Source organism: Corvus kubaryi, unplaced genomic scaffold (genome assembly GCF_017639235.1).
Source record: "Corvus kubaryi isolate FWS band 111438036 unplaced genomic scaffold, C.kubaryi_AGA036_p1.0 76, whole genome shotgun sequence".
NCBI classification, from domain to species: domain Eukaryota; kingdom Metazoa; phylum Chordata; class Aves; order Passeriformes; family Corvidae; genus Corvus; species Corvus kubaryi.
In genome coordinates this window covers 9338943-9410654 of record NW_024582063.1, presented here as the reverse complement: position 1 = coordinate 9410654, position 71712 = coordinate 9338943, and the positions used below count along the sequence as shown (strand labels likewise).

General features: G+C 42.4%; 2 protein-coding genes and 1 long non-coding RNA gene across 4 annotated transcripts; 1 reads left to right on the top strand and 2 right to left on the bottom strand.

Moving 5' to 3' along the window:
* Window positions 1–4574: 4574 nt before the first annotated feature.
* Window positions 4575–14660, bottom strand: SLC30A1 (solute carrier family 30 member 1). Its single transcript, XM_042051601.1, has 2 exons — window positions 13914–14660; window positions 4575–10526 (listed from the first exon to the last, which is right to left on the bottom strand). The coding sequence occupies exons 1-2, from the start codon at window positions 14542–14544 to the stop codon at window positions 9616–9618; spliced, it is 1542 nt and encodes a 513-aa protein (XP_041907535.1). The 5' UTR covers window positions 14545–14660; the 3' UTR covers window positions 4575–9615.
* Window positions 14661–32676: 18016 nt separating this feature from the next.
* On the bottom strand, window positions 32677–40984 carry NEK2 (NIMA related kinase 2). Of its 2 annotated transcripts, XM_042051748.1 has the most exons (10): window positions 40838–40984; window positions 40445–40662; window positions 39134–39371; window positions 38365–38447; window positions 37989–38115; window positions 37001–37220; window positions 35977–36031; window positions 35824–35894; window positions 34910–34957; window positions 32677–33320 (listed from the first exon to the last, which is right to left on the bottom strand). In XM_042051748.1, the coding sequence occupies exons 1-10, from the start codon at window positions 40931–40933 to the stop codon at window positions 33094–33096; spliced, it is 1383 nt and encodes a 460-aa protein (XP_041907682.1). In that variant the 5' UTR covers window positions 40934–40984; the 3' UTR covers window positions 32677–33093. The 2 variants fall into 2 exon arrangements, with proteins under 2 accessions (XP_041907682.1, XP_041907681.1); XM_042051747.1 differs by lacking the exon at window positions 34910–34957.
* A 192-nt stretch (window positions 40985–41176) lies between these two features.
* On the top strand, window positions 41177–62212 carry LOC121675948. The gene is made up of 4 exons (XR_006020292.1): window positions 41177–41300; window positions 44286–44379; window positions 45619–45709; window positions 61919–62212. It is a non-coding gene; the product is annotated as an uncharacterized LOC121675948 (long non-coding RNA).
* Window positions 62213–71712: the final 9500 nt, after the last annotated feature.

The following is a 71712-nucleotide window of genomic DNA, read 5'->3' as shown; positions in this document are numbered from 1 at the left end:
GATGTGCAGTCCAGAACTGCATCTATCATGCTCTCCACTCCTCCCCTACCATACTTTCACTGGCTGGATAAATCACTGCATAGAACAGGATCTAATCTGGTTATTTCTGGAATAAATTCACCATCACATCACCAGTGTCTTAAAGGATTAGTTTTTCAGGATGCTATGTATAGTGCAAGTTAAAATGCATCTTAGGAATAGATACATTTTCTTATGTATCACTAAAGCAGCTTCTTCTTCATGAAGTTCAAGCAAACATTTTTCCACCCTCATTTATTGCCGTGGTCCCTGTTTTCACAGCATGGTCTACAGCTACTCAGCTCTGCAAAGTGCTGAATACTTGTTAGTGGCGAGTGACCTGCTACCAAAATTGTGTGGTTAGCTCCACTTTTTATTAACTGAAACTTCCTTTTTTTCTAGCTGATATTAAAGAAAAATAATACGTTAGCAAAAATTGGACAGGTTTTTGAAAATGAAGTTTATTTCTATGTTCTGTGAATTAGAAACAAGGATATAGAATAAGGAAATCATTTATGAAATGCTTTATCAGGAGAATTAATTATTTGATTTTAAAATATTCTTAATAATATTAAAAAATACTTGCATTTGAACTTTAAAAACACAGAAATATTTCTGTTACCTAGAGGAACTTTCAAACCTTCATCATCATTGAATAAGTAAGATCTATTAAAACATAGCTGGTTTCAGTAGCTGCAGACACTCTGCACTGCATTAACCTCAAATTTTCAGTTTGAGGTTAAGGTTTAGAGATAAAGGGGAAAGGAAACATGGCAGCCATCCATCCTTGTTTATCTCGTTTAATTTTTGTCCTAGCCCAGACCAATGACTTTTTTCTCTCCAAACCACTGTTTCAAAAGGGGAACTCTCATGTTGCATAAGAACCCTCCATATCTGACTTTACCTTAAGTCATTTTGAGAAATACTGCTCTGTCAGGATTTTACCACTGCCAGCAACAAACCCCCATGCAAAGACATTATTTTTGTCAAGCTGTAGGCTCTTGCAGAGAGAGGCTACTTCTCATATGCTTGGGGGTGAAAGAAAACTGCTGTTACCTGATTTTCTACACCATTTCTGTAGCAGTGAGTTAAGCTTGGTACTTCACACTAACCTTTCCTGATGGAACAGCTGAGGCTCTGCTGGCTACCTTCTGTCTCAGAAAGATTAAGGTCTCAGCTTCAGCTGTGATATGTTTAAGCATGTTTTTCCCTGTCTTTCACTAACTTGGATTTCCACGGACTCCAAGTGTAGGTCTCTCAGTAATAAGCTGTTGAGCACTGCAGAGCTATAGAGGAAAACCAAAGAAAACCATTACCCTCATTAAAGCAGCTGCAGGAGGGGGAAAATACAACCACTCCAAAATCAAACCCCATACACACTCCATTGCTCATCTTTCTCCATTGATGCCATAATTTCATTTGCTCTCTACTAACCAGAGTCACCACCATGGGAGAAGTGGCCTGCCTTTTTGATACTATCAGAGATGAAAGAAGTTTTGGCAAAAATCTCATAGATCAGATTTTCTATTCTTAAGAAAAGATCTAAAGAACTCCAGTATCTGCCCTATCGTATTTCCATGCCACATTAATTATTGCATGCACATGCAGTAATAGTAACTCAGATAACTCTCTGGGAAGACGACAGCAGATAAGAGCATTACAGAAGGCTACTGCAGAAGCTGTGGTCTTGAGTATCTCACCAGCTTTCAGTAGAGAAATATTGTTTTGACATTACCTTGTTTTTGTAGATACTTTTAGAAAGGGCACACCAAGTGCAGTGGTGCTCAAACTCTGGGTTCAATGGCACCTTTTTTTTCAGAGCAGCACGCAGTGTTGCAAGGCAGTTGAGCAACACACTCTCCCCTTAGCTGTGTGGCTAAACTTCTCAGCATTAAGGGAATGGGAAAAGGGACAAAAAACCCACCAAACCATGCAAGTTTTCAGCAAATGTTACTGAGGTTTTGAATAACACATAGAGCTTGGGTGATGCTCTGGGCTTTTCACATACGGCCCGTGATGTCACGCTGCGGCTGTGACGTCAGCGCAGCTCTGACACAGGAGCTCTGCCCACGCAACTTGACTCAATATTTAGTTCTGCAGTTTTCCTACTCCTTCAGAAAAAGATAACTGGGACATTATGGTGCCAAGTGTCATTCCACTTCCAAGCTCAAGCATACGCACCAAACACCTCCTTTTTAGTGATAACTTGCCGACTAACTCGTCAGTGTCTCTTACTGTGCCACTGCTGCGTGCAGGGAGGTTTTCAACGAACTGGAAATGCACCTACCAAGGCTGGGTAAGAATTCTTGTGATAATTAAACACAATTCTTTCCTTTTTTTTTTTTTGATCAGCAATGTGAAGAGAAAATCACTTCAAACTAGCATGACATAGAAGTCTAAGACCTCTGCCAGTATGGATATTTAGGATGAACTGCTTGAGCCTGGATTTTAGCTGGTACTTAAGCCCAACCCCTCCTAACACTCAGCTGGAAGCATGCAGAATCAACCCCATCTATTTGGGTCAGAACCTTCCCACATGCCCACAAAAATACAAGTGAAAATCATCACCCAAATTTTGCTAACTCACATAATCCCTTTCTCAAGGGAAAATGTACTTGTCTGCAACTGACTGGGGTAGAGCCCAAGGCAGCACAGGATAAAACGATGGACTGCATCTCCAGTCAGCACTGCCTGATGAAAAGATCTTGAGGGTAGGCAGTATGTGCAGCATTTATCTGTGGGAGTGTTGTTCACTCCTGAACTAGGAGTATGAGCACCCAGCTCAAGTAAGCAGCAGTGACCCAGTTACCTGCAGAGACTCCCCGAGCTGTACTCTCTGCACCCTCAGCTAGAGGGATCACACGGTAACATCAAACCAAGCAGTGAAGCTGAATCCAGGTCTGCGGCAGGCCAGCAGCATCCCCTTACACTCTGCAGACACACTCTAAAGCACAGGAGACTGGCAGCAAGTAACTCCCTCGGCTGAGGTCTTGCCTATACTGCAGAATGCAGCTGCCTATAGCACAGAATGCAACAGAAACAAGTGTGGGCCAACCCACAGCAAACCTAATACATGAAATTAAATCTAACAAATCCACCCAGTGAGTCCAGGGGAAGATGAGGACAGGCTTCAGCCCAGGCCAGCAACACAAGCACAAATGCAGGAAGCCCAGCAGGTTGCACATCCTGTTCCACAGCATCACCAGGGCTATTCTTAGCTGCAGGAGCTGGTGCAGGAGGGAAGCGCTGGGAAGCCGACCAATGTTGTAACTAGAAACAGAGCTTGGGTGATGGGGGGTAGGGATTGCCATTTGGTCTCAGCAATACTTTAATGTTTGTGTTGATTGTCACAAAAAAAAAATAGATAAACCAAAACACAAATACATATAAATGCTAGCCAAAGTTTCAGTGGCAAGGCTTTCATGCCAGATTTGGGAAACTAGCGCGGATCAGCCTGAGAAGGTGCCTGCTGTAAAGTGCTTGTCTGCCTGGAGTTAGACACTCGCATCCCACCCTTCTCCTGTGACATTAGCTCCTCTGAAAAGCAGCAAGGAGTTGTTCTGGGAGCTGGATCTGGTCCTTGTGGTCAGGCAGCTATCTGAGGTACAAGGTCTAGGAATGACATACAGGAAGGTACATGCAAAAGCAGAAATAAGCTATAGACCTGAAGCTTCCCTTCCTGCTAATTTAAATTTCCCACACCAGCATGTCTCATAAAGGATGTTCATAGTAAGTTTAAATCACATCCTGTCATGAAGTGGTAGAAGTAGCTTTGGAAAATGGCAAAACTCAAGCTCACATGCAGTGCTTACAGCACAACCAAACATACCCTCCTGCACATATAACTAATAATGTGGAATCACTTTTCCCTCTTGAAGCAGAAAAAGGAGCTGCTGAAGCTGCACCAGTGAAGGGCTCCAAAATGAACTCATCATTGCAAGCTTATTAACAGCTCAAGGCAGGTATTGGTCACCATCCTGCCCTCCTCAGTAGTAGTGCTGGCAGCTGCAGTCAGTCTTTTTCTCCCAAAAAACTGTGCAAACTGCAGTGTTTCTGAATTGAAACAAATGAAGCTGAAAAGCACCAAAACATCTTCTGCTCTAAAGCAGCTTTCTTCCAAAGACATTGAAAAAATAGTATAGACTCATATTAGAAAGCCTACCTTATTGACCCTTACATCAGATATTTAACCATGGCCAATTAACAGGTCAAGAAGAGGTTTTTTTATTCTTTTCAAAAGCTGTTTTCCTTTGAGATAAAAAAAACGTATTTTGCATAATTAACTCTTCCTGATACTAGAACTGAGCAACTATTCTTTTAATTGCACCTGGAGGCCAGGACTTTACAACCCATTTACTAACCTCCTCTTCTATTTTTGCTCTTTGCATTTGATTCTGAGGTTCTGGGAGATGCTGACAGTGCATTTCTACTAGTTAGATTCCTTCCTAGGAGCTGATCTGAGAAAGAAATCCCAACTAAATGTATTTGACAGTCAAGAGCTCCATTTATTTTCTCAGCACTTTACTACTTAAAAACAAAAAAAAATAGGAAGAAAGAAAAAAAAGAATATTATTCTTTATTTTAAAATAAGGCAAAAAGAAATATCATCAATGAACAAGTTATGCCAATCATACTTTAACATTGTTCAGGAAAAGGATCCAGGACATGAAAATAAAGAAGCCAAATTAATCCCATGTGCTTTTTGGAGACTTACAGATGAAAGGTGTTTTTCAGCTTTGTGGTTTTGCTTTTCAACTAGTTAGACAACACGGTGAGTACAAAAAGTATAAATGTGAGCCTGCTAAAACGTGGTGCTGTACCTCACAGGCAGCTAACTACACAAAGCAAAGGTCACAAGGAATAATCAGACCTTCTGTTATCAGCAAAGCTACATTTGATTTGGAAAATTGTCAAGTCTGGCTTTAGCTCAGGCAAATGGAGCATCCACCTCTTTCTGTCTAGCAGAGAAGGAAAAACCAAAGATACTGTGGACCCGAACCACTTAAATGCATACCTCAGAAGGGTGTAACTGATGCTATGCTATGGAACTAAAATATGCAGAGCATATTTATATGCTTTTAAATATAGTTAGCAGTATTTCCCATTCCCTCCACGTGGAACTCGGAAAATCTAGTTACAAAATTCGCCCCCTCCATCCCCCCTGGTCTCTCCATAGCTGAAGAGATTAGAAAGTGCAGTCAAAGCAGGGGGCAGGGGAAGGAGAATGGCAAGAATCTTTATCCCTCCTCCCCAAACCCCACCAGGCAGTGTTTAATAAATTCACATGGCCCGATTTCAGAAGCAAACAGCAACGTCAGTTTAGCTAAACTTGTTAACAAGTCTTAGGACACTCAGTGGGCTTTTTCCCATTTCTTTTTGGAGAATGGGGAAAAGGAATAAATCCTGGAATTATATCGAAATGACAGTATTTCGACAGCAAACTTAGAAACACCATAGCAGTCCTGATTTTAATACATCCAGAAAATCTAGGTACTTTTTTTCTTTAAAAGCCAGGCTGCACTGGCAGAAGCTTTGGACTCACTCCCACAAGTAATTCCTGGTGTGCAAGTAAGTACTCGTCAGCCCGATGAAACTATTTAAGAATACAGAAATGTTCAGGACTGAGCCCTTGCCATGACTTTTGGGGAGTCACAAGTTGGGGCCGGTTGTTTTACATAACTCTGTGTATGTCCATACCGCACACCGCGATGTGGCAGCTACAGATATTACCAAAAGCCCACACTGGCTGTTGAAAGCAGTTGAGCTACAATTATTAGGGGTTCCACAGAAACAATTTACTCTGCTAAAAAGGAAGCTTGATGGTACTGTGGCTAGCCCACTGAGTGTCTGAATTAGTTCTGCACTGCACTTAGGTGCAGATATAATCTAGGAAGTGATTCTAAAATAGCATGTTCCTGGATGAGACATGGAGTAAGGGTAAAGTATTTCATCCAGTGATGTTCAGTACATCTCTGACACATTTAATCAGAAGCCTAAACAATCTAGACACTGAAGTACAAACTTATTTTTCCTTAAAATCAGTGTTCCATAATTGTTTTTATTTTAAAAATTCAGGAATGTGATACACAATACAATTAGCTCCCCACCCCTGCAGTGTTCACTTACATGAGATTCACTAGTTTCATGCTTTGTGGGAAAAAAAAAAATAGGAAAGAGAGACTGTGCAGTGCTTTTGAATGCTCTCAGTGTTCTTAAAATGTGAACTTTAGAACAAATCAAGTCTGTACAACCCCAGACAGATCAAGTTAAAAAAAAAAAAGCAAGCTATTTCACAAGTTAGCGGGCTATAGTCGGGTCTCCTACAGCCAAAACAGAGAAATTGTGTTCCTGCTGCTGCACAGCCACCACCTTGACCTCAGTCTATGCTTTCAGGGAGTTTGCCATCGAGGGTTAAGGAGACTAAAGGGCCCTGGTAACACCAGCTGGTGCTGCACGTGCAACAGGGCACATGACAGAGAGGCCACGAAACTCCCCATTCTGCCCCCATCATCATCATCATCATCACTGTCACCTCTGCATCCTGTCAAGATACTTAAAATAATGACGGGGAGAGTTTTTTGACTTTTTAGCTAGCCATTGCCTGCAATGGACACAGAAATAGAAAAATATGATTTCTGGCACAAAAAAACCCAAAAAAACCAAAACAAAACAAAACAAAAAAACCAAACCAAACCAAAAGATTAAATAGTTTAAAATGGAATTAGTGACTACAACTCCATCTATTCAGATGCATTTACTGAGACTATTAACCAATGATGGTAACTGTTATGACTTACTAGTTGCCCTCATTTTATAAGAGCAACAGGAGAGAAGTCAGACTTCTCAGTGCTACCATGGTTTGATTTGTTGGTATTATTTTAAATAAACTAAAGAGCAGTAGTTCTATGGTGCATTAGTGACATATGGCAGGACCTCAACAATTCATACTAATGATTGAGACCAATTTTAAACTAGTGATGAAAATAATTAGTGAAAGTTTACCACAGAAAGCAAGGATACACATTTAAAATAAAAATACTACTTTGTTCATTTCAAAATTTACTTGGTTAATACTCTGTAGTATAGTAGCAGTGGTAGCATACTCTGCAAATGTAGTCTCATACAAGATCTCATTTAACAGTCAACTCTAGATCATATACAGGTAACAGAAAAAAGAGTTAAGGTAATTCAGACAAAACAAAAACATATATAAATACTATATTAATACATTTAAGTTAGTTTATGAGACTATACAACAAGCATAAACACAGAAAAAGGTGAGCAATGCTGGTGACTGGGAAGCACCAACCTCCCCAAGCCAGCACAAAGCCAAGCCCACCCATCCAGCACCCACAGCTTCCTGCCGATGCATCTGAGCAGCCAAGGGGAAAAACCCCCGGGCAGTGCTGTGCTGCACCCAGGCAATGCAGCCTGCGATGAGCACCCTGGAAGCACAGCCAGCGCCTCCACCATTCCCATGCTTTGGCACACAGCGCTTGGCCAGAGCGTGGCGTGAGCAGGGGGCTGCTCTTGGCTCCACAGGCTGCACAGTTAATGCACAACACTGGTAATCCACCCATGGATAATCGAGAGTTGACTGCAAGGCTCTGCTAAGAGCTTGGGTGAGACCACTGACATGACGTGGGCCAATCCAGGTCCAATGAGCAGCAGGACTATTTTGTACTATTTAGGAGAAATTATGATGCAAGACACAAATTAGAAATGCAAACTAGGGAGGTGTTATGTATCTGGAGGCAAAGCTACATTCCCTTCACTAACAAAACATTCTTTTTTAAAAAAATCTACATTTAAATACTGTTAAAAACCTGAAAACCACAGCATCAAAAAATTTCGTAAGGCCAAAACTCTCCTCAGTTCCCTCTGGTTGTGCCTAGGTATTGCAATACATTTGTAGAAGTAGTAAATGCCAGGTAATCTAGTATCTTATCCTCTTTCCAGTGCCTTCCAGTAACAGATCTCAGAGCTCATCACACAATAGTTAAGCCTCACAACACCCCTGTGAGGTAGGTATTATCCCCATTTGAAGACAGGGAAACTGAGGCAAAGTGTTTATCATAACCAGAGTCAAAGAGCAAACAATGGAAGATCTGAGCTGTTTTCCAGTTTTGCACATAGGAGCAATCCATTAATCACAAGACATTAGATCCTGTACATAACGTGAGAGTGGATCAAAAGGGCCAAGGTTTTAGATTAGATTTCTTGTATGTTTTATCATTGAACTCTCATCTAGTCTCTGCCAAATTCAGAGTCCACACAGCAGTTTCTCCTTTCCTAAGGTCTAAGTTGGCAGCACACTCTAACAGCTTGTTTAGAGCCAGTTGTCAATTAACTGAGTCAAGATTTTAAACCACAGATTTGGATACTGAGGAAGTGAAATTATGTAATACATAAACATCTTGAAGTGTGAAATATAGTGAATATATTACTCCCTGCACCACTTCCCCAGAAGTCAGTGGAGGGCTCCTGAGGACACAGTGCGGACCAGGACTGAAGTCACTGCAAGTGTTTACAGACACACTCAGCTAGAAGCAAAATGCACCTTTACATGACTTGCTGGGGAGCTGCTGTCTGTGCTTGAAAGCATGAGTTACACTGTTGGTGCTTGAACTATATTGTTGGAGGCAGACCTCCCCCAACAGAGCACTTATTGACATAACTGATTCTTTATCTTAGTAAACTCAGCATCAGCTAAATATTAAGCTCCAGCTCTTTATTCATAGCACTGTTGAGTCAAGGGTTCTTTAAACCTCAAAGACTTTCATGACCAGACAAAACTTGGAAGTAAGGTAAAACAGCAGAAAATCTATAAAGTGTAGAAGACTGTGTTACTTTATTGACCAGTCTCATGTCTCAATCACAGAGCAGTATATAGTAGCTTGAACTGCCATTCTGACAGAAAAAAAACCCTTTCACATCTGTTGTTTTCAATTACCTCACTACCTGACCAGAAGAAGAGGGGACAATTTCTGACAATCATATGATGTTCTCTTTAAAATATGCTGTGCAATAAATTCACTAGAAAAGCCTTCACATTTATTATTATTACATAGCTTTAAGAAAAATATGTGAAACTGCAAAGTGGTTTCCAGTTTTTAGTAGTTATATCTTTAAAAATGTTCTACGAACTTTGGTTTTCTTAGGGCTTCTAAATAAACAATATATTAAAATATCTACAAATCAAATATTAAAGGAGAAAGCAGGTCCAAAGAATCTGTAACACAAATTGAGTTCCTACATGCTTATCCCTCAAATACCTTTTCACTGGAAAAAAGTATCTTAATTTGAAGCACAGCAAAAAGTGTCTCTGCTGAAATGTTGAAACTGGTTTTCTGAAGTGTTACAGCATTGGTGCACTTCCTGTCTATCTCAGTCAAACAAAGTCAACACAAACACATTGTATCATGACAGTGACATTATATTCTTTAAAACAAGCATTCTATATTTAGCAATATGACAAGAACAAGGACTTCAGCAATTACACTACTTGGCAAAATTGCATCTCAAACATCTGTCTCTTCCTCTTGCAACACAGCTGTTGACAAAGTCACCACAACTCAGGTAGCACCCTTCAGGGAGTTACAAAGATGACTCAAACTGCTCGTTTTGATCGGTGTTTGCCTCCAGCTTCACTGAAGGGATGCTCTCCGACTTAGTCCTCCTCGTTTTTGGAAATTCAATGACAACTTCTGAACAAGAAATACTAAGTGATGAGGATTTTTCTGTCTTCTTTGCAGTACTATCTTCTCCTGTTCCACAACACTGCTTCAAAGCACACTGAGTCCTGCAAGGCAACTCGCATTTCCCTCTCCCTGACTCGGAGCCAACGCTGGCAAACTCAGGCTGAATGGTAGTTGCATGAATCCCTTCGTCGTGAAAGATCTCTTTGATGCGCTTTGCCACCATCATGTACGTGGAAGGGTCAGGACACTTGATGTGAGCAGTGCCAATGATCCTACTGCCTGCTAGCTGCCAAATGTGTAATTCATGGATTGCTTCGACTCCTTCGAGGGTACGTAACTTTGAGTTCAAAGAATGGACATCTATTTGTTTGGGAACAGTCTGTAGAAGGATAAGGGCTGACTCCCTAAGTAACGGGTAAGTTGTGTATAGGAGTATACAGACCATAATCAAACAAAGCACAGGATCTAAATATAGCAACCAGCAAGGACCAGCCACAGTAATGCCCTCTTGCTCGGACTTGTTAGCTCTGCCAAGTGCTTGGGATAAAGTAGCATTTTCCATGCAATGATTATTGACACATGGATTAAAGCAAGGCCCATCTTCAGGGCATGGATTCCACAACCCATAAAAGAGCAAGGCATTCAGTACCACAATGACTGAACCCAAGGCATCTCCAAAAACATGCAGAAAAACTCCACGCATGTTAAGTTGTGCACTAGAGTCTTCTTCAACCTCCTCTTCATCCAGAGGATAATGGCCAGCATTCCCATTCACTTGTACATCACTCATGTCATCTTTCATATCACCTGACAAGAAAACAATAAAACAATTAGGCATGAGCTATAATACAACATGTTACTGTAATTTCTTATAAAATCATATCCAACAGTAAGCATGGCACACTGTGTATGAAACCAAAAAGCAACTCAACCCACACACTTAGCGACACCTTCTCTGGCTGAGGAAAATTCAGTTGTCCCAATAAGTGATCTAAACAGTCTTAGAAGGCAACTGTTTCTACATGGAGCTTAAAGCTGCAGAGTGGCAAAGAATGAAGATGACCACATTTTAACTTATTCTACTGAAAAACTACTTTCACCTTTTCCAGCTGTTTAACCATTTGCCTATTCACTGTTTGTTTCTTAAACAACATGCAGAACTACAGAGCATATGTAAAATGGTGGTTTAAGTAGCTCAGTTGGTCACATTTGTTCCTTCTGTTGAAACACTGGTAGACTGATCACATTGCTAAAATCTCTCTTTAACCACAGGACTGCACTGCTATTTCAGATTAACATTTGAAGCCAGAAGCTCAAAAGCTGTATGAATACAGCTGTGTAGCAGCTTCTTTTCAGGTTTACCAATGCATTTTCAAGAGGCTTCTGAATTCAAGGAAAAGGAATTTTTTCCAAGATGGTGCATGGAGCCAGTGAGATACAATCAGCTGAAATTTTAGATTTAAAATGCAGAATTTACCAGCAGAACTGACTATAGGGCAGTGTAAATTATCACTGAAGCTCTGAGAGGCTATGAACTACTGTTATTTCTATTTCAGAATAAATAAATAAGTAGTAAAATTACATTTTATGCAAGCGACATATAGCTGTTGAGTAGCACACAGCTTCTGATATCCAAAGCCATGGATTGTGCATAAATGGCCATTTTAGTGCCCTCCTTTGCCACACCTGTCTGCAATATTTACCACGCCAACACAGCTAACCAGCTACATGGGAATAAATACACACATCATTACAAAGAATGCTTTCTGCAAGAAAATCATCTTCCAGTGTTCAAACTGGAGAGAATTCTACATGATTAACCTCCTGCTTTTCTTCAAAAGTTCTTCTTTGGATATTTCCAATGCTAAAGAAACACAACAGGCACTGGCCCCTGGCCTGACAAACTGAAACAAGGAGCTCTTACTGCTTCTGAGGTTATTGAGTTCAGAACTTTGTAAACATTAACAAGACGTGCAGCTTCTGCTGTTCTGCTCTTGTGGCTGCGATTCTGCAGTTGTAGAGTGTGCACAAGTCCTCTCCTCTCTGAAGAAGGAGTGGGCTCCTACTGAGGCTGAGTTCCAAGCCCCAGCTCATTAACTCATCCAGTACGCTTCTGCCCTGAAGCTCCAGCTACATTTTCCACACTGCCTCTAGGAGTTATGGAACATGGGACCTGTAACTTTCCAGAGAAGTAAATACATTAGAGGGAAATGTCTTAGGTTACAGAGTTCAAAGTCCATGATGAGAGTGAGGAAAGAGGAACGCTCTGCTCTGTACCAAGTACTTGGAATAATGGAGATCTGGAAAGTCAGTACAGCTGTCTACAAGAGTGGGTAACAGGAAACACAGCCCCAGAAAGATCTTGAATTTTTTTTAATGGCAAATGGTTAAAACAAGTCCATTTGAAATATGTTCATTGAAACATAACAATAAACTGATTATTTTACATAAAGTGCATGCATAGAAATGCCTGTGCAGGACTAGCCCCTAAGGCTATGCCTACTTTTCACTTCCACCTTAGGAAATCGGGGACTACCCCACTGTGTGATTTCCAGTGAAGGCACACGACCACCCTTGTCTTCAGCTCTACATCTTACATCTTCTCCCATGTCTCCAATCACCTTTACCTGAAACTTTTCCATGGGCAAACTATGAATAGCTCCATCCATTACCTGATCATGATAGGGCACAGAAGGAAACACAAACTTATTTCAAAGTTTCACTGTGACCAAAATTATGCCCTATTACCACCTAAATACCCACAACAAATTATTTGTTACTGCCAGAGGCACATCCATGAGACATTCCAGCCATGTTAGCTCACAACAATATGCATTTTAATCCATGCTATAAGTTAACCTTTTGGTCTAACTAGTCCAAAACTTGGCTAAAAGCACAATTTTTCACCATGCAAGAATAATTCCCAAGCCAAGATATCTATGAGACAAAGGGTTAAGGGAATTTTACATTGTTTGAAACTAATTATTAGGACACCTCTGTTGGAACTAAACGAACATTAAGAGCTTATTATGTAGTCAAGAAAATGGTGTAGTGTATTCAGAGGAACTTTCCCATCCTCTTGAAAAACCTGTCTTTCCAAAGCCAACATGGAGTCGGAGAAACAGAAACTAAGTTCCTCAAATGTGTACTGGAACCTCTGACCACAGAAAATCTGAAACTGTAGCAAAGTTCACTCCTATCAATTAAAGCTCCCTTTAAGCTAAAACAATGGTCTCCTGATGTCACCCTGAAACTGAAAGAGAGAAATTGGTTCCAAAGCCCGAAGTCCATTCCTTCTGGTGACAAGGATGCCCTAGGAACAGATAAGTGGCAATCACACACACCTTTCACTCTGCTAGCACGCAATACTTGGCTTTGATCAAGCTGCTTCAAAAGGAACTATCCAGGATTCTGGATACATTAAAAAATAACCCAAAAAAATTCCTACCCATAAAACAGTTTAACCACAATTGGGAAGGGAAGATTTTAAATGTATGTCTGCATGCAGGTGAGTGGGAAGGCGCATGCTTTAGAAAGCTAAAGAAAAATTATTCCAAGACACCACACATGTGCCCTGACACCAGCATGCTCCACATTCCGGCTTCCACAGTTCTGACTGGCAACTTCCAAGACTTCTTCCTATTAATACCGATGCTATTAAGAAGCACAGCGTTATCGCAGTGGAGTAGACTTCAGTATGTTTGGTTTAGATGGAGAGTAGCTTCCCAGGTAGCTGATAACTGACCCAATGGAGCAATCCAGCTGCCGGGACCGAGGCACTGAGCCGCGCTCCATTTGATGTGCAGCCAGTTCGGATGGCATTAGGACAGCGTCTTGTGACAGCTCGCGTCGCTAGGCAAGAAACGCTTGTCATGTGCCTTTCCTTGCAGAACCAACTTTTCTCCCCAGGGCAAACTGCTTTATCCTAAGACTCTTTTACACTCTGACCTGTCTGCAAAACAAACATGCGGCTTAGGGCATCCGAAGGAAAGGCGTGAGGAAGAGGTGCGACAGCCATGTGCCCCAAGAGCTGCTAACAAAGTTTCTCATCTCGTTCCCAGGAGTGCGGATAGATAGCCCTCACAGAGCCCGCACCAGGTGGGACCAGGACGGCCACCGCCCTACTCGGGGAAAGGACCCCTCCCGCTTTTCTACGCCTGGATGGGGCAGCGGCGCTTACCCCGCGGGGCTTACCCAGTTTCTCCTGGCTGACTCCGTTGGAGCTGCTGCAGTTCTCCACCAAGGTGCTGGTCTCCTCGCGGTGCAGCGCAGTCTCCCCGTCCCCGGGCGGCTGCTCGGGCTTGGGGCTGCCGCGGGGGTGCTGCCGGCCGCCGTGCGAGTGCCCGTGGCCGTGGGCGTGCCCGTGGCCCCCGACGCCGTGGTGGTTGAAGAGGCAGAGCCCCAGCAGGTTGATGATGAGCCCCGCCACCCCCACGGCGATGACCACCAGCGGCTGCTGGATCTCGTGGGGCTCCGTGAAGCGCTCGATGGCCTCCAGCAGGATGGTGAAGCAGAGGGCGGTGAGGAACACGGCGTTGACGAGGGCGCCCATCACCTCGGCCCGCACCCACCCGAATGTGTTCTTCTTGGTGGCGCGGGTGCGCTGGGCGAAGCGCACGGCCACCAGCGCCACGACCAGGGCCATCACGTCGGAGAGCATGTGGAAGGAGTCGGAGAGCATGGCCAGCGACGACGTGACGCGGCTCACCGCCACCTCCACCACGAAGAACAGGAAGGTGAGCGCCAGCATGCACAGCAGCCGCGCCCGCCGGTTCTGCCAGCACCGCGGCCCGCCCGGACCCTGCGCCGCCATCCCCTCGCACATCGCGGCTGCCCAGCGGAGGCACGAGGAGCGCGGCGGGCGGTCGGAGCCCCGAGCGCTCGGGCGGCCGCTGCGCTCCGCTCCCCCCGCGCCACCGCCGCCGCCGCTCCCTCCGCAGGCGCCGGGCGAGCAAACTTTGCACCCGAGCCCCCTCACTCTTTTCACACGGAACCCGAGCGCCGCCTCGGCCACGCCTCCACCCGCGCCCCATTGGCCGGCGCGCCCCGCCCGCCCGGCCGTGCCCTCCCGCCCCCGCTCCCGGCCCGGCTCGCCATTGGCCCGCGCGCCCTCGCGACAGCGAGGCCCCGCCCCCGCCCGGTAACGCCCATCGGGCCGCGGCCGCCCCGTTCCGCCCGCCCTCGACCGAAACGGAGAGCGGGCGGGGCCGCCCGTGACGCGCCGCGGAACGGCGGCTCCCATTGGCTCAGCCCCCCGGCTTTCCCCTCCCGCCCCGCCCCCGCAGGCCCCGCCCGCGGCGAGCGGGACTCGTGCAAAAGGTGCGCTTCACACGGCCCCGGCCGGGCGCGCGCCCGGGGGCGGAGCTCCCCCTGCGGGCCGCGGGGGCGGGGCCCGGCGTGAGGGGCCCTGGGACGTCACGCGTCCTGAGCGGGGATTTTGGGTGGGATTTGCGCTTTTTCGGGTGAGTTTTTGTAGGGAGGTTCCTGTTTGGTTCTTTTCCTGTTCGTGCCGCTGAGGGCAGTAAAATAAGTGCGGAGGCGATCAATAATAGCTGATGAGCGGCTAAAAAAAATTGGAAGAGAAGAAGAAAGAAGTTTTGCTTGAAGTTTTGAAAGGCTGTATAATATAATAAAATAACATACTAATAAAATAATTATATAATAATTGCTACAATATCAAATATTATAATAATTTAAAAATAATAATATTGCAAAAATGTGCAAATCCCAAAAGGTCAGTCCCTGGACATTGTTTGGTTTATTATGCTTGCAGTTAGGAAAGGGAAGGCAAGTGTTTTGAGACCTCCAGAAAAATCACAGAAGTGTAACCACAAAATTTAAAAAAAAAAATTCCCCAAAATTACAAAAAGGCAGAGCCGACCTCTTACTTTGCCCACTACATTCCAGGGAACCAACAAACATGGCAGCAAGAGAAAGAGTGTCAAAGAATATTCCGTGAGCAGAACATGGAGAGGAGACAAGCAGCCCTAGCTCTTTGCAGCTGTAGAGGTGTCGCTCTGTGTGTGGATCCACAGAGGCAGTAAGAAAACTGATGCTCTGAGAAGGAAAACCTAGCAAGAATGCAAAACACTGTTCCTATACTTTCAGGTCCCAAAGGATTGTGATTCAGGGTCTGTGCAAAGGTTCCTGACTCCGTTTCAATAGTAAAATGGCTGAAGGTGCTCACATATCCACAAGGAAAGCATTATCAACAAGCATAACTGAGAGCACTGATTCAGGACAGGCTTCCCCTGTGCTCAGCAGCATCCCCATGAGCCCACAGCTGGATACCACAGTGTTTTATCTATGTGTGCCATCCCCACACCTTTGCTTAACCTTCCTCACTTGGCAGAGGTGGCTCGGGCACCACAGGCACTGCTGTGCTGACCTGTGGCGCTGAACCCTGCTTTCTGTGAGATTATCCTGGTGTCAAAATCTAGGTGTGCTACGTGCTGAACGTAGCGGTAGCAGCCTGCACAGAATTCTTTAATGCCCATTGTAAATACAGTCAGCAATTAGATTGCTATAGCGTTCTCCTCACCTGCCTGGCTTCCCATATGCCCTCATGTCACTAATTAAGAAATAAATAACCAGGAAGCTGACCGGCAATTACGTAGAAACGGAACACGCCCATGTAGTGTCGTCCTCACTCCCACACAGGGCCATTAGTTTACAAGGAAGAATTGCCCAAATTTAGGATATATGGGTCAAAGAAACTGGTGCAGCTCAAAGCTCTTTTAATTCCTGCAGGTGAGATGGGTCATCATTTTACAGGGATTGCTATTAATCCAATGGAATTTAGCTAGGAAGGAAAGGAGGACAACAAGTTTGGTGTCTCTCATTGGCTCAGGTTCAGGAATTACTGAAATTGGGTGTTAGTTGGTTGCCCCTGGGTGTCACCATAGTTTTCCTGATTAAAAGTACTCAGTCCCCTCCTGAGAGAAATAAACAGGATATCGTTATCAGTAGAACCCTGATGAGTAAAACTTCATTATAAACTGTTTCAAGAGCTTTGTCTAATTTAAAGAGGGGAGTTAGGGCTTTTTGGGCTTCTTTCTTGGTATGCAAACAATGTCCAGATCAATTTGTGATCCTTTTAACATCTCTTTACCATGAGACCACCTGATCTGCTCAAGCACACCCACACCACTGGTCAGTGTGCTGCAGCCTTCCCCTTACAGGATGGCATGTTGTTGATCCTTAGCCATGTCCAGGGATAGCTTTTTCTCCTGCTATACCAGGCTGAATGTTTAATTCCACTTGGGGCCCAAAGCCACAAGACATGGACCATATACCCCAGGAGAATGGGAGGGCCTGGTTTCTTCCCAGGCAGGGAAGAAAAATGGTTCCTGAGGCCTTCCACTGCTCCCTGATGAATAGGGCTGTGCGTATAGTTTTGACCCAGCCACTGTTGTCTCCATGGGCTTCAAACACAGGGACTTTGACGAATGATCTCCCATGGCAGCCCAGTCCTGCTGCTGGACATGCCAGGCACAGAGTGGCAGCTGGACCACACAGGAGTTCACACATCTACCTGTTTCCCACACTCTTTCTTGTAAACCAGTGGGCTGTAGGCTGCTGTTTCCAGGCTTTTCTATTGTATTACCGTACACGAGCAGCCAAGAGGAACAGGGAGAGTTCCTAAACTTAGGGCTGTCCATCTGGCAACATCATCAATTTTAAAATTAATCGGAAAGTGACTGATAAAGGTACCTAATGAAACCAAAAATGGTGTTTTACAGGAGACACAATGTTCCTGCTTAGGCTTTTAAGGAGAATACTTTGTCTTCAGAGTAGGGAAGACTCTGGATTTTTTGTTGTTTTTGTTGTTTTTTTGGGTTTTTGGTTTGGTTTTTTTTTTTGGTTTTTAGGCTTCCGGGTATTGTTCGTGACTCAAAGAATTCTTTCTCGGCTCAGCTTCCGGTCCACAAATGTGGAAGGACCCGTCTAAAATCTGTTTGCTTACCATAAATGCTCTGTGTTCCAAGGAGAGAAGTAGCTGTGGATGTCTGGCACACAGCTTCCTCCCCCCCAGAGCCAGGTGACGGGTCTGAACAGAGAGCTGCTGTTTGTCACCTGTCCTGCAGTGAAACGTTTTGTACCGAGTCCTGCTGGGCTCTCCTGAGCCAGCCGAGCACTGTGTGAAGAACAGGACTTTGGCTGGGAGTTTTGCTATTACTCAGCATGTTTGCTGAGCAAATAAAGTCACTGCTTTTTCCCTTTGAATTTCTGCACAGGGTTGCAAGCGAAGAGATCTCCACCACGGAGGGCTCTTCATCACTCCGTGGCTTTTGCACTTGGAAAAGGTGAAACCCTTCCCGTAAACCGCTGATGTACAGAGCACACTGCCTCCTTTTAACACCTAACTCTTCCCCTTTCTGTGCAGTCATCAGACCTGTCGGCTTTTAATGAGGGCTTGTGGGACTGTGGCAAACATGACTCCATCTGTCTGCTCCACTTCAAGGCTGTCAGTGTTCATTTTAGGCTGCGTTTCTCGCAGCCAGTGTCTCTCTCTCTGGTAGCTGTCCTTACAAGGTTTGTTCAAATTAGATTTGGTGTTGCAGTCAGCAACACCAAAGCCAACAGAAGCACTCACTGTCCAGCTACCTGCATAAAAAAGGTTGTTCCTTGTAATGAAAAATAACACAAATGAAGAGTATTACTGTTCTTGTAGCTCTAGGTTGGAGTCACTGTTATGTACTGATTAAGGAAAGCAGCTTTATCAAGGAAAGGACTTAGACATGTGTTTGCAGTTAATTAAAAGGCCTTCTTTGAACAGAGGCAAGTTAAGCATGTGCTTACATGCTTTTGTTTGTGACCTGTGAAGAAAGACTGTAGCAGTAATTGGCACTGAGATAGGAAATGAAGGACACCTTGCTCTATAAAGAGATTTCTTCTTCTACCTGGTTACTGCATCTGTGAAATCTGGGCTCTTTGGAAGTCGGTGGCAGAACTCCAGCTGAGGGGATCAGCATATCGTCCGCTATACGTCTTCTGAACCTTTTAGAAGCAAAACAGATTAAAAGCCCATTTTTTTCCCTTCCAAAACATTTTCTCCCTAATGAAGAAACAGCTGGTTTTAAAAATATGCCTTTCTTATGTCCAGTTTTGATCTTTCCTTTATTTTGCTTTTTTACTTTCAAGCTGTTGACTTGATCCAATGGCATTCAGTAGCCTGTAACTGCTCCAGAACTTCGGGCCCAATTAACTGTATGGCCAATCTGTAATTGTTTCTAACAAACAGGCATGCCCTTTTTGGTGGACTAAAGAGCATTTCCTGGTTGCTTTGATCACCAATTTGTCTGCTTATGATACAAATAGTATTTTCTTAAAATCCACAAGTAGGCAGGCAAAATAGTTGCTCTAATCAGCTGTGAAGTTAATACTGATAAGGTATTAGTTAGAAAAAATGCCTTATTCAGCCGATGCTTGAGTGGATCCAACTAGAAAAATCACCACCATATTAATCATTAAAGGAAAAAAGGCAGGAAAATTTGTGGTGTTACTCACTTTTGCACACAGTGTGGCTCTCTGGTGGAAAGACAAACAGTGATTCAACAGGGATGGGAAAATTCTGTAAATACGGAATTCTGGAATGAAAAAGTGTCTTTGCAGCTGATTGGTTCATAACATTTTAATTATTACCAAAATAAACGATTATCCTTCATATGGAATTTTTAATAAATCATACTGTTAAGCTCAGCCTTTTATTATCTGTAGAGAGAACATGAGAACAAGCCAATTCTCTTGGAGCCATGGTAATGAGTATCAACGAATCCATGGGTAATTGCTGAGGACAGACACTGAGAGAGATATGTGCTAATCACAGTGGTGCCTGCTACACCTATTTACAGTATCAAGGCCTGTCAGAGAGCTCACAGTACTTTCTGGTGCCCAAGCTGCTTAACTGGGGGGCAGGGATTTCAGCTGTCACAGTAGGATGCTGGATTCCATTGGTGAAGGGTGTCTGCATGGTCTCTTGTTGGAAGAAGATCACTCAGGTCCTCTGAGGTAAGTCCCTACAGGAACAGTTAATACTGTAGGAACTCATAAACGTGCATGTACTGGCATTGGAAAAGTCAGTTCAAAACTAGTTCAACAAGTGCAGCTCTGAGTCGTGGGAGGCTGCAGAGCACCTCCACGTAGTGCTGCAAAGAAGAAATGCCCCTTGGTGACACATTTTGCCCTGAGGAATGGAGCTATGCTGGTTTATCTCCATGACTCCTGGGAGCTCAGTGACATCAAGGGCACACTGTGCAAAGACCTCAGTCCCAGGGACTGAGCTAGGCAGTGTAAGAACATGGTACCAGAAGAGGAAGATCCCCAGGGAGATTGGAATGGAAGCCATCCCCCTGGCTGTGTATATGCAGAGTTTACAGGCTGCTTCCTGCAACAGCCATGAGCCCAGGGATACGGCACATCCTATCATTTCTACTGTGCGAGACAGGCCTGCCTGCAGCATGGCAAGGAGCCTGGTGGCACAGGACGTGCAGGGCACACTCAGGCTTGGGGCCCCTGTGCAGCACAGCTTGACAGGCTCCTGCTCTGACCTGGCGCCAGCAGGTCTGATCTGGAGGGCAGCCTCAGGCTCGCCTTCCCCAGCAGCCCAGGCACTCCTGGTGCTTCCAGCCAGCTCATCTACCCACACACTGCTCCTGCTGCCACAACACACACCAGGCAAGAGCTGCAGCCTTCTGTCCTGACACAAAGTCTTTTTTAGGTAAAGTCATTCAAGTGCCTGAGCAATAGCATACTCAACATTTTACCCTTTATGTATGAGATATTTACTCTATCAGCTTGAGATGGATGAATTTCCCTTTATTACACAACAAATACTGATGCTTTGACTTGGAATATGCTGCAATCCCTACTCTGAGACCTGCTGGACACTGCTGCTTTTCCCAGACACCAAATGTGGCCTTCACATGAAGGCTTCATGTTAAGGATCAATTATATTTGATGTTTGTCAAATCATATCCCAAGGCAGTAAGCACAGACATGTAAAGTTTATGTTCTGTAACTGCATCTATTAATTTTCAGAACTGCCTTTCACAGAGGCCTTTTTTTTCTCAACTTTAGCTGGTCCAACTAAAAGCTGGTGCAAAAAAGAGCCACCGCAAGTCCCTTCCAGAAATTACATTCCTGCTCCCAACCAGGCCTCAGATCTAGCAATGAGGGCATGTGATGCCATGAGGGGCATCAGCTTTGCCTGTCAGTGCAACCAAAACCCAAATTCTTTTTCATCTTCATTGTTTTTCAGCCAGTCCAGCCAGATAATCCTATTTACCTAGGGCAGCAGGATTGCTAGAGCTGACACACAGGACCATGTGATTGGGGCAGGGAAAAGTGTGTGACCATATACTGGCATCCACTTATGCTGGTCATGAAACCACAGCCTCAACTGGACAATAAGAGAGGGATTCATGTTTGGGAATTGGTAGCTGATACACAAACATCTTGTGATCATGAGTCTTCCTTTAGAGTCAGCAGAGATCTAATCACCTTTGTCAGTGGAGTCTGCCATGTGGTTTATCTCCTCCTACAGTGCTATGTACTTGATTAGATGAATTCCATCCTTAGAGTGTGGATTTCTGTTCTGGATTATAAAGAAAACCTGGTGTGAACTGCTTGGAGATTAGGTCAATGGTTAATGAAGTGTCTCCTGCACCCAGTGTTAGTTTTGCCCACTGTAAGACAAGGATTTTCCTTATTCTTACATTAAAGAGCATGAGCTAAGTGAGTTCTTTAATGTCACAAACTGAGTAATGCCAGCAGGAAGAGTAGAATCCAGTGGCCTGTCCTGCCAATGCTAGAAATGTGATGCTCAAGGCTGTGTCTCCAAACTAAAATTCACAGACATAGCAGAGGTGTTTTGATTTAATCAGTCCTGGGCAGTTGACAGTTCTCTCAGAAGCAAACATGAGGGGTGGCTGCTTTTGGAAAGCAGGTAATTTGTGTTGGTGATTAAGCATGGAGGACCCTCACTTGGGGCATCAGTTTTCAAAACACCTTCATCCAAATCTTACGAGCTAATTCTGTACAGTTCATTATCGAAGTCTATTTGCATATCAAAATAGTGACTGTGAACATTGCTTCTTGCAAGATTTATTTGTATTAACCTACCTTATATCTAGCCAGATGTTTCTGCCTTAATGTTTGGGAAAACAAGGGTTCACATCAGCATGGGTGGATTAAATGATGTTCTACAGTAGCTGCAGAGCCAATGGAGGGAACCCAATTCTATCACTGCTAAGATGACAGAGCAGTAATTATATCCAGCAGTTACTGTGGCTGGCCCAGGAAGGACTTGTTAGTCAAGTTTGCAAGTAATCCATTTGTGAAATATGTGTTCCATGTACTTTATTGACTAACAATGTATATTATCTGGTTAGTTAACTGTGGGGATAAAGGTCTTTTTTCCTGTCATTTGTCAAGCTCTCGTGCAAAAAGCTGCAGTTAAACTGTGTATAACCTTAGGATCCTGAAGAGTGCCAACTAAAGCTCTAGGAATATGCTTATTCAGTTTTTTATTAGCCACATAAAATAGAAAAACTTTGTGCCTTTGCCAATTAGATAAACCAGGGCCTATCTCTTTCTTGGAAATCTCTCTACAGAATGATATTCTCCTTGAAAAAAGGAAATATATAAATAAGCAAAATATGTATTTGAGGAGCAGTAACATAGCAGGCCAGCGTTGTTAAAGCTCCAGTACATGCATTTTATAGCATTGTAGTGATATAAAATCACCATAGGCACTATCAAAACACATATAGACACTAACTGTTAAAAATCAATTAATTAGGAGATCTTTTGCAAACGGGTCTTCAAAGCTTTTGTGTCCTTGATAATTATATCCAGCGCCTTTGAATGTAACCCTAAGTAGGAAAAATGTTTCATGGAGAATGATTCGTGGAGACTTGGTTGCAGCCTATAAGCACACAGAAAGTCAGCCAATAGTGTTTGTGTGTTCATGTGTCCCCAAAGAGTTGTAACAGGCTGGGCTGACACAGTCCTCCATGGGAAACAACCATTCCAGCGGATTGCCCTCTAGGACACTGCGTGGGTGAACAAGGATTTGGGTGTGCACATGCGGCCCCTCCTGAAATCTTCTGTATGGCAACATGCAGGCACTGTGTAGGCTGGGGAGCGTTACAAGAGGGAGAGGAGGAGCTACTTGCTCTCTGTCATTATAATTCGCCATCGTTGTATGTGATGGATTCCTGGCATTGGCTCTGGCCTGATCCAGCAGTCGGGGCAGCAAGGGCCCAGCATATCCTACCAGGGCACATAGCATGAGTGAGCCTTCCCTCTGCTGAGGTGATTCATCCCAGCCCCGAATACCACAGCGTCCTCCTGACCTCCTTAGTCCTCCTGGCCTCCTTAGTCTCTCTCTGACCTGCTGTAACTGTGTCACACAGCCTGCTTGTGCTGGTCGGGATGCTGACACAGATCCCAGAGTACGGGCATGGATCTCTGGCAGCCAGATCCCTGCGTGGCAGGGAACAAGCAGTTACAGGAGCCGGTGCTGTACCCTCTGACTGACAGGTCCCAGTGTAACCCCAAACTTGAAGGCAGCCCAGCTTCATGTTTCTGTCTTATCTGCTTCACCCAGCAAAGGAACCCTCTGGGCCAGCAGGATAGCACATGTGCTTGGGGACCCTCCCACCTGCAGCACTGCTCCCAGCTCCCCTTCCTCATCCTGCGCGGGTGTTTATCTGGGACAGCTGCAGCCTTTCGAGGGGAATGGTCACCTCCAGCTCTTCCTTGCAAGGCCTGCACAGCCTTTGGGTGTGCCTGAGTGCCATGATCTGCAAGCTCTCCACATGGCCTCTTGAAGCCACCGAGGTGCAAACCAGCTAATAATTAAACCTGCTTTCTCAGTTTTACTGCTGGAGAAATGCTTCTGTGGCAAAGCACTGAGGAGAGTACAATACTCCGTTCACATCAAAAGAATATGCAGATACCCAAGGTAAATACTGTCCTGCATTGAGCACACTTATTTGTGTGCTGCTCTCTATTTACCCTGATGGTTTCAGTGAATTGAGTTCCTCAGCCCTCCAAAGAGTTCTCAGCACAGTGGTCAAACAAACAATGTAGTTTTCTGGGTTTTATTTGTTCCAGTAAAAAACCCCAACAGTGTGACTGAAAAGTACAAAGGAAATGGAGCAGACAGTCAAGATGGAGCAAAGACAGCAAGTGGGAAAAGCAAATCAAAAGCAAGTAATTGGCAGAGTTAGAATTAGTTATTTCTATTAATTCCAAAGTTCTTGCTTCCTTCTGCCAGCCTCACCTGATTGTTGGGCAACAGGGGCGGTTTCTATAGGTTTCCCTTTAGTTAAAATAATTTGTTTATAAGACATATTATTTGTAATAAATATAAGGGTATCATTTTGTAAAAACATTCTTCAGGAAGTAATAAAACACTTGCTCAGTTAAAAGTGTGTCCTCAAGTGTTTTTGCTGGATGGGTGTTATGCTCATGTGGCTTTATTCCCCATAATCATTCCCAGAGAGAGTAGAAATGAGGGATGGTGGGGAAAGAGATTTGGAAACAAATAAACACTCTAAATCAAAAGGACAGGACTTTGTATGCAACCCAGGCCACAATAGCATCAATGGCTCCCACAGGGCCAGAATTCCTCCTGCATTCACAATCCAAGGACAAAACCTAATAATCTTGCCCTTGCTTTTCCTACTGCAGCAACTTTCCTTGGTAGTTTGCAAACCTCAGTTCATCAGTGTCTGACGCATGGCAGATGTCTCCCAGAGCTGTGGAGCCCCCACACTGTCATTCTTCTGACGTCACTCGTGCCTCAAACTTCAAGGACTTACCAGCAGGGGTGTGGGGGAAATGCATTTGTCAACAGCTTTTAGTACAATAGTTCTTAGCAGGATTTGTATGTTGTGAAAAAGGACAGGTTTCCTTGGGAGTTCCCCATCCTTTGCAGATGCTGTAAGGGAGATGAAAGAAAATTTACAGAAAATCTCAGGGGCAGGTTCTGAAATTATAGCTCAAGGTTGATCATTAGGAGCTGAGGCTTTGATATAACTTTAAACCCCGACTCAGAGATTCTCACATAAGGGACTCCTGCCTAAATTGTGTACTGTCCTCTCGAAATCCATCCAGCAGTGATGGAAAGGTTTCAGGTTGTGGGGAAGCTGTCTCACTCCTCGGTATCTCAGCCCTGCAGTCTGGCTACTCCCTGGCTGCCGGTGTCTTCTGGCAAGAGCAGCCCCAATCACTCAGGTCCACACACTGGAAATGTTTCAGAAGTACATAAATAAAACATTAATGAGGATCAACGTAGGAGAAAATCTAGAAGTAATACACTGCAAAGAGATGACCCTAATAAACAGCTGAAGGGGTCAATGGACTTTTTATTATGATGTTAAGCCCAAATTTTGATAAGAAGTTTCTCCATAACTCACTGAGGAAGATGTAATCGTGAAATGGGTACTAAACTAGAACTCCCAATTATAACTCATGCCTTGAAAAGGCAATTACATGGAAATCCTTTGCTTCCAATGATGCTGAATTAGGGTTAATGTTTCTACCATTGCAGGAAAATTACAGTGAAACCCCAAGTACCTGTAAATAAACTGTTGTTTTAACAACCACTCTCCCTCCCATACCAAGGGACAACTAGCTTAGACAAAATTTTTAAAAAGGGAAGTATGTCAAATATAGTCTTTTGATACCTCCTCAGTAATCTATGTAAAATTACCTAAAATTATCCTTCCTCTTTCTTGAAGAAGTAACCACTTCATAAAACACATAAGCAAGAGTGACAGTACTCTGAGCAACCTACGTGAGGAAGCAGAGCACTGAGTGCACGTACAGACAGGCTCACCCTGTTAATTCAGAGCAAACTTCCTCTCATCAGTTACTGGGCTTAATCTGAGTAATAAAATTAGAAGGCTGGATGTTGCCACAGAGACATTTCCAGTTCACCTTGTGGCCTGCATTGGTGTGTTGAGAGGGACTCAAGAGCTGTGCAAAGACAACATATGAGCATGGGTTTGTTTCTGCTAGCTGCATGCTTAAAACAGACCAAAAACCTCACTGCCAGGTAATGCAAGTCCTAAATAGGAGTTTCCTTAGAATAACTCCCAGGCTGAGAAATGTCTAGTGCATGCATTTATTTAATTCTTTATTATATTATATATTTGCATTACATATATGTATCTATTAGACATTCTATTTTATATTTTAATATATGCATGTATATGTTATATATCTATACACAAAATTTAATATTATGTATTATGTTCATGCTTATTTCATGCATTTATTGTTACTTATTACTTGCCGAGGGCAGGAAGCGACCTCACTGCTAATCGTGGGTCTTAAGGCAGCTGGGGACATGTGGTGTGAGGCTGGCTTCGTGTCCCGTTCCTCAGCACTGCTGGGGCTGGCACAGCACAGGGGGATTTACAGCACGGTAAGGAGTCCTCCTGGCATTAAAGAAGTGAGCAGATCCTGTTCTTCCAGGCTGAGTCACCAGGGAGAATGAGCCTGTGAAAGGGGGAAGACGACCATTGTTCTGTGTTTGGTTACTAACAAGGAGAGTAGGAGACAATTCTGTGTTTGCATATATGGAAAGCTGTCCTCACCACTGCAAAGACTCGATTTGATTCAGTGCCTTCCTTGTTGATGCTTCTGATTTTCTGTAAGAGAACAATTGGTGATTCTACTGTAAAATCACTAAAAAATATTCATTCGCAGCCCGATATTGTGGGATACTGGATTAGGACTGAAGCTGGCAGCATATTTGGTAGTACATGTTTGTATAATAATAACAATAATAGATCTATGCAAAGTGTGCAGTTTTTCTCCAACTTTGTACCAATTGTTTACATACAGTGTGTCTTGTCCGCTAGTAACTAGGAAGAGTTAAATAGCATTATTCAGTATGTACAGATCTCAAAGTACTTCACTACAGCATAGTAATTTCTTCAATCCCACATTTTAAAGGTGAGAATTTTTTTTGTTTGGTTTTTTGGGGTTTTTTTTTTTTTGGTTTTTTGAGAAGGTTGTCAGTTTGCCCAAGCTGAAGATGTGGGGAAACAGCTCGGTAAAGGATTCAGGGGCAGGACCTGCAGAAAGGCTTTAGAATCAATTTCCATTTGCGACAGCGAGTCTTGCATGCAAGTGAGGCAATGCAAATGCAGCAGGCCACGTGCAAACGCTGCAAATCACTGCAATAATGCTGAGCTTAGAACTGACCTCGGCAGCAAGTGCTACTTCACTTCCAGGAAAGTGGCTTTGAAGATGGAATATAAACTAAAAAAAAAGAGTTAAAAAAAACCCCCAAGTGACCGATAGAGCATCTGCATCAGCAGCAGCAGGAGCAGTGACTCTCCCGAGCGGTTTTCTGCCTCCTCTCCCTCTCGTTATCCCGCTCATCCCTCCCATGCCCTCCGCGCCCCTGTGCTCCCGCCGCGGCCTCGGCTCCGCCGGGCTCTCCCCGGGACGCTGCGGGGAGCGGGCGCGGGGTCACCGGGGGTCGTGGAGCATCCGGGCCCGGGCAGTGCCGAGCACTGGCGGGGCCGGGCCGGGGGACACCGGGGCATCCCCTGGGCGGGGGGTGCCGGACCGCCGGGGCAGCATCAGCCCCGCAGGCGGCATCGCCGTCCCGCCTCGCCTGGGGCCGGTGCTGCTCCTCTCGGTGCTCTCCCGTGGCTTCCGCGGCCGTCGTGCGGCTCCTGGACTGGTTGGAGCTCCCCGACGGCTTTGTGCTTGTGATGGAGCATCCAGAGTGAGCTCAGGACTTCTGGGATGTCCTGGGAAAGCAGGGATTCCTTTTTCGTTTTCAGTCGCAGAAGGATTTGGGCTGTTCTACTCCCTTTTTCAGCTTTGGCCTATGATACTTTTCTTGGCTAGTGCAGGTGTAGGGGGTAAAGGGATAAAGGCAGCGTTTTGCCTACTCAGCTGTCCTCTTCCAGCACCGGAGGCTTTCTTTCACAACCCAAAGTTTGTAAACAAGAGTCAGATGCTGGTGAGAAGGCAGTGGGTGTGCCTCGTGCCAGCAGTGCAGCCCTCACATCCCCAGCAATGCCTGAATGAACGGGGGTCTGAGAGGGAGCAGCATGCACCTGAGGAGCTCTGCCTGTGTCCTGCAGGAATGCCAAAGTGCAGCCCACCAGAGTGGATCTGCTTTCACTGCTACCATGGCAATTCAGTGGTAACTTGCTCCCTGGACATCCTGCTCTATGACATGGTCTGTGGGGACCTTCCTGTCAACAACAATGAGGACATCATCTAGGGCTGGCTGTTCTTCCCACCATGGGTGTCTCAGGGTGGTTACCTGGCTTCATGGCATGGAGCAAGTAACAGCATTGGGAGAGCGCAGGTGGCACACAAGCATCCCGCTCTTGCAGCTCTGGAGAAGGTGGCACATATCCCGCCATCCTGCCCTTCTCCAAAATGGAGAATTAATTGGGATGCTTGGGTGCAGCTCTGAGCAGCCCCAGCATGGCTTGAACACTGCAGACCCTCAGAGAGGGTGGACAGGAGCTTTCTCCCACTGACCAGCAGTTTCTTGCTTCTCTCCATCTCCCCACAGTGCCAGCACCTAATCATATCAAAACATCATCTCAGCCTATGAGTTTGAAGGAAGGGGGTTAGGAGACAACACTTTTTCTGAGGACAAAACACTTCATTCACTGTCAAAAATAAACTTTGTGCTTCTGGTCCCCTTCCTCCAAGGCAATCTTTCTGTGTCCTTACTCGCCAGCTTTATTGCAGTTAGGTGGGGGTTAGGCATCCCAAAGAACGAAACAACAGCCCCCGTTTCAAACTGCAGCAGCCACGCCAGTGAGCCTGAACTGCCACCCAGGCACACACTATGAATGTGAAAAGCAAGTGGGTTGCAGGGACCAAGATCTCACCCTGCTGTGAAAGCTGGGAGGAAATCAGAAGTGGCAAAATGCCATTTCAGCTCAACCCCTGCCCAAATTCTTCATCTTCCACCTGTAGGCCCCTGCAAAATGGCCAGGCAGAGCTGGGCTCTGGCAAGGTTCAGTCTGGAGTGCTTTATGCCCCCTGTCATGACAGTGATCAAATAAATGATAGTATGTATTGATTGGAAAATGGATACTGAAGGAAGAAGGGGATCGTTGGAGATAGGGAAGTCTCTTCTTGCCTCTCCTTTCTCTACCGAGGAGCTCCTTATGAAGAGAAATGCCTACATGGCGTTTACACCTGGCATCTCCCCACCCGTCCACCCCTTCCCTCACTCCAGTGTCTGATCCATTCTGTGGACTTCATTAGCTAACCTAAGAGGAGTCCCAATATCAATCAACATGGACCACACAGAGGTGAACGCTGCATAGTGAGGGAAGATTACAAATCTTACTTCAGGGGCAGAATTTGAGAATTGTATCTTTCAGGAGTTTATAATTTACTCTAGCAAACCACAAAACACTAAACATAGGCTATGAATCTTAAATGAAAAAGCAGGAGGCCTGAGAGCACAGAGATCGATAAACCATAGGCCCTGGACTGCAGGGATACTGTATCATAAACCATCAACCCTAAGCAATAACCACTAAAGCTGGGTAAAAACCTGGAAATGTTGCTACTGGTGTTTTACAACTTTTTTGGGGGGTGGAGAACATTACAGGGAACAGTGGGCTCTGGCTGTCAGATAGTGTTCCTGAGAAGTTTTATATACTGTTACACCTAGACTCTATTAACACCCTGTGCAGGGATACTGGATCTCCGGCACAGCATCAGCTCCACTGATGGCATTGTGGTCCCCTCACATATTTTCCACAACTCTTTGCTGGAATGGCTGATGAGCAACAACCAAAGGTCTGCCATAGCTGGACAAATGCAGATTACCACCATGGAGAAAATCCTTCTGGGGTGCAGGGGCTGCACTTGCCACAGGGACCAAAGAGATGGAGGCTCAGAGGTGGCATCTCTCACTTTTATGAAGAAGCTTGACAATCTTCTATATTTATGTCTGATTTTTATTAAGCTTTTTATCCACCCAGCTGGCCAGCACTTTCACACTGTTTAAGTGCTGTTCAGCTGGCTGCAGAGGGCACAGGGCATGACTGCTGAAAATCAGGAAACTGGTCTGTGTTTTTCAAAGATGATGCAGCTTCCCCCCAGGCTATCCTCGATGTTCTTATGCATGTAAAACTTCTGTAATTTCAGAGGTGCTCGCAACTAATCATATTATTAAAATTCCTGGCATCTGTATTAAACATTAATTTCTCTCACAACATTCCACAGTGTACACTGTTATTACCATCCTGTAAGGCTTAAGCTGTACCATATCCATATGTACACACTTACCTTGCCTTTTAAGAAATAAGTATATCCATCAGCATGATGGCAATGTTTTGCAAGCACTCCATAAGCAGTCACCATTCCCATAAATGTTCTATTTGTGAATGCTCTCTTTCCTGAATATATTTGAAAATTGCATCCTGAGTGTGATTCTAATGCTACACACGTTCTATTGGAAAAACAATTACACCCTTGTAGAAAAATGTGAATTTTAGGATTCCAGAGCAAAAATCCTGAGAGAGAACGAAGCCCATCTCCAGGATGCCTTTCACTATGTTTGACACGTACTGGTAGGAAGTTCTTATTTCAAAAACCTTAGGAAACACTGCATTTATCATATTAGAGTGATAATACTTCAAGAAGACACTGTAAATAATGCAGTTAAACAGCTTAATGCTACAGTTGTAACCTAAGCTGTTCTCATTTACTACTGCCATTGTGATTGATGCAGTTTGCACTCTCTGTAGCATTTCGGATTCGTAACAGTGTAGCTGTTAACTAGGACTTTGATTCAGCTATTTTTATAATGCATGCATGAAAGATGCAAAATGGCAAATCGGAGATAATTATAATTAATTGCACCAGCATCCGTAGCCAAAGCAAGTCAGCATCTTGCAGCAACGTGCTTAGAACAAAACAGGTAAAAATAAATGTAAATAAGATATTATATTTCGGATGAATGTATGATAGAGGAAGTTCTTATAAATGACAAGGCAACAGTGCCATCTTGAGGTTACTAGGGAATTCAAGGGAGAAGAAAGCCGCAGACCATGCTCTCAAGGCATTTTACTTTTAAATTGCAGAAATGTGTATTCCAAGGGAAAAAAATACTCTCAAGCTATTTTCTTACCTTGGTCGTGTTAAAAGCAAAGCATTTGTAAACACTAGCCCTTTCACAAGATGATTAGAGGGATGGAGCACCTCTCCTATGAGGAAAGGTTAAGAGAATTGGGATTGCTCAGCCTGGAGAAGGCTTCAGGTTGCCCTAATTGTGGCCTTCCTGTACCTGGGGGGAGCCTACAAGAAAGATGACAGTCTTTTTGCAAGAGCATGTCGTGACAATGGGGAATGGCTTTTAACTGAAGGAGAATAGGTTTAGATTAGATTATAGGAAGAAATTCTTTGCTGTGATGGTGGTGAGGCGCTGGGACAGGTTGCCCAGAGAATTTATGGATGTTTCCTGGATGGTGGCTGGCAGCGTTCCAGGCCAGGTTGGATGGAGCTCTGAGCAACCTGGTCTAGTGAAAAGTGTCCCTGCCCATGGCAGAGGGGTTGGAACCAGATGATCCATAAGGTGCCTTCCAACCCAAACCATTCTGAGATTCTGGAAATACAGTCTTTCATGAATCAGTATTAATTTATTTTCTTGGCTGCTTGTTTTCCTCCTTTCACTGATACCTGCATTTTACAGATGGCAAAACATTCTTGCATCCTACATATTTTTCAGACTGTACTACCCTTTAATGTTTTATGGGTTAAACCATAAAGATCCACATGAAGGCCAGAACTCCATTGCAGGTCTTCTGACTGAGGCACAGAACAGAAAAATCTAAGTGCACAGATGTGGTGACAAAGCAGGGATTCACCCTCCACATAAATGAGAAGCTTCAGAAATACGAAAGAATGCAGAGGAAAGCTGCACTGACCCATGTGGCACAGCTACTCTGGCTGTGTATACACCTGCCAGACATTCCCACCACACCTAGTGCTGGGGAATAACCACTAGAATGCTGGTGGTTTTACATTAGCAAACTAAATAGTCATGTCTAATTCTTTTAAGCAAAGGTTGTGGTGAAAACAGCAACCACTCTGCAAGCAAATGTTAAGTTCTACTGGGTGGTTAAGAATCTGCAAGATTGGGTTATGTTGTTGGGTTACACAAGTACTTCTCTATCAGCAAATCATGGAATGGTTTGGGTTGGAAGGGACCCTTAAGATGATCTAGTTTGTCAAATTAAATTGATGTTTCAAACAAGATTCTCTCCTATGAAGTAAAAACCATCTAGAATTCCTCCTCAGATAACATTCATAGCCCAAAGGAAACGTTTTGAAAACAAGCTGTTTTCTAAGAATGTATGTTTTATGGCATTTCAATCCAGAGAGGAAAAAAAATATGTAAATCATATGCCAGACATTAGTTTCAAAGGATATTTTAAAATTTATGAGTCTGAGTTAGTGCATGAAACTTACACCACCTTAAGTGAGCAACTCCTACACCAGCAGAGCATTGTTAAGGTTTAGATGGAGATACCTCCTAAGCTTCAAGAAAAGAAGGATTTACTATTTAAAGGACAACTGCCCCGCCCCAAAACACAGATGCTAATACCCTGGATGGCGTCCCATCCTGGACAGCAGTCTCAGGGGATCAGTTTATAAGTTTCAAGGCAAGTAAAAGGTGTTATTTCAAATGCCATGCCCTGACACAGGCCTTGCAGGAGCTGGTGGACAAGGCATTCAGCTGCTCAGGCAGAAAAGAACATAAACTCATAAATTATGTTATTCTGACCCACCCCACTCATTAGTCAAAACATAACATTAAAAGTAACCTGCTTTGATAGGTCACTTACTTAGTAGGAAGAGACAGCATAAAATCTTTGTGCTCTTTTGTTAAAAAATATTTACAAGTGCAGAAAAGAAGGCACTGTTTTCCCACATATACAGAATATCAATACTTCCTTTATCAACAACTGTGCATTACATACAGCATCATTTTAACCTACAGACTGTGAATCTGTACATTTTTCACCTGAAAAGTTTTTCACATCAGATTTTAAACAAATCATTTATATATATTCATTCTTTATATTGTCAGAAAAGTATGGTAAACAGGATGACCAAAATACCTTTCTTTAATAATACAATTAATCCAGTTTGTTTTATTTGGTATCAAAAGTACCTATTTTCATCATATAGCATCTTATGCATTTATCATAAACTACCTGTCATAAACTAAGAGTTTGTACAACAACTGTTAAAATACTTTTTCAGTAGGTTCTAGCTTAAGAGAGGGAGGCACAAGTATCTGCCTATACATTTAATCTTCTTTTCAAAGATAAATACATCTGTTACAGTTTCAACGCATGCCCAAGATTTGTCTGCTCTTCAGTTGATAGTTTTTTTCCAGTTCAGACAGTGCTTGAGCCCGTAGATTTGCAGCATATAGACGCCTTTTGAGATCAGAGCTTTTCCCTTTGGAAAGGAAATAGTTTTCCATATTATGAGGAGGCACAGCTTTCTCTTCACTTCCATCAAAGAGTGAGTTCTTCTTGGTTGTAGAAAGGGGAAGCAGGAGTGCATTATCTTAAGAAATCAAAAAGTACTGCATTAGTGCATCTTCCAGCATTTATTGCTTTTAACCCTGGTGCCCATTTTGTCATCTACCTATGGCTTTAAGTGATCTAATTAAATGCATCTCCATTAATAGCAACAACTCTTTTCTCTGTTTTGAGAAAAAAAAATTGAAAGCAAGCCTTTTAAATGATGGTGGTAAAAGGATATATGCCATAGCAGTTTTTAGGGTGCACCTCCCAATACCAAACGAAATATTAGTTGATTAAGAAGAGAAGACATGATGCTTCTTTTGAAGGACAGAAATTAAATAAACAGGAACATAAGCCCGTTCCAAAAGAAAATTGAAAGAATTAGACATTAGAAAATTCCTAAAGAATTTTCAGCTTTTAAATTTTTTTCAGCTACTGAAAAAACCTTGTCTTTTCTTCACAGCAGGGGCAGACTCAACCTGTCCAGTGGTCTTTGTACATTACCCGCATTGTTTCAACTCTATCATTGTATTAAGTCACTGGGGTACAAATTAGGCTCTGACTTGATGAGTAATGAGTTCACATGCATTAAAAATTAGCAAGTTACTTCCACTGCAGCCTCCAGAACAGGAATTTTCATAGTGTATCCTACAGCATGCCACTATCAAAAGGCAGTTAATGACTCAACAGTACAAAAACTACCATCAAAAGCTATTATAACAGCTGAGTTGCCTCTCATAAGAGCCAACTTCACCAGGCCCAACTTAAGGTGTGATTTTTATTTAATCAAAGGTCTAACTATTCTAAGTTTAACACTGAAGCCTTAATTGGCAATTGATGAAGCTACAGCAAGAATGATATAAGCACTAAAGAGCAAGAAGGAATTTAAAAAGCCAGCAAATATTTCAGCACTTTCTAGCTTCATTACTCTAAGTCAGATCTGTTTTAACATTAAATGGCTCACTAAGAATCAGAAAAGCCCTGCAAAAATAGGGTAGCATCCAGGACCCTGTCTTAAAAACCAGGATTTTTGGTATTCCATTTTACTGTCAAGTGAACCCCTCAATGGACTTCTAGGAGAACTTAGGGATCTAAGAGATGTGTGAGATGCAATCCAGTTGTGAAAAATATAGCCATATTTAAGCAAATGAAAGCACAAGCAAGCAATGGTGGTACCAAGATTGGAGAAACACTTGGTCTGTTTATATGAGAATAGGCATAATTTTAGAAACACTGGAACAAGAGCACACTGGACTGAAATGCAAGAGCAGCAAATCACATGCTGTACAGCTATTGCAAGGTTTGGACAGTTTTGTAATAACTATGTTCACTTTTCTGAATTATCTATCTTGAGGTATTAACCACCCAAACTGGTTTTGCCTATCCTCAAAAACTAATATACCTGGTAAGGTCACAATATCATGTAAAGGGGTGGGAAATGCAGAAGAGAACAGAAGCAAGAGCAGAAGCTCATTTGCATTCAGTCATCCAGTTTTAGATGCAACATCAGAAAGCCAAAAGCAAGTTTGTTCTCAAATTCTTTAATGTGCTGAAGTCAGACAAGATGTTGAGAGACGGGTGGAATTCTCAAAGCTGACAAATGTTAGAGACTGCTCAAGGAGCACTCACTTTCTAGGGGCATTTTACTTGTGTCCTTTCCTGCTGTGATAGGCACTTCTTGAAAAAAAAAAACAAGGCTGCTTCAGTTTTATTTGCTTTGGAGGCAGTGACATGCTTATCTTGCTTTATCAGACCAAAACTAAATGAAGAGAGTGTTACTGCATGTTAAAGAGTGTTCACATGTCTTTGTTCTAGAGTGCTACTTCTGACCCAGCCCTTCACTATTCCTACCACTATCTAAAAAGGCATTTAGATACTTGAATATTATTTTTAATAATAAAAGATGGCAGCAATAAACAGATGATACTGCCCCTTATGATAGCAAGGATTGAACAACCAAGTGAGTATCAAATACTACTGTAAAACAGATTGGACTAGAGGCAGTCAGGAAGTCTTTTAGCACATTTTCAAATCTGAGTTTTTCTTTCTATAATAGCAGTGTGTATTCTTCATAGTTTATACAATGCACCAGGCACACCTGCGTCACTTGCAACAAATAATATTTCCCATGTTGAAGCTTTTGCAAGTTTAATGAAAGCTGAATTTATTAGAAGTGTGCAATTTTATTAAAATTAACTAAATCAAAGGTCCATAAAAAGACATCCATACATAAAATAAGTGCAGCTCTGAGAAAGGTTTGGGTTACAAGCAGGCACTTCCCTTAGCTCACCACAAGAACCTAATTTCCCAGACAGCACAAGACTGCAGTGCAAACAGTGCTAACTCAGACTTATGCTGAGCATCACTCATTAAGTCCTTCTGCAAAGCAGAAAATCAAAAGTCTCTTCCCAACCGTGCAGCCATAGCTGGGCTTTGCATTGCCCCAAGGGGGCTGTGCCGAGCACGTTGAGCACCAGGGGCTTTCTTCCGGTCACACCAGCCTACAATGGCCTGAGCAAGCGCCTTCTTGCGTATTTGCATACCTGGACCTTCCGCATAGGTTACCTCCCGCTGCTGCTTGTGGAGATTGCACCTCTTCAGCAGGTTTTCAGCTCTGGTTTGGGAAGAGAAGTTTAAGCTTTTTGTTACAAGACTGTAGAGTTTCTAATATAGACTATTATAGGTTAGTAAGGTACCTAGCAAGTTTGTCCTCTGCCAGTCTCTCCCGAACACAGAGTTCCCGTTCTTTCTCTGGAAGTAGAAATATGGTAGTATGCAGTGTGAACATGTAACTGTTAGAGTGACTCTGCATGGTGGGCTTTTCTTACAGGGAAAGAGCAGTAATAGCCAGTGAGATGCACCAACATTTCTGATTCTATGGCTCTAAGCAAAGATAACTGCTGCATAGATACAACTTTATCAATGCACTAATAAAGCATTGACAAGTACTCTGAAATGCCAGGCATGCTTCTGTTCCAAAAACTCTGACATGTCTGCAACAGAGATGAGATAGCAACTTTCTATTCTACACATTAACTCGTGGCACACATGATTGACACCAGATTTAATTGTTTATATACCAGATACTATAGCTCAGCTATGACTAAACACCCTGCTTACAACAGTAGCAGCTGTTATTCAGGCTCAGAAAAAAAATAATACAAATGGTTTAAAACTATTGCAGAGCCTACTGCATATGCAAAGAGGTATCTTATGTAGGCAGGAAATGCCAACACCTGAGGACCAGCCATCTATAGTCTCACAGGTAAGCTAACCTGTGGGGTGCAGCTTTTATAAAAGCAGTTGACAGTTTACTCAAATTTTTTTTTTCCCCCCCCAGCATCAAGCTCACCTTAGGTTACATGTTAGTATAGGCAATATTTACTTACACAGCAGGTAAAAAGCAACCTAGACTGCACAGTGCAGACCCTACTTTTCTGTATGCTTTCCTAACTGCCACTCATGTTTAATAATCTTCACAAACCAGACTTCCATATCTAAACTGCTAATTATATCTTAGTAATTTAAAACAGAAGCTAGTATAGCAGAGTAAAGCCCTGAGCATTCTTGGTTTGGTCTTTAGGCAAAATTCTAGTGGTGCATGCAGGACTACAGTATCCTACTGCATTAAAATGAGGGTTTTGAAAACTGTCTACTTTTTCTTCTTCCAACTGAATCAGAATCCCAGTGCCACCCCCATCCCAAAATGGAATATCATACGCTCCAGACGTTGTTCTCTCTCTTTAATGGCTTTCTCTCGCTCCTGTAATTGTTGCTCCTTCCATTTCAGCTCATTCACTGCAGCATCTGAGTGTTGCAGCCTTTCTGGCTCCCATGGTCTCAAGCCTCTTCTATCATAATTCTGTTTTTGTTCTTCTTCCACCAAGTCTTCTATCAAGGGGTGCTTCAGAATATCTTCAACAGAAGGTCGGCAGTAATCCTAAAGGAAAGACATTACCAACATGTTCCATCTGTAAGAAGAAACATTAAGGCCAGAGACTCCCAAGCAAGACCAGCTGAGGTACTACAAAGTGAAGGACAAATTGGAGAAAACAACTTAGGAAGGAGTAGCACAAATAGATGATAAAAGCCAAGGGAGGAGGCTGCTACCAGCCTTCAGATCCAGAGCTGCGAGTCTGTGTCTCCCAGCCCAGGCACCCTCTCCTTGCAGAGTCAGAAGGGGGTGGGTGAGCGTGCAGAGGCAGCTGTCAGCAGATTCCTCAGCTAACAATCTGCTGAACAATCCATACCTGCTGGAGGCTTGGGTGCTTGATACAGCTTTGTTGTCCCATGCCATGTTCTTCTCAACACCCCCACACTAGCAGCGGGGAACAAGCTATACATTATCCATATAAAGCAAACCCCAAAATGAAGACAAAACAGCCCCTTCCAACTTCCAAACACACTGGAACCATTTTAACCCTGAAATTATAAGACCTCAATAAGCATGCTGTAAGGAAATCCCGTGTAAGCCAATACTGAGGCAGCCTTTTGGCATCCTGTGACCCTGGCAGGACACTTGAGCTGCTGCTGCCTCTGTTTGATGGACTCAGAGCACAACTCCTCCCTCCTTCCCCTACAAGTGACACTGCCAGTGACAAGGTGATAACCACTACTTCAGGTTGGTTTGTTTCATAAGTGAGAAGAAAAACCAGTATTTCAGTTCTAGCCCAAATTATAGGTGGAAACAATAGTAATTGATTCTTACCTTTACATTCAGCATCTCCCTGAGAAGGTCGTTCAGCTCGTCTGAGTAACGATACGGTATTCGCCTGAACCTCCCTTCCCTTATCTTTTCTGCCAGCTCCTTTTGGTTGTAAGCTGTAAATGGAGGCCTGAAGAAGAAAATTTTTCTTGGATTCTTTCACTAGTTTTACAGGACTTATTTTCAGAAAACAAAAGCATCAGACTATGAAAAAACCCTGCAATCAAGGTTTGTTTTGACTACCTCATGTCAAGCCCAACACAGAAATAAAAATCTAGGACTAGTCTCTGAAACCTTTAAGCTTTCATCTATACAAAATATAATCACACCTACATTAGCAGTTATGTTTCCACATTTGTTATCACACTACCATACTTACGAGAGAGCACATAATTCATACACAAGACATCCCAGAGACCAGATATCAGATTTTTCATTGTATGACATGTAGTTCATTTGTTCCTAAAGAAAGAGAACAATCTTAGGTTTATTAATGAAGACATGGTTCCACTATTGCAGGATAATCAGCTACTATTCAACCTGAAATAAACCATTATATACTGGAGTTACTGCTAATATTCCATCCTAATTAATATTCATATCTAGTCTTACTAGAAGGATTTTAACAATTTGTGGCAGTACTACACTGTAGAAGACTGAAGTGTTGCACCAATCTTCAACTGATGCAACTCTATTTCAGTCAACATTAATCTTTTCCACACAAAATCCCCTGTGTCAGGGAAATAAGTCATTCCTTCTCATTTCCACTACAAATTAAAATCCTGTCATCAGGAGGTAATTTAATAAGCTCTTTACCTTAACTCTATGAAACATAAAAGCCCCCTAACTTCCCTGTTCTTTTACAGGAACAATATACTCCAACAACTCTAATGTCCCAAGAATATAACAGAACTTATACAGTGAAGAGCAACTTTAATTAGAAGGAAACTGATTGTGTGGGGAGGAAAGGAGATGAAAATAACCTTGTCTCCAGAACATACATAGTCTATAAAAAAAAGTCACCTGCATTTAAGACCAATCTCAATAATTTAAGATTAAAATCTCCCAAACAATCATGGACTCTGAGACCAACACAGCACACCTTGGAGGGGCAAAATGAAAGATCATGTATAGAGGGGAGGTCTTACTGGGGACATGTAATACGGAGTTCCAACAAATGTTCTGGCAAAGCTGGTGTCATGGTGCAATATCCTAGCCAGTCCAAAATCTCCAAGTTTCACATTCTGTTTGCTATCTAGAAAGACATTTGCTGGTTTCAGGTCACGGTGCACAGTGACTCCACCGTCGCTCCGTCTGTGACACTCCTTCAAGGCCAATGTTAATTGAGTCAACACTCGGAGAACAAAGCTTTCTTCCAAGAAATGCCTGAAAAATGAACACATTGTTTAATGGGTTTTCTGAGCACACATCAGTTTGATTAGTCACTGCCAGTCTTAGTTCCATAACTCTTTTAATACTACTATCATAAAATGCCACTGAAATAGCCACTATCAGCAACAGGCATCTATGCATTCTCCTTTAAAACTGATTTTTTTAAGAAAATTCACTGCAAACATGTTAGAAGACATTTAGACTTTTATTACAGAAACCCTGCAGTATTTCCTTCCTTCCCCAAACCATCTAACAAACACACAGCATTTTCACTACTTACAACACAAATATCAATTTGATGCTTGTACGATGAGATCTGCCCCTTTGATCACTTAAGATAACAGTATGTTGTCACCTGTTAATAATGAGCAACATACAATAACAGCCAAAACAGGGCTGATTTTTTAATACAAACTTCCTTAAACGAAAACACTGATGCTGGGGGGCAGCTGCAGAACTGTTTTAGACTGTTGTCCCAAAGTAAAAGAGGTGGTATCATGTACTTGTTTGACCTAAGAATGTGAAAACTGATACTATGCTTACATAGGATGCTAAGGTTAGACCAAGGTGAAGCCTTATCAACTTGATGTCTCCCCAAGCTTTATATAAAGCTTTATATAAGTAGCTTTTCACATTGTGTTCAAAATCACTCCTCCCTTCCACATATTTTGGTGTCCCAATAGAACACAGGGGCCCAGTAGTTTTTCTCATGGGGAAGGCCAGAACCCAGAGAGCAAGCTGCCTGTCTACAAGAGCTGTGACCTCCTGGTTCATGTTCTCAACCCCATTCATAGCCAGAAACCTCTCAACGGCTTCTCCCTCACAGGAGAGCTCTGGGGTTTTTTACTACCTCAGCACCAACATCCAGCCCGGTGATGCATTCAATAGCACAATTCCCATCGCTGTTGTAACTTTGTACAAAACCTTTCGCATTTGAGAAGAGTTGTAGGGTCCAAAGGGCTAATCCCGAAACTGCTCAGGAGTTACAAAATAAGTTTCCCTTCTCTCTGGACTGCCCAAGACTCGTGCAAGATATTCCGAGCGTGCCACAAACACATTTCACGTGCCTTTCTTTCGCGCGCTTGGCGATCAGGCTGGCCAGGTCTCCCCCATCGCAGTACTCCATGACGATGTACAGGGTGGTGCTGCTCCTGTCGATGATGCGATCGTAGTAGCGCACGATGTTCGGGTGCCGCAGCTCCCTCAGCAAGTTCACCTCCGACACGAGCATCTGCTTCTCCGACTCCGTCATCGCGCCATAGTCCAGCTCCTTCCATACTAAGATCTGCGGAGGCAGAAACACCCTGGGGAGTGACTGGGACGGCGACCAGGGCCGCGCAGGGGGAAGAGGGGCTGCCAGAGCCGCTCGCTCGCGTGTCGCGGAGAGCCGCCAGCACCGGGCAGGGACGCACGGCAGCGGCAAAGCTGCGCTGCTCCCGCGGCCGCCTGCTCCTCCTCACCTTGCCGTCGGCCTTGCGGCGCACCTTGCGGCACTTCCCGTAGGAGCCGGCGCCGATGGTGAGCAGCACCTCGTAGTCGTCGGGGCGGCCGGGCATGGCGGGCAGCGCACGCACGCACCCCGCCGGGCCGCGCAAGCCGCTGCGCTCGCGCCGCGCCGTTCAAACGCACCACCCCGCCCGCCCATTGGCCGCACCGCCCGCGCGCGCCGCCCGCCCATTGGCTGCGCCGCCGTAAACAGCGCCCGCGCGGCCCGGCGGGTACGGCCGTTAGCGCCGGGGGCGGGGCCCGCGGCCACAGCGAGCCCCTCGCCCCGCCCCTCGCCCCGCCCGCGGCTGAGGGAGACGCCCAGCGCAGCTTTTCCCACTTTTTCCCTTCTTTTCCGCCACGTTTCCCCTTTTCCGTTTTTCTTTCTCTTCCCTTCCCTTCCCTTCTTCCTAATTAGACAAATCACCGGGCCTGCAGGTATTATCAATAAGTCGCATATTCATAGCTCCTCAGGAAGGGGCGTTTCTTTTCCATTAAAAATAACAGTAAATCATCACCTTCCCTGAAATGTTTACATGTATTGGATAGATGATGACAGAAAGTTGGAACATCTTAGCGGAGTTGGTTTTGGTTGTTTTTTTTTTTTTTAATATTCAGAAATGCTTAAAAAAACTTAAGCTGTTTAAAAGAATCTAATCTGGATTTATTGCAGTCTACAATTCCTCATGAGGGGAAGAGGAGGGGCAGGCAGTGACCTCTTCCCTGTGGTGCCCAGTGACAGGACCCAAGGCAGTGGCCTGAAGCTGTGTCAGGGCGGGTTTAGGCTGGATATTAAAGAAAGGTTTTTCACCCAGAAGGTGCTCGGGCGCTGGAACAGGCTCCCCAGGGAGGTGGTCACAGCACCAGGCAGCCTGACAGAGCTCAGGGAGCGTTTGGACAACGCTCTCAGGCACATGGTGTGACTCCTGGGGATGTCCTGTGCAGGTACAGGAGTGTGGATACAAAAATGCTGCTAGCAAAGATTTTCTTGCTATTTTCTAAGTCCGTGAGAGACTTTTCTCTCTCACAGAAGGGGTAGCAGTTATGTAAACAACCAAACACCTGCAGCCTTGAGGAGTCTTGTTTATGGTATAGTAGAAAAATATTTTGACAATGGATGTTTTAGGATTTTAGCCAATCACCCCCAAGGGGTGGCTGATCCTTTGTCCAATTAGACTATGAAGAAAAAAGTTTATGAAAGAGTTTGTAAAATAATCAAATAAATCAATCTTGCTGCACAATTCCTGCCTGCTGGATCTTCTCTCCTCCTCCTCCCTACAGCTGCAGGACACAGTGATGTACCCTAGGGCCCAGGCCTGCCGTAATACAGGAGTTGGACTCGATGATCCTTGTGGGTCCCTTCCAAGTCAGCATGTTCAGTGAAAATTCTCCTTTAAAACCAGGGAGGAAAATTTCTCATAATTCTTAAAAAAATCATTCATGAAAAACTACAAAAATCATGGCAGCTCTACTGGCCCACCACATATGAACACTCATGCTACATCATACACAAACCACCTGCCGAAAATAAACCAAATAACGTAATGGCTTAAAATGTGAAATTTGGAAGCAGCAATGTGTGGGCCCACATCCAAACATTGAGCCAGCAAATACTGAGGTTACATAAATGGCACTGAGTAACACCACAAGATACTAATGACATTATAGAAATTTTAAGATGAATGTAGTGTGTTTTCTAGCATCATTTATGATAAGGAATGATGCCAGGGTGCAGTTCTGGATTCAATTTAATCTGTCTATGTGTGGAAGTGGCTGTGACTGGAACAGAAACTCCTTCAGCAAAGCATTGTAACATGCTTGTATAATCATAGAGTCGTCATGGCCTGGGTTGGAAGGGACCTTGAAGATCATCTTGTTCCAACCCCCTGCCATGGGCAGGGACACCTTTCCTGCATCAGTTGTGAAAGGGAACAGTTGTATGTCCTGACCTAGAAATTCAGCAACAGGACAGAGTATTTCCTCATATTACATCTCCACGTGGTCTCGATTATTCCCCAATTTTGTTTCAGGTTTGAAATAGGTTTGATGGGAGTAGGTGTCATGGTGTTACTGAATATTTATCAAATATTCTTCTATTAGTCTTTAGAAAAATTGAAACCTTTACTTTTATCACCAGGAGGCACAAAAACTCCTGCTGTCCACTATAAAAATTGTATAGATTTCTATCTCTGGAGAATGTGTGTTCTTTACAGGAAAAAATGAGCAAATGAATTATACAGTGTGAAGACATTTTAGTTTTGTAATTAATGAGTACCAGGGTGATCTAAAGGGTTCATGTTTATTACTGATTTCAATTACCTTGAAAGAAAATCCTCACATGTACCATTAGCATAGTGAATAAATTACAGCATTACACAATAAAAACGACAAGCAGTATGTATTATTCAGGCTGTAAGCTTCATTTCTGGTTTCAAATATCTCTGTTTCAAACTTCTGTACTTTCAAATTAGCAGAAGGTCATTGTGCATTCCCACTGTTATCAATGGGAGCCTTTCTATTTATATTTCAAAAGAAATAGAGTAGGATTTCAATACTGTGTTTTGTCTAGGGACTATCTTAAAAGATTCTTTAGAAATGTTGCTTTGGATCAGAGAAATGTCAAAATGTCATGCTTCAAAAGCCAGCAGCAGAGTCATTTTACTTTTTTTTATACTTACTAAGAGCTGGCTAATTTTGAGAAAAATGCATTTCTAAAAGTGGTCATTAAAATTTTTAACAGGCACTCCATTTTCTTTCTTTCTGATTTTCATACTTATAAAAAAATGTAAGAATTTTTTTCTTCTTTTATATGGACATGTAAGTGAACCCAGACGCCAATGATCCCAAAAATACATATCAAGTTTGGAATGGGGGCCTCTTTTGTCAGGTATTGTATTTTCAGCTCTGGTCTCTAGTTCAGGAGGAACTCTCAGATTTCTAGTCCTGAAAATACATGTGCTGACTTCAGGCCCTCAAAAGCCACCAAGTAGTTTTCAATAACCTGTTTACAATATTGCTTCTAATATTTCATTTTTCTTTTCTTCTTTTTTTTTTTTTACATCAAGATAAATAATATTTTATGCAACTTCATATTTCGCTAAAGATACTTTGTTTCTTGTAAATGGAAATAGGTAAAAATAAATGTCTTACACTTTGCTGTGGAAGTCCAACACAGCCTAATTATACAAATTATAGCAAAAAAAAGTATAGTAAAGCACTGTAGAAAATTAAGTTATGTTTCTGGCAGCTTTTTTTGTTTTCCAGTCAGAGAAGATTGCCCAGGTTCAGAAAGTGAAAATAAGCTCAATAGGAAAAGTGCTGTAAATAAAACCATAAAAATGATGAATGATGAAAAATAAATGCACTTTATAAAAATAATTAGAAAAACAGCTGAGAAAAATCTTGGTTTTTTTCTTTTCAAAGAGGTGAAAGACATGTAAAGTCACAGTCCAGGATCTCAAATGTGCCAAAGTCTTCTAGCAAAAAAAGGAGAAGTTAAGTATTCAATATTAGACAGGTAAGAGATCTTAGAAATATTTTTACATGACAACGAGAGAAATTATAAATACTGGAGTGACTGAGACAATGAGTGTTTTATTTGAGTTCATTTTCACCACAGAAGTAGTTTGGGGTTTTTAATATTCAGTTGCGTTTGTCCTTACATGTCTTTGTGCACATTGGGTTTTTTCTCCTCACTTTCTCTCCTTAGGTCCATGCCCAGAAATTTTACATTTACCTAGGACTGTTGTACACAGACTACATCATTTTTGGTAATGTTCTGGCTACTGACTTGAATGACAAAAATCATACACAGGATTAACAAAAACATACAAAATACTGGGATATTAGAGAGAAACACTCTAAAAAGTATCAGAGGATAAAATTTCCCACTACTTTTCCTCTTTTGCTTTGTGAGGGAAGCAAAGAACACATTCATTGAAGAAACTCTGCACAACGCAGCCGTGGACAGGACAGCAAAAGACAGCAGCAGGTCAAGTCTTTACACAAAAGACTGTAAAATCGACAGGCTAAGAGGATGGGAATTAATGAGGAGGAGACTGAGGAGAAAAGACACATTTTTGCTTTCAGAGAGGGGAGCATATGAATTCTACTAACTCCAGGTTTGCTTTATTATCCATTCCTTATGTTCTGTAAAGTAATATTTAAAAACAATGCATGGCTGGACATTTTGAAAGTATGTAATTACTTAGCTCTCTTTCTTGTAATGAAACTATCAGCCCTATATGTTATATATGTCTTCATATATATGCTAATTTTCAAAATAGTATTCATTAACCTTAAGAACAGAACGTGCTCAAATTGATCATTAAAACCGCTATTTAAACTGATTAAAAGACTGATTATTTGAGATGTATAGAACTTCAAAAGTGAAATTCTGGAGTGTCCTTAAATCCTTAATAAATCAAAATTTAAAGTATTGGAATTGACTCTAAGGAAGGATTCTAGTATGATAATCCATAATTTCTGTTGGCTCGCTTACTAAGTCATTCCTAGGAAAGCGGACAAGTTTAGGATCTGTGCCTCAGTTTCTCCTCTTTTGAAAGGGAGGTAGTGTACACCTTCCAGATTAAAAATCCTATCTAGAACCTCTCAAAATATTTGTCAATAAATGCTTTAAGTGATACAGTAAGTAAATATTTTGCTGACTTGAGCTGCCTAAGCAACAATATTAGAGTTTCTTACTGTGGAACGGACAGTGTCAAATGATTTTTCATTAATTTATTTGTACTCACAGTCCCTTCAGATATATTGGGGGAAAGTTTTTCAAGTACGGCCATCACCAGATTTCCATGCACCATTGTTGTCACAGAGATTTTCATTACCAGGTAGGTCAGTCGCTATTTCTCTAACTCCCAATGTCTAAAAAACCCATGCTATGATCCCAAAATAAGATTTTCTCCTGCCTTGTTTCTCCTATGGGAGAAAAACGCACAGAAACCACATTAAAGTCTCATCATGAGCAATGATGGCAGAATCTCGTCCAGGTTCTCTCCCAGGTCATCACACCTGCAGAATGTTGTGCAGCTCCGGCTTTCCCTGAATCCAGCACCTTTCTGTACACTTGGAAGGGATGGTCCTAAGGCAGTGTGATAGTGTGCAGCTCCTGCCAAATATGTCCTGGCTTACAAGCCACCACATCTGGAAAGGCAGGCAGCAGAGCCTTCAAAAGGCTTCAGTGTACCTTGGGGCACTTTAGTGACTCTACAGCTTCTGCAAAGCCTTGATAACCCAGCTGTTACAACTGGAGAGCAGCCAGGCCCTCTCCAGTTTCATTCACACCACACTTCCTTTGGCTAATGCTTTGTACTTCCTGCAAAAACTGCAGGTAGAATGCCAGCTACTGCTGAAGTCTTTTCTGCCTCTGCATTCTCTTTGGCACTCATACAACTGCACCTGAAAGTAGGAAAAGTGCCTGCTGACCTCTTACTGATAGCAGTGGTCTGCAGGCTGGCTGTGCCAACGTGTGTCTCAGAAGCAGAAACAGGAAGCTCCTCATCCCTGTGCCAGGGCCTTTCCTGTTTGGGCAGATTGCTGTTCATTTCAAGTTAAGGTGCCAGAAGCACAAGCCACACACTTACAGTCACTGACCTGTGAAAAAGTCCTGCCCTATGGCCTTGCTTAGAAGTATCATTTGGCAGTTTTGCCTGGTGTCATCAGAGTCTCTGGGAACAGGTGGCATACATAGGAGCTGATGGCAAATGTAGTCACGTGCCTTTGTTGGGAGCTCTAACAAGCATCCTGGGGGCAAGAGGCCTTCATTTTCAATCACATGATGATAAAGTTGAAAATCCTGACGTAAAAAATTATTGGGAAAAAAAGAAGTGGCTTAAGATTGTGAAATATTTTTTGAAGGTTTGAAATGTTGTGCTGAGCATCCTGTCACCAAAATTCTGAGATAAATTGTAGCCAGGGAAATGTTAGGAATTTGACAGCTTGGGAAAATCACTGACATTTTATGCACTATGCACAGTATTTCGCCTTTTACATTTTTAACAAAAACGTGTACTTAGCTAAGGACTATTCTCCTCGCTTCCACGAGTGGCAGAGCAGTGGCAGGGAGACTGTCACAGGGGTTTATTTGTTTCCAGTAAACAAAGACTGATATTCATCCTTCTGTTACCCTCTTCTGCCTCTCAGAATCCTCTAGTTAAAGAGTCTTTTCCACTATGCTGTCTCTGTTATTAAGCTTCCAAATAAATTGTTGTGTATGTCAGTGGAAGGCTGTATAAATAAAAGAGAGAATTACAAGAGTAGCAGGAACAAAAATGAAAGAAAACTTTCTAGCATTTTTATGTTGCAAGCTTATGTTTCCAGGAAGGTACATAGTAAATGAAGCACTTACACTGCATAAAATCCACAAAAACTCTGTGGGTTTCCAAAATCAAAATATTGTTAAATCAAAAATTTGTAATGTGCCTCAGTAGTGTGTGGAAAATCACGCTGTGAAGGGCCAGTGTCCACAAAGGAGACAGAGGAGCCCTGCAAGAATCTGCCTTGCCTTGCCTTGCCTTGCATTCAGGGAAGGGTAAGCCCCAGTCATAGCAATCAGATTGTGAGACCACTTCAGTTGGCAAAGTTTTATATCCATGAACTCGAAGTCACAGGAGAATCTGTGCTGCTTATTTGCAAAGTCTAAGGTTCTGCTTTGCAGTCAGTGAGTTTTAAGGTAGGAGAAGAAAGAAGGATTTCTTACAGATTTTTTTTTTTGAGTGTATAAATAAGGACATTTTAAGGTATGTGAATATAGTTATTCTTTTTGTGTTGAGGACCTTGAGATCCATGACACAGGGGATTCTCTCTTAAACTCAGGGACTGACAAAATACAGGGACAGGACAAGGGGAGGTGGCTTTAAACTGAAAGATGGCCAGTTTAGATTAGATATTGGGAAGAAATTCTTTACTGTGTCAATGGTAAGGCACCGGAACAGGTTGCCCAGAGAAGTTGTGGATGCCCCAACCTTGGAAGCGTTCAAGACCAGGTTGGATAGAACTCTGAGCAACCTGGTCTAGTGGAAGGTGTCCCTGCCCACGGCAGGGGGGTTGGAACTGAATGATCTTTAAGGCCCGTTCCATTCTGTGATTCTGTCAGAATTGTTTGGGTGAGTCACACCGAGCTGAGGAGCCACAAGTTCAGCCACCATCACTACAGAGACATTTGATCAGAGCTCTCAGTTACATTCCCTGCTCTCTCAGGTGGAGTCCATGAAGGGGTCTTGGCACCTCTATGATGAACAGAGCAAAAAGTATATCCTCTGCACGAGTCAGTGGCACCAAGTGTGCTTCCCTGTGTCCGCTGGCAAGAGAAACTGAAGTGCTTTAACAGTGCTGATACTCACGAGGCTTCTAGTCACCTGCACGAGGAATGGGGCAGCTTGCCCCTCTCTGAGCCAGCTTCAGTCTGTGAACTCAGGGAACCTGCCTGCCACGGTGACACAATAGTTCAGATTCTTTTTTACTGGTCTCTTTGTCAAAACATATTTTGTTTGATTTTTTGTGCTTTCTGCAGGAATTGTTTGACAATGACAGCTGGCTAGGAAGTCTTAAAATGGTGAATAGGATCTTGGGAGCAAAGTTGGAGACTATGGCAAATGAGCCACATCAGTACATCAGTCAGTTCAGAGCCTTCACAGAAGAGCTGTGGCTTCTGAGAATCAAGGAGGCTTTCTCTTCTGCAGCTATATTTGCTGCTTTTTAAGCTGGCTTCACAGTTAACCAGGATTTCCCTATCTCAGAACCATACACCTTTTTTCATTTCAGTGTAATTGCTGTGTCTCTGGGTTTCTGAGACTTTCTGTTTTTTAAGATACTAAGAGCCTTTCTGGATGAGAAGACCAGTTCCAGCTTTATCACACCCCAATGCTGGATGTAGTAAAAATCCTTAAAACCATAAGTGAAAAAAATAAAACAAAAAGTCCCCACTCATCAGATAAAATGAAGGAAAACATTTGATTTACAGTCTGCTTCTACAGAAGGCCTCATTCCTCCTATATATGCAATTAATTATTCAAATAACTTGTTGAAAATTGATATAATTATTTATAATTATTCTTGGTTAGAATTGTAGAATTATGTGATTACATCTAGATTAATGCATCATAAATGCAGGAGGTACAGCCTAGGTGAGGAGTAAATGTCATTTTATTTTTCAATTTATTCATTTTTACTAGGTAAAAAGATTCACAGAGTTTAATTCTCATGATCCTAAACAGATCATGAACTTACTTACTTACAGGCTCACTGAACTTACCTTTATTAAATTTCTTTTTTAAGTTAAGTAGTAGAACCTCTGCAGTTACGGATGCAAAACTCACTGGGTTTTACAATATTTAGGAAGGCTAGAAAACACCTTAGAGTTGTGTGATTGACGTGCAAGTAATGTAAGTGTGTGTTTCCTTTCTACAAAATCAAGCCTGTAGTGTTGAGTGGGTTATTCCTAGGAGAATATAACTGCTGGAGAAGCAGCAGTTAATTCAAAGTTAGTTTGTTTTTAATCCATCTCAGTCTTTGCTTTTCTCTCATGACACACATTTAAATTTCACATTTCCTTCTACTGTAAATTCAGCAATGCTGTTACGATTGTCTAGCACAGGTGCTTAATAGGTTTCAGTATGTATCAGATAAGCATCTGAACTTGATTTTTTTTTTTTTAACATCTTTATTAAAAGCCATGACAAAGCTACTGGGTCTGATTCTGCTACAGCAGAGAGTTGTGGAGGCTAGGATTGATTGCTGGAGTGAAATCATTCTGCAAGCAAAGTGCAAAATTGATTGTAAAGGTCTTTAGTTAAGACCATGTTTATTAAAAATGTGCATTGATTTTACTGGTGTTGTGTCTAAGAAGATTGTATCTTCTTCCATGAGGGAATGCTACCTCTAAACAAAATATATCCTGTCCACCAGCAGCTTGCACAATTGGGTAAATTCCTACTGAAGCAAGTAGAAACTCCCTGCCAATTTAAGTCAATGTTGGAAGTATCTTTTTTGGAGATGGATACCAGTCCTACATATGCTCTTATGCCAGAGGATCAGGAAATGAACAGTGAGGAAGACTTCAACATGCTAGAAGAGAGGGGCATGACCTCTGGTGGCAGAGGAAAGTTCTCAACAGATTTTGATGCTCAGAGCAATGAAACCTCAGCTGGAAAGCCCTCTCTGTCATGAGGCTTCTCACTAACTCATGCTAACCAAGAGAACAAAGCATCCGTTTGTGAAATCTCTGATCCTCTTCAAGTTAGTGAAGAACCTCAGGCACAGATTTTAAAACCTGATCTAGAGATACCACATCAAGCCAAACTAACTACCATTATCTTTTTTCTAAGATAACTACCATTATCTTTTTTCCCATCTAAACTACAGCCACTACTGCTAACCACAGCAAAAGGTGTCTCTGAAGTAAGGCAAGCTACAGAAACACAACCTGTAATTTATGCATGGCCATTAATAAAAGATGGAAGAGAGTTCCAGCTCCTTTTGTCACAATTTTCCAAAATCTTCAATACAAAGCAGCCCAAACTTAAGAAGACACTGTTCTAGTCCTGGTGTAACTGAAGATGCAAAATGTTTCCAAATAACCCCAGTGAAAGAGGTTGCACAAGAAGAGTGAGACAGAAAGACAGCAAGATCCTCTCCTCTTATTGTAAAGTTGTCTAACAGAGTTGTTTCAGAAATTTTGAAGTCACTCACCAATATCAAGAATAAGGATTATAAGAGTATGCTAACACTTTCATCTTTTAGTCCTATTGGAGAACAACTGGAAATTCCTGTCTTTAAGGGAAGTGCTCTGATGATCTACAATGCTCAAGTCTGCTTTCTGTATGTAATGAGGCATGAAGATTTGTCAGCGGAAGTGGAAATAGCTGGTCATCACATGTTGCTTATGGTTTGGCTCATTCCATGTAGTTCTATCCATAATCTAACTTTGAAAAAGTTCCACATCCACTGCTGTCAAGAAAGGATGCTGTGAAACAGAACATAAAATGTCGTACAACCTGTGCTACCCCCACACACCAAAAGAAAGCATCAAATGAAACACATTTCTCTTCACACAGGATGGCTGCTGTCTCTCAGCCCAAGAACTGATCATACATTTTTAAAAAAATGACTGCCAGAAGTGACACAGTGTGACCTCTATTCCTATTCCATTTGGACAATGGCAGAGTTTAGTTTTCATCAGTACTACATTTTGCTTACTTAGTAGCAAAAGGAGAAGGGAAAACAGTGCTTATCTATTACAAGTAGAATACCTATTTCAGGTGTGGGTTTTGGTAGCAGATACTGAAGGAATGGGTTTTCATACCAGACTGATCTCAAATTGCAATACCTCATGGTCAGATTTTGCAATGTTAAAGGTGACCGGTGTGTGAGATAGATGGGGTAGAGACAGTATTTTCCATGGAGCAAGGTCCATAAACAGTTGTAGCAAGGTTTTAACAGGAGACACCTGTCACTGTTGTACTCTTGACAATGCAAGTGCGTGATCTCCTATAGCTCCTTGTAAAACAACACAGAAACCCCATAACAATCCTTTGCTTTGAGGGCTGAATAAATTCTAAAGCCAAGAATACAAGTTATATCTGATGCAACTGAACATCAGGAAAAAAAGGCCATGTGGTTGTAGCAGAGGATGGGGAGACAGAAATTTTTTGCAGAAGGCAAATATTCTGGTACCATATGGTGCAGAACTCCCTGGTGTCCCTGAGTTCAAATTAAAAGAAGCTGGCTGCCTGATTTTCAACAGGGAAGATTTGAATTTTGGAGCTGCTGTACAAGTGTAACACCCATAGCCTTAGTGAGGATCTTGTGCGGTTTTCCTGATGACAATAACAAAAATAGGTTTTGAAAACAAGGCAGTTCAAATGGAAGCAGCTGGAGTGGTATTTTTCACTGCAAAGGTTTAAAAGCTGGTGTTTTCTTTGTATAAACTGATTTTTTTTTTTGGTCTGGTTCCCTATGGAAATATAACTTAACTGATCATTATCACCTATATATTTCTCTTGGTCTCTATGTCTCTTGTCCTCCTACAAATTCCAAAAAAATAACTCAGCAGAGAGAGAAGAAACATCCCAAAGTGCTCAACTGCATTATTATACCAGAGTCCACATGGATGATGATGATGATGATGATGATGGATGGGTTCACTGCTGGGAAAACCTTTGATTATTGTGTGCCCTTGAGACACCAGAGAATTTAACTATGAGATACAAATCCTCAGGAATACGAACTTCACTAGCTCCACTGCTTCCTGAAGAACGTTTTATCAATCTGTGGTGTTTTATTCTCAAACCAAACTGAAATCCAGTCCTACTGATATTACAGTAAGGTGATTACAGTGAATAAGTGCTTTCATGTGGAGAAAATGCCTGGTACTTACAAGCTCTTTAGACTGATGGAGAAAGGTGCAACATGAACTGATTTTTGGAAGATGAAATCAGGCGAATTAGAGGAGAATGCACAGATTTTTAACTGAACAAATAAATTTAGGAGCAGACAACTTAGATGAGTGGACATTCTCTGATTTTTTTATGTTCATAAATCAGGACAGTGGTTTTTTTTGAAAGATAAACTTTAACTGAAGTTTTATCTGTATTAGCAGGGTGAAATTTTCTCATCAGAAAGTTAAGACTGATGGCAGCATATTTCTTTCTGGCTTAAACTTTACGATCAAGCAAGAGGTGGGCAGTGAGGCTTGTAGAGACACCGTCGTCAATGGAAATAACAGAAGGCAAATAACTTGGCTGAAGATAAATCTTTAAGGAACTCACTGCCTCACCATATCCATTCTGTAAGGCAGGGCCCATCTATGTCTCTAGAACATTTACACTTGACAGATACATTTTAGCAAATTTTGCTTTCATGCTCAAATATGTTTAAATATTTTCAGCTGTCCTCATTTGAAACAATCAACAAACACTGTGGTAAGGCATAAGTATTTAAAGAGCCAGGTGGCCACCTTACTTTTTTCTCTCGCAGTTTTTAAGCTTTATTTCTGTAGGAGGCTTCCAGGAAGACACTTAATGACATCAGTACGACCTCTTGCCTAGGCAGCAGCAGCTTCTGAGTGGAACTTATTATGGAAAAGACAGACACAATACATTCAGGTTAATAGGAGAAAGCAGGGAGCCAGCTATTGCAGGGTATACTATTGCCAGTATACTTACGAAATATTGTTCTTTGCTTCACATTTTGTTCATACAGAAATACCTTGAGAAGGGTACTTCAAAACAAACGTGTATGTGTCTATACATGTATATATACAGCTATTTATTTCTTATGCAACCAAAAGTTTGCCTTCAATGGGAACCAGTTGGGCCATTTCTTAAAACTAGCACAGCCCTTTACTGAAGGATTCTCCAATACTCACAGGGAATATATTTGCCTTTTCTGTACTTTACCCATGATCCTGAATGCTATCCTGATCCCACAGCCTGATTTATCCTCTCAGAGCCCACACTGATGTGCTGACTGGACATGCATTACCCTCACTGCAGAGGAGAGGTGTGAGGCTGGGACTGGGAAACCGGGCTCAGAATGCTTCAGTGAGCGAGCTAAGGACCCCTATGATCAGAGATGGGGGAACTTTCACAGTTTCTGTGTAGCCATAGGCACCAGGCAGGCTCAGCACTAAGGTCACAGCACTGTGACTCATGGTGCCTATCACAACTTGCCAACACTGAGACTCAGCTGCTGGTGGCAGCATGGGAAGTTCAAGGCTAGTCTTCCAAGTGGAAGGGAAGAAACAGATTGTGATTTTCCAGGTCACTGAAGCTGTTCCTATGGTGTTCAAAGGGGAGTTATTTTGGCACTCAACAAATCCAGCAACAGAAAATGTCAAAAGCTACCTGGAAATATCTGGGACCAGAGGAAGAACCTGCTGCATGGAAGATCTGTACTCAGGACTTTCCAGGGGAATTACCTGTCAGTTGGATTGTTTGCTCTCAGTTCTATGACAGCCCATAGGGGGTAAAAAAGGTACTGCAATAGAGGGTAGTTCTATATTTTTATCTGGATCTCTTTTGTCAGGCTTTCCTGGAAAAGCTGGACTACACTATCAGAAATTAGAGGCACCTCAGAATGCTTAAGGAAATGCCCAATAGGAACAGAACTCAGTTACAGGTTATGGCTGTGCTTCAATTGTCTGTGCATGGAGTGGACCCTCAAACAAAGCAAGGGCACCTATGAAATGAGCAGGACTGCCTAAGGAAGCTGAATGCATCAGGAATGACTTTGAATTTTGAGTAAGGATGAGCTCCTAACACAGCATCCTAAACCAACACCAGTCCTTGTCATTCAGGGCTTAATGTTTGAGAGAGCATTATGTCAGAATCATACCTGATTGTTACACCGCATTCCAAACCCACTTCTAAGGATGACTGGGAACCGTGAAAAGCAGTTCTGGTCTGGCTGGCTGTGCCTTGAGCCAGCAGCACTCTGGGGTATGAACAACCACTTGCTGATGGTTTTGGTCTCATGGTGCTTGCCAAGGCTTTTCCTAAAGGACACCGCAGATCTTCCTCCTGTGTCAAACAAACTCCACAGTAGGCCCCTTCTGCAGTCTGCAGTGATACATGACTGGCACTCCATCAAAAGTCAGCTTGATGGGAACTGTGGAAAAATTGATAAGTATTTCTTTTATCAGGATTATTTTGTAGCCTGGCAGAGTCCCTTTAAATGCTGGCAGTAATTCTTCATTGCCCTTGCTGTCTGCCACCTCCAAAATACTCATCAGCAACTGCAGCTACCTATCAGCTGTTACACAACTGTCTGTGCAGCTTTTGATTATGTTTTTTTTTCTTCCACAGTGCTACCATCCTTCTGGAAAGAGAGAAAGGGACAAAATGTTACAGTGATGCTACACAATAGGGCAATACATTGTGAATAGCTACAGTATAAATGAGACAGTTTAGGGTAATGGCTGCTGACACCTCAGGCAGTCCACAGGCCACAAGTCTGCAAAATTAGGGTGATAACAATTATTGTGCTATGTGACAAACAAATCCATGGAGAATTTCTCTTTCTGAATGTGAAATCTGATTTCTGTGATACCTCATTCAGTTTTGGAGGGGCTGAAGCTCAGAATCGGAGCTTCTATTTTGCTTCTATTTTGGTGATCTCAGGATCATCTTGAATTTGCCTTGAAGCCTGGAAATCTGTAGTAAAAATACAGATTGGAAAGAATTTATGGATCACACTGATCTGTAATCGCCCTCTCTTTTTCTACCTAAAACCAGAAAGAAAACATTACTTGTATTGTTGTGTACGGCTCGTTTCAAACACCCTGATTACTTCTATCTGTCTGTTAGAGGCTTATCTCATCGTTAAAAAGGATGAAGAGGCATAACAAGCTCTGAGAATCAAAATTCAAGAGCAACCACACAGATCACTGATGAATTAAAGCAGAAGAGATAGGGGAATTTTGTAGAAGATAGATGCAGAGTGAGAAAAAGATGCAACTCTGATGTAGGTCTGCAATGCCAGCTAAAAATAATATAAAATTTTTGTGGTCAAATGCATGTTTAGTTAAGTAGATCGTTTGATTCACAGAATATTAGTTTGAATAAATACAGGGCTCCAGAGCTCTCTGGAGCTTATTCGCTTTTGTCCTCAGGGAAGTACCCACATGGTGTAATCCCAGTGAAGACAGCAGCTTTGCCTGGGTCCCTGGGGCATGGTGCTCATCCCTCAGCACACATGAGTGCATGAAGTCCCTTACTGGCTGCCATCCTGAGAATCTGCTAATTCAGTTTCTCAGTGACTTCCAGCGTTCTCTCTGGTCCTGTAGGTCTTGAGAGTTCAGGGAGTTAATGTGTTCTCTGTGAGAGGTGATTATTGTATTAATTAGTCATGCTCCAAAGCTTTATATGGATAAGACTGAAGCATTTAAAAGTCAAAAGTTACAATGCCACCTCCCAGAATTATGTCAAAGTGACCCCGCAAATAAAATCTTCACTGGGATTGCTCAGGAAAAGCAATTCTCCCTCTGGCCACAGGGAGCCACACGGCCACCGCTGTGAGCCCAGGGAAGAAAGCAAGGGAGAGGGCAAAATCTGCCGAGTCTGTAAAGTCCCTGCCAGAGAAATTTGCAACAGGGGTTGTTCTCTCCTTGAGATTACCCCACCAGTTACACCTGCTTTTTCACCAGCACCTGCCGGCATCTTGCACTCTTGTTAGCCTGGCACATAGAATGCATAGATAGCAAAATACTTGCATGCAAACAGAGTAATTAGTGCAGACTGTCATCACAATTTATAAGTTCCTTTTTGACTGAAATTTTAAGGTCACTTTGCAAGATGGAGAACAACCAGTCATCTGTGAAGCCCTAAGCAACAACAGCAGTTGCTTGACCCCAGAAAATAATCCAGGTTTTGTGTGATCACCCTAAGTATACAACTCTTAAACATTTAATTCTGTCTGTACCAATGGCATTCTCATCAGTAACATTATAGATCAGAAGGCCTGGTCGTTATCTCACACTCCATACATCTAAGATCATTCTGGTATTTATGTATAGGTCTGGTAGCTGTGTTGTGCTTTCTAGACAAGACCGTCACATTCAACTCCCTCAGCACCCTCAGCTTCTTTCTCAAGACCTCTGCCTGGCTCACAGAGACAGACTTGCACTGCATGTTCCCAGTGTCTCCCTCAATGTGTTTCCACAAAATTTCAATTTGGTAAGCTTGGAGATTCAAGAAAAGCTCCTATAGATCTTTTCTTGTGAGGGAAGGAAGAAAAAAATTAAATGAAACAGCAACTCTACAGAAAAGCATCTAAGGAATTATTAAGGTCTACTGAGGGATCAGTTTCCCTTGTTTTCAGCCTTTCCTTATCTTTTCCTTTCTCTAGACACAGCACATGCACTACAAATGTAGAAATACACTTCTTGGGGATTTAAATTCTAACTAGGCATCCAAATAGTTAATCTTTCATTTATTCAGATCCTTAATGCTCATCGCCATGCAATCTCACTTACCAGAGTGTGTAAACATGTTGAGATATTGCCTAAGAGTTCAAATATTGAGGTAGCTGGTTTGGACAAGAAGGTCTGCTGCACTGATTCATACTGAGCCAGATTAGAGGAGGAGTGCTGATAATGCCACGGACCTGCCTGGTGTCACATGCCAAGTTAATTGCTGGACTAGAAACTGAGCCTGCTAATGCTGAATTTCAGTCTGTTGTTCCATCTACTGTTCTTTGCTGCTCTCAAGCAAGAAGTTTAGCTGTTTGGAGGTGCAGATTTGGCCTGTAAAATCAAATTACATTGTCTCAGTCCAAACGTAGCCTCAACTCCAAACGTCCCCAGCTTTGTCTGAAATCTGATACTTCCTAAATGAAGAGCTCCCTCTGTTTCATATATCTTGGAGATAAATTGTATAGAGCAAGGACTATTCCTTGGAGGACTTTAAAAATGCTCTTTGACCAAATTATATTTGACATTTCCTTTGCCACTCTGCAAGGCTCCTCAGAGGGCTGAGCTACTCTCATTTCTGTCACAGAGGCACAGCCACCATTTCACTTCCCTTAAGCTAAACAGAGTATGATGAGCAGCAATTCAGAATTAATTTGACAGTAATGGAGTTGACAACTATTACTGTGAGGTATTTCTGCTATGAACATTGTCATCCTGTCCTCATTTCACACATACCCCCCAAGTTTTGGTGTTACAGGGAATCTCTGAGGAGCAGACAACCCCATATACAATGCACACACATACACCCTGATGTCCAGGCACAGCAGCAACTTTGGACTTGGCTTCTTTGGATACAGCAGCTGTAGGTTGGAGATAGAAAACAGCCCCATCAGCAAGGGGCTTCAAAGTACGTAACACACATAGGTCCACAGGAAGTGGCAATTCTTTCTAAAAAGGAGTCAGGCCTAGAATCATAAACTAATTTTGGTTGGAATGAATTTTTGGAGCTCATGTGGTCCAACACCTTGCTAAAACCATAGAATATCTTAGGCAAAAATGCTTATTATTTTCCTTCTGGCTCTCTTTCTAATTAAAATACCCAAAAGAAACTGGCAGTGGAAGGTTGCATTCTGTGTACATGACTAGAAAAAGCAGTGCAGGTTAAATTTAAAATATGTGCAGTTCCTTTCTTTCTAACACAGGTATAAGTTAATGAATAACACTGAGCTCAATACAGTTATAAAAACGGACACTACTGGCTACAATCACTACACAATATCAGAGTGGATTCTCTCCCTATCTGCAGTGATTTGATGTTTTAATACACACATTGTAATTTAGGTCTTGCAACCCTGAGGACAAGGGCAAAGTCCTGAAATAATGAATGGCATAGGGTGAAGAGAACTGATCATTAGTCTCTTTATGCAGCACTCAAAACCACTTCCCTTGGACTTCTCTTCCCCTTTCTCAAATGAAATGTGATTTCAACATGCCTTGTGGGAGCTTGGCTCCTGCCATGCCAGATATCCCTGCTCAGCAGAGAGCTGCATTCCACCTGGCCTGTAGCACTTACCCACAGAAGCACGGCACAGAGCTGCTCCAGGCTCACTGCCAGTGACTCGGACATGGCCTCTCCTTGATCCCAACCTGCTGGACATAATGAGTTTGTGCCCTTCCTGTGGAGAGCCAGGCTAAAGACAGATGCTGGAGTTGGTCACTGAAGAAACCCAAACATGGCAAAAATGCCAAGATGTGTGAGGACAGGCATTGCAAGCAAGGACAGGTTCCTATCCAGCTGATGAAAGAAATTTCCTTAACTTTTAATGTCTCAGCAGCTCGATTTGTAAAATCAGAACTTAATGTTCTAAGGTATTAACACAAAGTCTTGGCTCCATTCAAGTATGTAGGAGCCTCATCTCTGACTTCAGTCTGCATAGCTGGTGTAGGCTTATTTTAGTAACTAGCCCTGTATCACAGCAACTATCATAAACAGATATGTATAGCAATCAGTTTAATGATTTTTATCAGTTTCATCATTATGACACTGGGAAAGCTTCAGGAAACAAGATGATTCCAGGACAGTTCTGTAAATGTATCTTCTATGAGAATAACAACACCGCCTACTCGGTCTAATCTAATGAACAATGTTTGCCAGTTCCAGGTAGCAAGTATTTCAGTAGACTCAACCAGAACACAGTCAAATAAGTCCTTCCTTTGCTTTAAACACAGACAACAGGAACATCAGTTATCCCACATGCTGCTGATAAAAGTGGGGCAGTTTGATTTTACTGAAACCCTCCCTGTTGGTTTCCTGTGTGGCCATGGGCAAGTCAGGCACAGGGGCTGTGTGTCACTTCTGCTTCTCTGGAATGAAATGAGCTCTGATACCAGCTTCTCAGGAGACAGGTAATGATCAAGATTTTGATCTTTTGATGAGCTGTAGCATAGAAGAGCAAGATGCTTTCATTATTAATATTCTCATACATTTATCCTGTAGTAATTTATTGCATGAGCCAGGAATTATTCCTCAAAGAAGCGTAGAAGATAAATCCTCTCGAGCTGTTCTGTGAGTGACAGAGGCAAGGAATGCTGGATTCCTACAGATTTGAGTTCTTTGTCTCCTGAACTCTGCTTCCTCCTCCCTTAATAGCAGTGCAGCTGAATGTTCCCTGCAACACCCACTGGATATGGAGAGCACACGCTGCAGTCACCACAGCCATCACAGACTGGCCAGCTGGCCAGGTTAAATAAAATGCCCATATTCTGCCTACTTTTTTTCTCACATGGGTGTCAGTAATCTGGGGAGTCTGCCCTCTGGGTAGCTATTATTTTTTCAGTAAAAAGCCCTTTTAGGATCACACTTGCAGGATTTAAATGAAGCTGAGGATGACCAATAGGCCTGAAATATGTGGTGCAGAGTAACAACAGATGAATCAACCACAAAAATCTTCTCTTTTTAGGAAACTGGGGATGTTTCTCCCACCCCTCATGTGTGAGATGGAAATGCAATATCAAGACTCCCAGACAACCCTCTGTTTTATGGCAATAAAGTACAATACAATTAGCTTAGGGCATTTTCATGTTTTAAAGATAGTTTCCCTATGTTGTCATGACAGGGTTAAATCCTTTTTCATGTTCTAGATAGGCATTTAACAATCTTGTATTTTAATATAATCATTATAGATTTTCAAACCTCTTGGTTTGGGGATAATTCTTATATTTTATTGAAAATTGCTAGTATGATGAATAGAGACTGTAATTTTGTCTAAAATTTCATAAGGAAAAATGTCATATATGGATGAACTACATTTCTAATGCCTAGAAAATATAAGGTATTGAGCCTAATTATAAAGTTGTCCTTTTAAAAATTTAATTTAGCTTTTTGGCCTTAAGATCAGTATTCCATTAAGTCATAGGCTGATGAAAGACGTGTAGGTAATAGGAGAAGCAGCAGCCTGTTCTTTGGCCTGGCTAACTGCAGACAGTCCAAACAGTTATTCTAATACATCTTACTCTGTTAGGAGAATTATAGTGTCATGCATTTGTGCTTACAGCACTAGCACTAGCAAGGTCGTAGGTAAGCTCAGTTTTTTATTTGAATGTGGTTTTACCCAAGCTAACAGGAGCACCCAGGAAAGCTGATATATCATGGATATGACTTAACCAAGATTGTATGAGGAGATAGTATCTTTTCTTTTTCATTGCAGTAAAATACAGTTGTTTTCCCAAGAGGCCTTCCCTAATGTCTTTAATGGAAAAACATACTACATAATTACATGACTCCTAATTAACAAGAGCTGGCTCTGAATTCTTCTGTTTAAGACGTGCTGGCCTGCACAGCTCTAAACTGACAGCTTTAACTCAGTGCCTTCAGTAAGGGTGTGACCATGTGCTCTGTGCTTCGCAGTGGTTCAGATCACTGACTTCTGCACAGTCCCTGTGATATCCATCAATCCTGTCTCCTGCTGGCTCACACAGACATCTTAGTCAGCTCCATGAAAGGTTTCATTTTTTAGATGAAAAATTCAGATGAAGATTGCTGCTGTCTGTGATTCAATTGCCTCTGAAAAATAGCAATGTCCTCTAATATTCACTGTTTTAATAGTGCTGGTGTACTAGAGTGATAATCAAAGTAAGATCAGTTGTAATTTTGACTGAAAATAAGGTCTCTGTGACTAGATGATCTGAGGACACAGTTTGTGGTTGCATGGGACATCCAGAAGAAAAGAGGAAGCTTAGAAGACATACCACAAGGTGCAGGACCCCAATTTAAACCTCATTTGAAATGGGGTTGTTAGTCCTGGCTTTCTGAGGTGAAAGTCATGTTGGTCACGTCCAGTGGGAAATGCTGACCTATTACCTAACCTCTGTAGTTCACTTGAGACAGAATCACAGAATCTGGTGTCTGTTTGATCCCACACAAGCTAATTCAGCATATTGTGCTGGCAGAAAATAGCTAGCTTTGGTTTGGGTGGTCATAAGGTTTTTGTCAGTGCTATTCAGTGTAGAACACAAAAGCACAGGGAGGCAAAGTGACTTGGTAGGCCAGAGGGGAATGTCTTCCAATGCTTTTCCAATGCCAGTCCAGTAGTGACCACAAGGCTTCATGTGTTGCTTAAAATATTTAAATGGCCTCCAACATTTCAGTGTCAAAATCAATAGCATTCTGATGAATTGGGACATTCATTTTCTTCTCCCTCTCCCCTTCCACATTTTGAATCTTTTCTCTCTGCTGGTATACTAAATTTGTTTTGAGGTTTCAGACAAATTTAGAACATTTTAGCTTTTAATTTTAATTAGTAGGTACAAGAGGACCTGACCCCTTTTATAATAACTGGAAGGGTTGAATAATCAAAGTCTGAGTAGTCAAGGTCAAAATATGTTTCTTAATGTACATCTCACAGTTATCTAATACCAACTCTATACACCATAGATGTTAATCTACAAATCTTTAGAACCCAAATATTTGTTTTTGTCTATGAACAAATTAAACAAGACAGTTTTAAAATTGAAAATTATTAATGTCACAGTTGCCTAACATTGCATATAGTAGCAGTGCATCTGCTCGTGTTTAGGTCAGTTCACATCAGCAATAATGCTTAGGCTAAAGCTGCTTCTGTCTTTAATACAGGATCTGTAATGTCACAGGAGGTTCAATGTCTGCACCACAAGCACAATTACATAATGATGCATCACCCACAGCATCTATTGGTGTGTATTTATCAACAAGGATGAGAGGCATATGCTCAGAGGAATCGATGTTCCTGTTAACACATTGCATTGGAGGGATGAGCAGACACCCCCATGGAAATGGATCCCAGGAGCAGGTAGCCTGGCTTTCTTAAGGCATTGTTCTCATTCTTCCTGAAAGTAAGAACAAGATCATCTCTGCTTGGTTATGCTAATCTGTTTTCAAAGCTCGATACAATCTGTTTTCAAAGCTCAATGCAGTTTGTCAGAACAGGCTATTTCACCATTATAAAAACGCTGAACTCAGGCTGCTACTCCTGCAGCAATGGATTTAGGAGAGAAAAGGGAGAAATTGGCCTGCACACAGAGCTACACAGCAGCACCAGTTCATGGCAGTGCTTGCTACACTACAACTGGTGCACTTGGAGACCTAGGAGGAAGCTAAGTAAGTGCGCTTGCACATGCCTGAGCCAATTAACGAAACCATGGCAAGCTTGTATGCGAGTACACGAGGTTTTTTCCAGCCTTAATGATTCTGTGATAATTACTTCTACAAAGCTGCTTCCTATGTCTAACATTCAAAATAACTACCTCAGCCAAGTAATTCTTCAGCTTTTTGGAAAGAACAAACTAGAAGTAAGGTGCTTATATCAGAAAAGAATAAAAGGCAGGAAGAGACAATTTGTAATAAAAATACTGAGTCTCCTAACAAGGAACAGTTCAAAAGAGGGCAGGGTGGGGCATGTAATTGCTGCTGAATGTACAACCAGCCCCCATCAGGATGAATACTGAGTACTTGTCCCATAACTTCATCTTCAGTGGTGAGCTCACCAGACCCTTGTCCTAAAGTCTGTTTTTTTCATTGAACTTTCCTTCCCCTCCTCTAGCTCTGTTTGGAAACCTCCTGGAGCAGTGCAGTGAGATCTAATGAGCGTTATTAGTCAGCCCTCTGCTGCCTTGGTCCTTGGCCTGGTGTGTTCACACAGACTGAAATCAGGGCCTGTCCAAACCAATAAGCCACAATCTGGATGGAACATCTGAAGGCAGAACACCCACCTACACTTTTTAATGCAGTGGTCACCACTGGTAGAGAAACTGAGGAGTGTAGGAGTAAGCTTTGCATCTGCCACAAATAAATCAGGAAACGACCATGAATTAAGACCCCCAGTGCTCCCACCCTTTGGGAAGCCTGGGAGAGCCAGTACTGCAGATAGGAGAGGCACTGCTGTGAGCAGGCAGCTCCAGAGGCCGGTTTTCATGGACTGCATGCAGCACTAGGAACTGATTGCAGGTTGTGTTTTAAACAGCACCCAGCAATGTAGACGTGACTGGGTTTGAGAGATTGTGCTTGAGCAGTTCTTTTCCACAGGGTATCTCACTCCAGTGAGGCAATCAGCTGGCCCAGCTGCAGCCTCAGGCATTTACTTTGTAATTCACTCCCTCCAATAAAAACGTAAGAATTCATGTTTTATAAAGCTGGAAGAAAAGACTTTCTAGCACAGTGCAAAAATTAAGTGCATCCCTCTTGTCATGTTTATGCATCACTGTAAATGCTGTTCATCTTTTTAATTTTGCCACATATGCACTTAACTGCCTTTTCTTTGCACTCTTGTCTAAATGTTAAAGCAGATTTCAATCTCTAAGTATCTTCCTAAGTCTTTCTTGTAGGTCTGTGACCCAGCTGAATAGAAGCACCTTCCAGCCTCTTTATTTTCTGTGTTTTAGGGTGCAGTCCTGAGATAAGTGAGCTTTCTCCTCATTTGAGGAGAAAGTGTGAGTCATTACTCAGCGAAAAATCCAGATGGAATGTTGTCAGCAGAGTTCTTATCCAGCTCTGGGACAACAGGTGAGCAGGGAGAAAGTAAGGCTGATAAAAGAGCAGCATCTCACTGGCTATTCAGCTGAAACATTTATTGTAAAATCTCTCAGTCACTGCTTGAGCACAGATCTTGACCTGAGAAATTCCTGTTTGGGCCAGCACAGCACAGCAAGTGGTACCAACACTAAGCCAATGCCCCAGAAGCCCAGGCCTTCCTAGTAAATCTGTTTGATAGTCAGTTTATCAAATACCAGATACCTATCAGGGATCAGGGGAATGCAACATGATTAGTAACCTGCTGCACCATCAGAGAAAACTGAGGACAGCAACCAGTTTGACAGATCTTATATAACAAACAAGTCAGGTCCAAAAATCTCAGCACAGATGTAATAATCCTCTTATTTATATATCGCCTTTTGGAGGGGATGAAGGACTCGTAACATTTCAGTACTGGAAACTTCCACTGGTGATGCAAGTTGGAAGAAAGACACTCAGTGACCTGAAGGACTGAGGTAGCTGAGCCTCTGCAGAATGCAGCAGGCAAGGTAACACTGTCAGGCTGCACTACCAGACAAAAAGGCACTGAGCAATGCAGATGCAGCTTGTGCCTACCAGATGTTCTTTGAGAAATGTTCTCCAACCTTCAAGTAGAAATTGGATAGAAACAATGCATTTCTCTCTAGTTGTGGCAGATAATTTCTGGAAGGATTTTGCATTGGGATGTGTTCAGCAGAGATTTATCATCTTAAAGAAACTGTGGGCTTTGCCCAAGGTCAAGACAGGACAGCCTGTGCAATTGTTTGTGGCAAATCCTTGGACTACAAAGAACAAACAAACTGAGCAGCCCAAAGCCTTGTACAAGCTGAAACATTCATTTTATCCTTTACATTAAACTTTAGTTTCTCCAGGTGCTCTTAAACTTGTTTTCAACCTAAAACAGGATCCTGGACATGAAATAGCAATCCAAAAGTTAAATCACCCAGTGATTTTTAGTACCATGGGAATTTACTTGACTAAGAGCAGCACAGTTTAAATCAGACCCAAGTTAAGTTTTGTTGGCATTAATGCCACATTCTGATATAAGAAAAATCCTGTTCTATGTCCTATCTGAAAAGGTAATATCAAAAAAAGCCTAAATTATCAACTGTTAATATTAATTCCTACAGGATACCAGAACTCACCCTACTTTCCCAGTTAAGATGAATCACCAGAAAATATTTTGTCCACAGCAATGCTTGTATTGCAAATGGTTCAACCAGCTCATGTAGGATAGCGGGGTGCACTTCGTTACCTTTTCTTTGTTATCTTTTCAGCTCTCTGGAAAATGTGGGGGAATACAGAGACCTACCAGAGAGTGCCAGTTTGTTGAATTACCTATCTAAGGAGATGGTATCCTCATGAGATCTGGTCTTCCTAAAAATACGTGTGGCTTTGCTCAGGTGGGGATAAAAGCAGTGGTGAAAAGTGTGAAAAGTTTTACTGTGGTTTGTAAGGACAGGAGAAAGAGTCACACTTTACTTTTCTGAACCCAGTCCCAAAGACTTTCAAGGGCTGGTGTTAAGCTGACAAAGTGCAGATGCTGTGCCTACCCACTTAACCTGCATGGGTTACAGGTTCCAGGCTAGGCTGCATTTAGAGAGAGCCCAGTGGAGGAAACAAGCTGGCTTTCTATCCCCATCCTTTTCTGATCTAATGATCCTTTAAAAGCCATGTGTCCCCTTTGCCATGTCCCAAGGTGTAGAAAGTTGTTCTGACTTTCCCACTGATTTGATTTTGTCTGCCTCCAGCTTTGCAGCAATGCAAATGTCTTCCTGGCACGGAGACACCACCTTTGATGTTTGATTTAAGTACCAGCAGCCAGTGCATGAGACAGGAAAGAGAGTAAGCAAATCCCAGTGCAGAGCCTTTTCATACAGAGAACATATATTTTACATAAGCATGTAAGTCAACTCCTATTCCTTATGGAAACACCTCCCCAAGGCTCCTGCATGCACCTTAGTGCTTGGTTTTTAATTTAGCCCTAAGTAACAGTTGTCATGACAGGAACAGGCCTGGAGTAATTGACACTCAGCTTCATCTTTGAGGCATATATAGACAGCAGTGACTGAAGAGCACAGGCTCCTATTTCAAAGAAATATGGGGTGGGTCTTCTTTTCTTTTTTTTTTTTTTTAGTTGAAATACCATGTTCTTTCCAGGAAGAAAGTCTGTGTACTATCCTGCTTCCTGATTCTGAAAGATAGGGGTGTTCAAATAAAGCCTTTTGGATTGACAACATTTAGTCCATTTGTGAAGGCACAATGTTTTAAAATTATGTAATTATTAATTTTTGATTGTTTTTTATGAATCATGATTAAAAATCAATAAAACCCAAGCACGACAGGAGTCATTACAGAGAGCCAGAAGTGGATTCTCAGTTGATGCCTATTCAGTTGCCATGTTTAGGCAAAGCAGTCTTACTGTTGGTTTGTTCTGGTTTGCTTTCAGCCTGTGGAACTCCTATGTGGTGCTGCCTTGGGGCATTCTCTGACCCAGTGCCACAGGCAGTAATGGCAACTAACTGACCAATTTACAGATGGGGCATCTCATTCCTTACAGCCACCACCTGTCTTCAAAGCATCCCTGGTGAAGTTAAAATAATAAGCTTGTCCCCTTTTTGTCAGATTATAACACAGACTGATCTGTTGAAAAGCTGCAGTTTTCTACAGCTCCTTTTTGCTGTTACTTTTTCCCCTTTTAACAGTTTTAGCTTTCTTAGCCTTCAATAGCAGATGATGCAGTAATTAGAAGAAATAAGTATAATTAACCACTAGCAAAATGTTTTTTCTCTCCCTCTGGATTTGCAAACACTTGCAAGTGTTAACAAAAGAAATAAAAAATCGTGTCTTACCTCTCTTAATGTTTGAAGTGGGTGCCACACTTGTACTTTACCGTGTCACTGTAACACATATTTTTGATACCAAGGAAGGGTTATTGCCCTAACCTGGAGACTTCCATGCAGTGCTCTAAGTAAGGAATGTTTTGTTCCTGCAGTTTTGATAATTTAGCTGCAGCTCTGGGCTGTCTTACTATGCAGCTTACTCCTGATTCATCTTCTGAGCTCACAAAACACCAGATAAAAATAGATTATTGTTCTATCTAAATTCCCATAATCCTTGTGCTCATTAAAAATAAAGTCATGTAACTGTTCTTAGTCAGGATTGCACTAATTAGTACAACGGGCACTTCTGACCTTGTGATTTCTACCCTTAATACACTCAGGTTGGCTGTGCTGCCTGCATTACCATACCCAGCATATCTAATATCTCCTTACACAACAAAGTGCTGCAGAGAGAAATGCAAACCAGAAAATAAAGGTCAGGAGCCTTTTTCATGGCTGTTTGGAGTTTCTCCACATCCTCATCCTTTGGTTTCACTGAATATTTTGTATTTATTTCCATATAACAAATTAAAGAGTCGCAAATAAAAATCAGGGGCCAACTTTTCATAGATCCTTTAGGAGATAGGGCAGTTCCCCAAAGAGCTCTTGACCAGTGGCTCTGGTTCAGGTTAGCAGTTTGTTGGTTTTTGTAACAGCTCCTAGGATCTCAAAAATTTCAGGGAGATACCAGCACAAGCTTATTAAACTTAACCTCATTTTAATGCTTTTAAAGGAAAGATTAATATGAAGGGAGCAACTTCCCTGTTCTCACTTTACCTTAGGGAACAGTTTTATGCTTTTAGTGTTCTTCACTATGCAATAAAATTAAATGTGCGTATTTTGTGTAGGAAATTAAAAACTGTTGGCAGCAAATTTTGTTCTGTAGCTGCTAACTCATTTTTGTTTGATTTATATGTGTCATCAGAGTCAGGAAATCACTAATCCATTAATAAATCTAATCCTCTCACCATCAAGCTGTATGGATAAGTATTTAAATAAATTATATTGCTAGGAAAATCAAATCTCTGAATGTTGTAATAAAAATCCAGAAAGAACTTAACTATGCAGGTGATGGATCTACCACAATGAGAACAGAAATTTAAATAGTTCAGAGAAATACTCAGTCGTGGTAGGCTGACAGAGGATATAAAAGCAGGAAAGGTAGAGGAAAAAAGCTACATCAGGGCTTGGGTTTTTTTTAAAATCTCTCGTAACACAAGAGGGAAGGAAGAACCAATGAAAACACAGAAGATTTATAAAGAATGAAGCTTTTTCTGAAAGTAAGTGGACTTCTGACAGAGCTTCTCTACGGCCTGCAGGATTCATTAACCTTCCAAAGCTCAAAAATCATCAGGTCAACAAAAAAACCCCAAAGAGAAAACCAACAAAGCCTTGACAGTGAGGAGGAAAACTAAAACGAAACAGGGATGTAAATTTCAGTGGGCCACGACATAAGCCAACTTCTAATGGAAGGGTTAGGAAGAAAATTCCTATATATAGCAAGGTTATTTGACGCTTGTCCACTCCAGGGATCCTTACAATTTTCCCTGAGGCACTTGTCCTGGCTATTCTGGGTATGAGGATAATGGCTCAGACATATCTGGGCCCTGATTCTCTATGCAGCCCCACTCATCTGTGTTTACATAAGAAAGGAAGACATTTCAATAGTTACTCCACAGATGAAAATTATTAATCTGAAAATTTAGCATGGTATTTATTGCTATTTCTTGCAGAATCAGGGTGTGTAAGCCTGGAGCAGAAAACAGGAACGTTGCATTGAGAAGGTAAAAGCACAGAAAAGCAATTTGCCATCTAGCTGCTAATCTAAGTTTCACAGACTTCTGGGCCAAAGCCCATGAATTATTTAGTCTTGTTACCTGCATAATGTAGGTCACAACCTCCCTCTGTAATTAGGCTAAACAGTACCTACTTCTATTTCCGCTCTGTAATAAAACATGTAAGGCAACAACTCTGATTTCAAGACTTAAGGGATGGAGAACTGAACACATGCCCAAGCTGGGGCTTTCTTTCCCTTCCTCATCCTGAGCTCAGCTCATTGCACGGAACTGCTGCATCTTCAGCCTTTTTTTCCAGCCTGGAGTCTATGACTGACAGCACCTGCTGAGTACTTGTACATAACACAGTCGTACTTTACTTAACCCTTGGATAAGCTAAGCAGACGAGACTTCCTTCTTTCTCTTAACTAAGTTTTTCCAGATTAACTTTGTAGCTTTAACTCTCTCTGCCTGGGGTCTTTTAGGGGTTGTGTTGGTACAGCTTCACTTTGTGTGTGTAAGGCTTATTCAAAGATTAATGTTAAAAATCAATCTTGACCTAGATCCTTCTCTCAGCACAACAGAGAGACTTGGGTAAGGGCCTCACCAGGAGCAGGTGTTAGACACAACTTTTGGTGACTGTTCTCACCTACAGGTGCTTCTGCCCAACTTAGCAAATCCTTGGCTGACTGTTCTGAACTTTAGGGAACAGCTGTGGTGCAAACATGGAACATCAAACAGCATCTTGTGAGTATTTCCCTAGAGGAATGGCTGGAGTAAGAAAACCCATTAGCTACCACCTTAAGTGACAGTGGAATCAACACTTAATATTGGAATAAACAGAAGTGGGAGAAAATTTATTTGACAGAAATTAATCCAGTGCTAGTTATGCAAAACTGCTTCAGCAAATATTACTGCAGGCCTGTGGGCAATTAACAGAGCTTAGTTTTAAGACTCTACTAAATATTAATTATTATTTACAGCTATTTTTGTCACCAGTTTTGGCTTAGGAGTTTCTTGAAAAAGCAATCCCACCCTAGTTATAGGATACAAGGTTCAGCTCTGAAGGCTCTTAAAATTGCTTGTCAGGTGAGGTCCTGAAAATCATTCAGCCATGGTGTAACAGAGCAGAGCATTGCACATAAAATGTTCCACTGGTTTTGCCAGCTGCAAGAAAGTTATTTAGTCAGAGTAGTGGCAAAAAACCCCAAACCAAACCAAACCCAAAACCAAAAAGCAAACCAAACCATCAGTTCTGTTCTAACAGATTCTAAGTGTGGCATTTCAGTGCAGGAAAATTACCGTCTCATCCAATGAAGGGAGTTTTCTCTTTCAGGATGCCTGACATCTTGTGCACTTAAAGGCAGAGGTGCAGGACAGCCCCTATCCAACAGCTCTGGGTTTCTCCCCTTCAAATCCTTGCTGATGAGGAAGACCCAGTGTGTCTGCCTAAAAGAAATGCAGAGAGGAGGGAACACAACAAGAACAGTATCAAAAGCATCTTCAGTGTTTCCAAAAGCACAGAGGGAGTAGAAAACCCAACAGCTTCTCCCTGGGGGAAAGCACTGTCAGGCTGTGGGTTTCACAGTGCTACTGGTCCCATCCCCTCCAAAGGGATGGTAGGTGAGGGTGAGACAGAGGTTAATCAGGAGGAGTGTTTAATGCCAGTGCATCTGAATCTGGCGTTTCACCTTCTACCATGTTGTGTGATGGCGTCTGCTGCTTCTGAGCAGATGAAAACCAACTAAGATTGTGAGGCAAAAGCATCAAAAGAAGGTCCAGTGTGTAGGAAGCCAGTGAGCTGGGAGTCATGGCAGCTGCACCAAAGGGAAGAGCTGGAAGCAGCAGCCAGCCACCCCTCAGAGGTGGAGAAACCCTCACTAAGGGACTGGGCAGCATTCATTTCAGCTCAGAGCCAGCCAGGCCTCACCTGGAGACAAGGAGGCTGTGGGGAGGGAAACACTGCATTAGAAACTCTTCCCTTCCATCTTGCCTTGCTGTTTTGAGTCAATATTCAATATATGGTCTCACTAATGTTGCAGAGGGAAATCCTACTACCCTCTGCTCCTCCGTGGTCTATCTGCTCAAAGGGTCAAATCGGCCCTTTTATTTATTGCTATGTATTTATTTACAGTGGAAATGCCAATGCAACCCTCAGTTACCAGAATCTCTCAACTCTTGTGTTCTGGGATAGTTTCTCTTCCTGGGAGACATCTACTCCTTGTGGCTAGATGACCTTTCTTTTGCTCAGTATCAAACATACACTGCACTAAGTGATTTGGACCACTCAGTAACTTGTCCTCACTAACAACAAATTGGTAATAAAAAAATTGTGGTTTATTTCATATAATTTATGAAAATACTGTACACAGTTGAACAGACTTGCAGAATTATACTAGCCATCTGCAAATGAAAAATTTTTTCTTCAAAAGTAATTCAGTATAAACTGATTTTTTAGTTTTTCTCCTTGATGTTCTCAAGTGAGATTATAAAAAAACAACAACTATATTCTGTCAACAACTATAATCAGCTACATTTGCCATCTGGTTTAGTCCTGTAGTTTTGTTGAGCAAGACCAGTGTTGCTTTTTCCCAAAGGAACACAGAAGAGCCCTACTGAGGTTAGCTTATTATTTATTCTTTGTATAGACCCAGAGTTTGATCTTATTGATCCCTTTCACAATACCCACTTTTTTGGAACTTTTAAGTTTCCCAAGGTAAACTTAAAAATCCTCACATAAACATCCAGCGAGCTCCTTGCCACCTTTAATCCACATAAATCCACCATTTATCTGTTCTTATCAGCCTTTAATACTTATACAATAATGTCATTTACAACAAACTCGATGATTTATTTTTAAGCAAAATTATTGGCAGCCTTTATTCAGCTGCACCAAATCCCAGTACTAGCTGCTCTGAAACTTCTGATGCACCACTTCTCCAAGCCCATGGAGAAGCGTTCATCAAACCTGGTACAAAACCAGACCAACATTAGAAAGGACAACCAACCCAAGAGACTTCTTCCTTATGCCACAGAGAGCCCAAGGATATATGGGAAGTACTAACAGATTCTAGCTATAGAAAGGTATTGACAAGAAAACCTTATTTTTTTCTCCCCCAGGAGATACTTTTTCTTTACCTTTGAGATGGAAGTAACTGCAGCACATTACACACCTGACCCCCTCATGTGCCTGGTTTTTTACCTGTAGCTTTTTAGTATATTT

What these genes read in the sequence shown, in the direction of transcription:
- SLC30A1 (XM_042051601.1), bottom strand. Translation starts at nt 14,544, where the DNA reads ATGTGCGAGGGGATGGCGGCGCAGGGTCCGGGCGGGCCGCGGTGCTGG. An exon ending in AGTCAGCCAGGAGAAACTGG is followed by an intron (nt 10,527 to 13,913) that starts GTAAGCCCCGCG and finishes TTTTCTTGTCAG; the next exon opens with GTGATATGAAAGATGACATG.
- NEK2 (XM_042051748.1), bottom strand. Translation starts at nt 40,933, where the DNA reads ATGCCCGGCCGCCCCGACGACTACGAGGTGCTGCTCACCATCGGCGCC. An exon ending in GCCGCAAGGCCGACGGCAAG is followed by an intron (nt 40,663 to 40,837) that starts GTGAGGAGGAGC and finishes CTGCCTCCGCAG; the next exon opens with ATCTTAGTATGGAAGGAGCT. An exon ending in GCAGAGGACAAACTTGCTAG is followed by an intron (nt 35,895 to 35,976) that starts GTACCTTACTAA and finishes TTCCCAAACCAG; the next exon opens with AGCTGAAAACCTGCTGAAGA.